Here is a 72089-nt window from a genome sequence, read left to right as displayed (position 1 = left end):
GGACATAGGGCAATCCCAGCTCCAGTTTGGCAGCCCCCTTTGCAGCTTTGATCAATCAAATTAATGTGGAAGAAGACCAACACTATGGTATGGCAGAAAGTGATCCTGCAGATATTCCAGGTAATGACATATTCTCTTGCACCAAGGATGCATTTGTAGGGGCGTGTGCCCAGGAAAGAAGTGTTAGGCTTTCATTGTATTTGTTGCTTAAATCATTAGGAATGCAGAAAGCTAGATGACTGGTGGTAATGAGGATTGCTAGGTATCTTTCCTTCCTGATGAGAAGGCAACTAGATATAATTTTAGAGACTTCTGGGAAGGAGCCATTTGTTATGATACATGTGTGTACCATCAGCATAGAAAGGTGCAGAAGGGAGGTTCTGGAGGCTAAATTTAGGATTTTTAAATAGGAAATTGAAATCTAGAACCTCCAGAGTGGCATTCTCAGAAATGTTTCCCATTCCACATGTAGGACTCTAGAGGAGGGTGAGCTCCAGAATCCCATCATGTGGATGAGAGGATTGTACAGGGAGGATTGCTTTAGATTTGTTAGTATATTTATTTATTTAGAAGCTTTTATATACCGATGAACGTTGGGAACATCTCATCAGTTCACAATAAACAAAATGCAGCAAAGAGTGCTTTACAATGAAACAGAGAACAATATGCATAAAATTACATTGAATTCAATTTACAATAACAGAGAACTAAGGGTCGAAAGGTACAAGGATACAGAACTTCACAATTACAATAAAATGGAATGAATAATGCTAATTACAATATAGGTATTTACAAGAATAAAGTATATAAGTCAGAGGGCAAGAGAGTGAGGTGTTAGGCGTATGCTTGCTTGAAGAGGTGGGTTTTCAAGTTCTGTTTAAATTTTTTAGAGCATGATTCTTGACGTAGGGAAGATGAGAGCTTGTTCCATAGCATGGGCCCCACTAAGGATAGGGCCCGAACTTTGGTGGAGCAGAGTTTAAACTGTTTAGGTGATGGAGTGAGTAGTGTTGCTCTATGTTGCTGTCTTGTGGGTCTGTTTGTGTTGTGAAACGTGAGGTGTTCTGTGAACCATTACATATTTTAGTTGTGGAGAGCTTTGTGGATTAGCGTGAGAGTTTTGTATGATATTCTCGCAGTGACTGGTAACCAATGGAGGTGTTTAAGGACAGGCGTTATGTGGTCGCTTCTGTGGGCATTTGTAAGGATCCGGGCAGCTGCATTTTGTAGTAATTGCAGCGGTTGCAACATGCTTTTGGGTAAGCCTATGAGCAGGGCGTTACAGTAGTCGATTTTCGATAGAATGAAGGCTTGTAGAATGGTGCAAAAGTCACTGAGATGTAGAAGGGATTTAAGTTTCTTAAGGGAGTGTAGTTTGAAGTAGCAGGCTTTGAGAGTGTTATTGATTAATTTTTTTTTGAAGGTGAGGTGATTATCAATAATGATGCCAAGGCTGCGCACCAGTTGGTTGGAGAGAGTGGAGGAGTGGAGAGTGCTGCCTGGCTGAAGGGGTGAGGGTATGTTTTGGGGTGTGATATAGAGCCACTAAGTTTTAGCAGTGTTCAGAGCAAGGTAGTTGCTTGCCAAGAGTGTATTAATGACCGCTAAGGTGGAATTCAAGGTCTCGGTAGCTTTGTGAAATGTGTCATTAACAGGTATAAGGATTTGCACGTCATCGGCATAGATGAAGTGCGGGAGGCCTAGTGTGGATAGAAGGTTGCAGAGAGGGGGGAGATAAATGTTGAATAATGTGGAAGATAGGGAGGAACCTTGGGGAACACCTTGTGCGAGGGGGATGGGTTTAGATGTACAATTGCCTATTTGGACACTGTCCTGCAAGTAGGACTGGAACCATTGTAGGGCTGTTCCTGTAATGCCAATATTGTTGAGGCACTCTATTAATATTTTATGGTTGACAGTGTCAAAAGCAGATGAGATATCGAAGAGTACCAGGATATGTGAAATACCTTTGTCAAGGCTTCTGAGGATGTAATCAGACAAAGAGATAAGTAAGGTCTCAGTGCTGTGATGGCATCGGAAGCTGTATTGAGAGGGCGCTAGAATGTTGTGATCATCTAGGTAATCAGTTAATTGGCGGTTGATAGACTTCTCAAGGATTTTAATTATGAAGGGCAGGTTGGATATGGGGTGAAAGTTTGTGAGGTCGCATGGATCAAGTGTAGATTTTTTCAATATGGGTTTGATATTAGCATGTTTAAGAATCTTGGGAACCATGCCAAGTGTGATGGATCTGTTAATGATATTTGAGATAGGTTTGGCGATGATGTTAGGGATGTTGAGGAGGGTTTTTGTTGGGATGGTGTCTGATGGGTACGAACAAGGCCTCATTTTTATTTAAGATGGATTCAATTTCAACGGAAAATGTAGTATCGAGTGCAGGGAGCCTTGCAATGTTGTTGTCCAGATGGAAGTCAGATGAGGCTTGTGTAGAGATGAAGCAAGACATGATGTTGTCTATTTTCCTGTGGAAAAAAGTGGCTAGGTCTTCACATTTGCCCTGTTCATCTTCATCTTGTGTGATATTTGGATTAGATTTAGTTAAGGTGTTTACCAATTCGAATAGGGCTCTAGGATTGAATTGAAGGTGGTGTATTCTGTGAGCATAGAAGTCTCTTTTTGTTTTATCTATGGCTGTTCTGTATGTATGGAGGTATGATCTAAAGGTTGTGAGTTGCGCTATGGTAGGATTTTTGCACCAGTTTCTCTCCAGCCTTCTGAGGTTGCGTTTCATGGATTTAAGTTCAGTGGAATACCAGAGTTGTTTATTCTTTTTAGCTGGGTCGATCATGCGTGACTGCATGGGGCAAAGCTTGTTAGCTATTGAATTGGTACAGTGGTTCCAAGAGTCAAGGGCAGTTTCTGCATCAGTTAAATCGAGGTTGTTAAGTTCCATTGTGAGGGCTGTTACTAGGTCTTATTGTTTGCAGTTACGTATGAATGGTTTTCTTGGGTTGCATGAGTGTAGAGGAGTTTTTTATGGAGCAGGTAATGTCAATATAGAAGTGATCAGACCATGGAAGAGGGGTGCAAGTAAGTGAGTTAGTTTGAATTTGGGTATTGGTGAAAATGAGGTCCAAGATATGTCTAGCTCTGTGTGTGGGGTTGGAGATGAGTTGTTTGAAGCCGAGAGCATCTAATGTAGTTAAGATGGCCTCGCAGGGGGGTGTGATAGGTGTAGCATTAACATGGATGTTGAAATCTCCAAGGATAATTGCTGGCAGATGAATGTTTATGTGTTTGGATATGTATTCAATTAGAAGAGAGGGGTTTCTTTTGAAGAAGCCCGGGGGGGGGGGGGGGGGGGGGGGGGGAGGGGGGGGGTGTAAGCAAGGCAGATTTGTAGGTTGGGTGCAGTGAAAATGCTAATTTCTAGTTTGTGTGGTAGGGGACCCTCCTGACCCCCATAAGGTCTCCACTAGATGCCTCAAGTTCCCCTCTCTTGAGCAGTCAGCTATGAAGGGGCATACCATTCTATATAGCACCTCCCCCAGAGGACTGCTCAAATGGAGAACTCCTGATGCACAAGGGGGGGGGGGGTTTAGCTTAGGGTAGTGTGTGTGGCAGTAAAGATTAGATTTCAGAGGAGACAGAAGGGTTTGGTGTGCTCACCAAGGTTAGCTGACCTTGTCTAGTGAAAGGAAGGGAGAGGCACTGCCCTGACAGGTCCTAGTTATGAGCTGGTGAGATTAGAGTGATAGGATTGTTGCCAGTTTCTTCCAAAATTAGCATTTTTTTTTTAATTACCTGGTCCATCCGGGCAGGCTGTATTTGCTGCCCATGTGGTCAGGAGGGAACTGTGTGCCTTTTTGCCCAGTCCAAGAGGAGCTTACAGTAACCCATTCAGGGGAAAGAGAGTTTTTGTTTTTCCATCTAGAGAGAAAGAAGTTCTGTTTTCTGCCACCCTTCCTTTCTCAGAACTGGAGAACTTTTAAGAACTGTTTCTAGTAGTGACCTTTCCTCCAGGAAGGCTTGCAGCTTTGAAGAAAGGTCCAGGAGATGAGGAGGACATCTGGAGAACCCAATGGAGATTCCTCCCTGGGACACAGATCATTGACATGTTTCATTTCAGAAGTAGTCATGGACCTCAGGTACCGTGAGGAAGAGGGACATTCACCTCTATGACACCCCAGCCAATCTGAGAACTTATCAATCCATCTCATAGAGGATAAACAAGTTCTAAGTCCCTGCTCTGAGGGACATATCCACAGAGGAAGAGGACTGGAATGGGTAAATGTGAATCAGTTATTTACTCTTTCAGATAATACAAGGACAAGGGGGCACTTCACGAAATTGACAAATAGCAGATTTAAAATAAATTGGAGAAAATTATTTTTCATTCAACACACAATTAAACTCTGGAATTCATTGCCAGAAGATGTGGTTAAGGCAGTTAGTTTAGCTGGGTTCAGAAGAGAACTTTTAAGAACTGTTTCTAGTAGTGACCTTTCCTCCAGGAAGGCTTGCAGCTTTGAAGAAAGGTCCAGGAGATGAGGAGGACATCTGGAGAACCCAATGGAGATTCCTCCCTGGGACACAGATCATTGACATGTTTCATTTCAGAAGTAGTCATGGACCTCAGGTACCGTGAGGAAGAGGGACATTCACCTCTATGACACCCCAGCCAATCTGAGAACTTATCAATCCATCTCATAGAGGATAAACAAGTTCTAAGTCCCTGCTCTGAGGGACATATCCACAGAGGAAGAGATGCTTTAAATCAGCACTCCTATGTGACTGACTAATCTGGTGTAACAGGATACATTGAGGCTGAGATTCAGAAGCAATTTAGATGGATAACTGAAAAGTCAGTGTACCTGTCCCAAAGACCATAGTAAAACTCACTGAAGGGATTCCACCCCAGTCTTTGGCCTTGATGGTCATCCTATCCCTCAATAGAAATACCCACCACTTGGGACAAGTAAATGGGAAAGTGATATTGGATAAGTTTGGATAAGTTCCTGGAGAAGAAATCCATAAACTGCTATTAATCAAGTCAACTTAGGGAATAGCCACTGCTTATTACCGGCATTAGTAGCATGGGATCTATTTAATATTTGGGTACTTGCCAGTTACTTATACCCTGGATTGGCTAGTGTTGTAAACAGAATGCTGGACTAGATGGACATTGGGTTGGACCTAGTATAGCAATTTCTTATGAAATAGGCCACAGTCACAGATCCCGCCTCCTTCCTGCCACCTCTGTTACAGCACTGCCAAAAAATGTGGCCCCTGTAGCTTTTCAGATCCCTCTTCTGTTAGAACATGATGAGCTTTCTATCTCTTCAGAGGGCAGTATGTGCTCTGACCAGATCCTCTTGAAGCATAGCTGCAGAATGGCTCATCTCAGGGAGCCTCTGTCAGATGCCAAAGGCATGGGTCACCCATGCAAAAACTGAGCAGCTGTATAGATATATAAAGATAGATTAAATGATACACAGTTAATTCACTGTAAATAAATAGGTATATACCTTTTAAGTGTGTGCATGTATCAATATATTCCTTAGATAGACAACCTGGTCATGGGAGTGGACATATACTTCTTCATGTGCTGGCCAGTGGTCTTAAGCAGCATGAAGCACCAAAAATACTGTCACAGAGGGACACCTAAAGCCGATTTTGAAGATTCTGAAGGTCATCTAAATTACAACATTGCTCTGCCTCTGTGTCTCAATATAGCACTCAACTGCAGAGTCTTGGGGCATGCTAGTAAGATCATAATCCAGGTTTTGAGGGGATAGCCTCTGTCACCTGTATGAAAGAAGTCAAAGAAGAGTATTAGAAAGGCAAAGGTGGAGTACACTGTTGCTGGCTCTTGGTGAGGCTTGAGTGGACCTCCATGTGCAGAGCTGCAAGACAGTTAGAAGCTTAATGATAAAACAGAGCAATGGTTAGGTGGAGACTAGTGGTTGTCTGAGCTGCAAAAATACCTAGAAGCAACCCTGCAGTAACCATGCTCAAAGCAGTCATGAATGCTTGAATGTGACAAAATAATATGCATCATAACATAGGGCTGGAAATCTAGGTATGACTCAGTTATGAGACCTGTGGCATTGCAGACCACCTGTATGTGAGGGAATGAATGCCTTTGTGGTTGTGATAGCTGGCCTCATTCCCAGCAGGTGTCCTGATTTAAATGTGTGCAATCAATTGCCCCCCAAAACTGATGGAAAGTGAGCAATGACATAAACTTCTGCCATGCTTTTTTGTTGGTGCTGTATACCATCAGAAAAATAAATATGTAGATATTTTTCCTCTGAGAAAAGCACTCAAAAATTTTACAATATCTATTTATTTATGTATTTATGTATTTATTTATTTATTTAAAAATTTGTATATACCGCAAACAATAAGACATTTACAAATATACATACATAAGTTAAAATAGTCAAACACAACAAATTTACATACATAAGTTAAAATGGTCAAACACAACAAATTTAAACATGATAAAGAAGATAACTGAGTAGCTTATTCCCACAGTTATTAATTTATTTTTGGTATTTATAAACTGCCATATATCAAGACCCAAGATGGTGTACAATAATACATACATAATTCAAAACAAAAATCACAGAACAAAACAAAATTAATATTAACAGTTTCCTTAAATGAAAACAGGACACAAATCAATTGAATGCTAACTAAAACAAATGCATTTTAAGCATAGCTACGACCCTGAGAGGGGTCTGGAAGCTGTCTATGATGAAAAAAGCTGGGTCGTGTATTGGCATGATCTCTTTCGTTGGAAAGCTACAGATCTTTATGAAATCTAATCCTGTGAATCACTTGATCTTCTGACAAGAACAAAGTCTTGGGCATTTCTGTCTTTTTCATGTGGTACCTCTTCTCCCTGTTGCCTTTTCTTTGGTTGATGCAGATTACACAAAAGCCACAAATTAAAAGCTTTCAGAGCAGCACAATTACCCACCCATAATACATCCTCACCTGCCATCAGTGCACTCTGACTCAGCATCCAAACAGCCGGCACAAACCTCTCAAACACCAGCCGTACACACTGTACAAAAATGTGCACCCTCAGACACAAACCCACAAACAGAGAAGCCACACACACCCTCAGACTCACAGAGAAGACAGACTACTGACAAACACACAAGAAATAAAAGAAAGAATACACAAACAGCTAAGTATAAATAGTAATTATTCAAGAATAAACAAATGAAAGTTATCTAAAAAAAATTCACAACAATCTCCTGCAATCTCCAGAAATAATCACTAATTCAACCATCAATTCCCAAAAGACAAGTGAAGTTTAAATTGTGCATGTAACAGGTGTAAAAGCAAGTGTAACCCCTGGGTTGGTTAATCCCAGACAATGGATCCAGAGGTCATACCTCACATCACAGTATTACTCCATATCTCCCCATAGTAACATAAGATCTGAGTAGTCAGGATTCTCTGCACAGGGGGGAAGATAACTTTCAAAGCCCTTGTCATAGCAAACTCTTAAGTCCCAGTTCAATGGTTTATATACAGCAGTGATGATAACAGCACTAATGAGTTAATCAGTCTATATGCAGTAAGAAGCACACTAGAAGCTGACTTGGTTTCTAATATTTTTACTGAGATGATGTGAAATGATGAAAATAATCTTTATAGCCATCTTCTGTATCACTTATCAATGTTACACATGCTTCCAAATAAATTTGTAATTTCTCAAAGTCTTGTTAAAGTTCAGGATGGTAAAGCTAATTTTCCCTTCTTTCCTTCCTCATGGGTTTAGGAAAGTTTGTGAGCTTCCCTCTCACATGGTTGGTAAACAGAAAGTTTAATCCAGTGTCAAAATACAAGTCTCATATCTCCTACCTCTCCATGTTGTATTCTCCTCTAAGCTCATGTTCTCCTCAAAATATCGGAATGATTCTTTTGTTACTCCTCTTCTCCCAAAATATCCAGTAGATGTTCCTAGGCCCTGCTGAGAGTCCATCCCAACTCATTTCTCCCTCTTCTCTGGATGGCTAAAAGTCATCCTTCTCCACAAATCTCAATAATCCTAGATTTGTCTTCGGTAAAGGGAACACCTCCCATTGTTGTTAGAACAGAAAAACCGTGAGTGAGTCCGTAGTGGAAGGTAGCCCGGACTTAAAGAAATCAGCATGAAAATATAAACGTGGCGGGAAGGATGGAAAGAAACTCCTATATCCAAAATAAAAAGTCTCCATGGAGGCATTAAAAGTTAAACAACAGAAAAATCAGGGGACAGCCATGGCATGCTGCCTCTGGGAGGGAAACACAAAATCTACAACATAAGATAGTGGTCAGAGTATTCATATCAGAGGAGTTCACCATAAGCACTCTCCCACATGGGGGGTGGCTACCTACCCACCCTGTTCTTACTATGTTTCCTCCCCACACAAATGGAATATTCCATATGGTTTCTGGAAGGAATCTAACAGGATCTTTTCACATACATGCAAGTGTATTTATTTTTCTATACCGTTGCTAAGTAAAATACTATCGTAACGGTTTACATGTAGGCACATATTTAATGTAGGTAAAAGTGTACTATAGTACATTCTAACAGGTGCCGTCAAAGGTTCAGTTACAATATATCATTAGACAAAATAATTTTTAGAGAAGTGGGTCATGATCGAGTGTACTGAAAGTACTTTTACGGGTAAATTTATCATACATAGTGTTATCAATATGCTAGTTGTGATGTGGGGTTCATAGACTACTCTACTGTATTGTCCTAATTACTGTGTGTCGGTGCTTATCTGCTTATTCCTGAATAATTTCTATTCTCCCGTCTCCTTGTAAAAGGTCTGTTTAAAAAGCCATGTTTTTAAACTTTTCTTAAATGCCTTGAGATCACTTAATGATTATGCAGTTAATACATTTTAAAAAGTATGTAAATATGCACAAACTCACAGACCCCACTCCAGAGCCCCCTCAAAACTCCATAATTTTCTGCACAGACATATACACATGACAGCGTAAGTACGCACATACTCCCAAGCTTATAAAAATTTGCTTGGCTCACGCAAAGGCCACTTACACTTAAACAACCCAATTTTAGGTGCACAAGCTCCACGCAAGGGTCAGAAAATTACCCACATAATCACTTCAGTATATTGTAGGATAAATCTATTCCCAAAATAGATTAGAGCATTCTGGGTCTGGTGCTGGATCCTCTCCAAATCCTGCTGACACCAAAAATTGCTATAAATGGACTTATTGCTCCTTTCTCCTCGGTGCTTCTTTGCCATACTGGGAGTCATTTTCAGTGGCCCACCTAGGTGCATTGTCCATGTGTCTTTATGTCCCCATGGACCTGGTAAGCAGTTTTTCACAGCTAAACAAATGCATAATCATCCTTTGAGAATTTGCTTATGCAGGTACATAGACAAAAACATTCTCATGGGTGTTACACCTCTTTTTTTCTGTAGGTAAAGGTGAAAGGGAAACAGTACACATTTGACAATGCCACTCTGCATATATACCTTATTCCCTCAACCTAAACATGACCCCAAAATCTCCCTTTTTAATGCAATCGTCTGAGGAGGGTAATTTAGTGAGGCCAATTTGCCTGGGTAAATTGATATTTGCACTGTGAAATGATTTTGAAAATCATTCTCCCCATGTTAAATGCGGCATGCAGTCCTGGGAGAGTGCAGATGGCAGAAGCAGTATCTGCTGGAAAATATGTTGCACTTGCTGGGAAAAAGTACTTAAATTCTCCTGAGAAATGTTTTGGAGGTCTGTGTGTATTTGTGAGCTGGAAAGTAGATTGAGAGCCTAAATTTATTCTCTGTGTAGTACAAGGGTAGAATTTAAATCTAAGTGTATGGTTGTCTGCTTGCTGGGAACTGGAGAGGGCTTAAACTGAATATATATGTAGTATAAGGTTCTGTTCCCACGTACCCCAGTCACATTTTATGATATGTAGATTAACCCCATTAAAAGGAAATTAAGTCAATTAGGGATACAGAAGAAGATGCTATTAACCCTGATTTTAATGTTCCTAATTTTTGTCCTATTGCTGTTATTGAAAAACTAATACAAAAACGCCAAATTTAATAACTGTTAGATATTAGCATATCTACTCCTTAAACAGGTTTAAAAATTTAAACAACTCAATCAAAATGCAGACAGAAGTCCAGCAACAAGATGAGGCCTATCCAGTCTTTTTCCCAAAATGCCACATGTATGATTTTTAATCTGTTGATGAGAAGTTGTTTGTGTTCACCTGGGACAAACCCCTCCCGGCTTTGAGATAACAAGTCTAATCTCTGAAAGCCAGAGTGGCAGACAGAGAGGTATATAGAAAAAACCTTCAGGGACATAATATACCAGTCCCAACTCCAGTCTAGAAGCCCTTGTGCTGCTTTGGAGGATCAAGATAACCCAGAAGGAGACCATCAACGGTGTGACAGGAAGTGATCCTGTAGCTCGGACCTGCCCTCCAAGTGATGTCTTATTCTCTCACATTGAGGATGAGTATCCAAGGCTATGTGCCCAGGAGGAAAGGGTTAGGACTCGCATTGTAGTTTATTATTTAGATATGTGATTTGCATTTTGCCTTTCAGGCATTTTAAAGCAGATTATATTCAGGTACTGTAGGCAGTTGGCGATTTGATCATTAAGAATGTTGAAAGCTGGTTGGCTGGTAGGTGTTAACGTCAAAGTGGATCCTTGGGCCGACCGGTGAAGAGGACAGGTCGGAAGGCAGACACACACCGTAGGAATCGGATCTTCACCTGGAAACCCGAGACCCCACCAGAGGAGCTGTTGAGGCCCGGGTCGCTAGGGCTTAGGTGGCTTCGCCGTGGAAGCCCGAGGTTCCCCCAGGAGGAGCCTGTAGGAACCCGGGCCGCTGGGTCTTAGGAGAATTGCAGATGAGATGAAAAACTCGGAACGGAACAAGGATCAGGGCAGGCAGCAGGAGTCAGGAACGTGAAGGCAAACCGTAGTCAAGGCAGGCAGCAGGGATCAGAAGTGAGAAGACAAACCGTGGTCAAGGCAGGCAGCAGGAGTCAGAAGCGAGAAGACAAACCGTGGTCAAGGCAGGCAGCAGGAGTCAGAAGCGAGAAGGCAGGAACACTGGAACTGGTAACCGGAATCAGGAACTGCAACTAATCCTCCTAGGAGTGACTTCGTTGCAAGGCAAGGCAAGGAAGAAGGCTGCGGGTTTAAATCCCCCGCCGGGGCTGACGTCAGGAAGAGGGCGGACCGGCACTTCCGGTGCTGGACCCTTAAAAAGACTGCCCTTGCGCGCGCGCGTTCTGCTGCAGGGGGCAGAACTACCGTCAGGCCTTGCTGGCGTCCCCACGAGGAGGACGCCGCTGCCATGCGGCCAGGCCAGCCCGAGATCGCGCGGCTCGCGGTGCTGAGGGGAGACCCGCGGGGAAGGTAAGGACCCGGTCGCAGTGCAGGCGACCGGGGCTGCAACAGGTAGGTGTAATGATCGCTTGGAACTTGCCTGCCTGGTGTGAAGATAGCAACCTCACGCATCACCTTGATAGGATTTTAGAGAGAACTGGGGATGAACTGGCTGTCAAGGTACATGTGGGTTCCAACAACATAGGCAGGTGCAGAAGGAAAGTTCTGGAAACTACATTTAGGCTTTTAAGTAAGAAATTGAAATCCCAGATGCCCACAATTGTTTTCTCAGAAATGCTCCCCATTCCGCAAGCAGGATCCCAGAGGCAGGGTGAGCTCCGGAGTCTGACTGCTTGGATGAGATGATGGGGCAGGGAAGAGGGCTTTAGATTTATTAGGAACATTCTGGGGAAGGGAGAGCCTCTTCCACTAGGATGGGCTTCTCCTTGACCATGGTGGAGCCCAGCTGCTGGAACTACATCTAAAAAGGAGATAGAGCAGCTTTTAAACAAGATCATGGGGAAAAGTCAGCAGTCACTCAGAAATTCACAAACATTTATGTTTCCGGGGAATTCTTGTTTTTTGTGGACGGTATTCATTTTTAGGTTTGTATAAAATTTGGTTTGGTTTGTGTGCAGAGCTAAAATAAAGATTAAATTTAAAAACATAACCAAAATGGAGTCTCCCCATGTGTCTCCCCCCCCCCCCCCCACACACACACACTTCCTAAGTCCCAGGAGTCTCTCCTGCTAAAGACTGTGGCCTGGGCCTCCCCAGGCTGGCAGAGCCGTCCAGCTGGAGTGTCTGCCCTCCCCTTGGCCCCCACAAATACAAAACAGGTCTGGAGCTTCCCTGAGCCTAGATTACCCCCTTCTGTGGGGGTCATCATCCTAGAAAGGGGCAGGAATGACCCCCAATGATTCCTTCCCCTCTGGTTTCCTCTTTAAAAATGTTGCTGGCCAGCCCTGAAACTAGCACCAAGTTTAATATCAACAAATTAACTTCCCTTTCATGTCAGTATCCTTTGAAGATACCTGTCTCTGAACTATGTGCTTTCCCAAAATGTTCCTCAGTTCCTAATGTAACCCCTTTTTAGAGGATAGGCTGGATCATGAGGGGTCATAAAAGTATTTTTACCTCAGGGAAAAATCCAATATCACTTTCCCATTTACTTGTCCCAAGTGGTGGGTATTTCTATTGAGGGATAGGATGACCATCAAGGCCAAAGACTGGGGTGGAATCCCTTCAGTGAGTTTTACTATGGTCTTTGGGACAGGTACACTGACTTTTCAGTTATCCATCTAAATTGCTTCTGAATCTCAGCCTCAATGTATCCTGTTACACCAGATTAGTCAGTCACATAGGAGTGCTGATTTAAAGCATCTCTTCCTCTGTGGATATGTCCCTCAGAGCAGGGACTTAGAACTTGTTTATCCTCTATGAGATGGATTGATAAGTTCTCAGATTGGCTGGGGTGTCATAGAGGTGAATGTCCCTCTTCCTCACGGTACCTGAGGTCCATGACTACTTCTGAAATGAAACATGTCAATGATCTGTGTCCCAGGGAGGAATCTCCATTGGGTTCTCCAGATGTCCTCCTCATCTCCTGGACCTTTCTTCAAAGCTGCAAGCCTTCCTGGAGGAAAGGTCACTACTAGAAACAGTTCTTAAAAGTTCTCTTCTGAACCCAGCTAAACTAACTGCCTTAACCACATCTTCTGGCAATGAATTCCAGAGTTTAATTGTGTGTTGAATGAAAAATAATTTTCTCCAATTTATTTTAAATCTGCTATTTGTCAATTTCGTGAAGTGCCCCCTTGTCCTTGTATTATCTGAAAGAGTAAATAACTGATTCACATTTACCCATTCCAGTCCTCTCATGATTTTATAGACCTTTCTCACAGGACAAGCAGGATGGTAGTCCTCACAAATGGGTGACATCGAGGATGGAGCCCTGTACGGAAAACTTTTCTGTCAAAGTTTCAACAAGCTTTGACTGACACTAGCACACTGGGTGCACTGAGCATGCCCAGCCTGCAATTATCCCTGTGAGCCACAGGTGTCTCCCTCAGTCTTCTTTTTTCCGCTCTGCAGTCAGCATAGCGGTTGGAGCTCTGTGAGGATTTTTTAACTAATTACCTCATGGAAACACTTAACTTTTCACTTCAAAAAACACTTTTCCCTGCACAGGTCTCCCTCCGCGTACGTTTTTACGACGCTCGGTGAGTACTAATTCTTATTTTTCGGTCGGTTTCTGTCACTATCTTAAGGCTGTTAACTGACTGAAGCCTTCCCTTCCCCCATTTTTCAGTTAGCTTTAAACAGCTTGCGAGTATCTCTGTGACACTCTGCTTGCTTATGCTAGTGGGGTAGGGATTTTTTCCTTAACTTTAGGACCTCTGTAGCTTCAAGTCCTTCGTTCCCTGGTACCCTCACGCAGTCGATACCCTATCGCTACAACCGGGACCCTTCTAAACCGCCCTGGGCTTTTATATGTCATCAGTGCCCCCCCCCCACGGTGCCCTGATGCCTTTATCCATGTTTTTTGCTTTTCAGTGCTACCAGGCTTTTTCCTCCTACGCACTGTTTTTTTTCCTTGGGCTTCCTCGGTGCCGTCCCTACCCGGATGCATGCCATTGACGCACACGCTGTTAGTCACTGCCATGCATACTCGGGTCGCCGCCACCGCTGCCCGAGACACTTTTTAACGATCCCAGGGTCACTTCATCGATGCCACCCCCCCTTTTGGGGATGCCATCGATGCCCCATCCTCCCCACCGATGTCCAGCCCTTTTCCATCGGTGGGCATCGGTGCCACATCGATTCGTCGGTGGGCATCGATGCCGGATGGTCCCCATCGGTGGACATCGGTGCCGGATGGTCCCCATCGATGGACATCAGTGCCGGATGGCTTGTCCGTCAATGGCATTGGTGCCGGATGGCCGTCCGTCGATGGCATCGGTGCCAGGTCCTTTTGCATTGATGTGCACCGATGCCCAGGTGTTTCATCCATGGGCATCTATGTTAGAATGCATCCATCGAGGGCAGTCGATGCCAGGCTGCTCCCATTGGTGAAATTCGATGCCCAGGTGGGTCCCATCGGTGGGTATCCATGCTGGCTCGATTCCGTGGATGGGCGTTGATGCCAATGCCAGCCTTATGGCTGGCATCGATGCCCATGCCGATTCCAGGACTGGCGTTGATGCCGGGATGGAATTCATCGACTGGGAGATCCATGCCATCGATTCCATACGTGTCCATATCGATGCCACCGACACACGTGTCTGGGGCACCGATGCCATGTACACTTGGAAATCTGAGTCTGTCCAAATCGATACCGTCAACGTCTGTGGCCCTATAGTTGATGCCCGTGGCCATGCCACAAACGGCATAAATGCCCGCCTCCATGCATCGATGCCCTCGACACCTCCGTTTTCCTTCGGTGTCCTTGACGCCCTATTGATTCGACTTCGACTCAGTCGATGCCGGTATCTTTTTCAATAACGGCAATGTTTTTCGATTATTCGATTCCACATCGTTTCAAAGATACCTATGCCACTGCTGTCAGTGCCCGTCACTGTCATCATTCTCCTGGCCAGTCATCGACGATTTTTCATTCCCATTTTGATGATATCCTCGAAGCCCCTTAGGTTGCCTTCAATATCGTCAATACCGACATAGCACCGCCACATAATACCCTCGCCTCCTCACATTGCTCCACGCTTTGGGTTCTTTTTTAAGCCCCGTATTAGCTTAAGACACTCCATTGTGTCAGGAGCAGAGCAGGCGTGCTGACAGTTCGTCATCGATCGCCTTCCAGGACGACGAGGGCTTCCATCTCGGCGCTGGGGAAAGACCGGGCCGAGCACCGTGGCACCCATCATCGCCGACATCGTGATCGTCCGCCGCTGACGCCATCCAGCAAATCGGTGCCATCCTTCTCCAGGCTGGACAACGCTCGGGCAGAGCGACATCACCACTGCCATCAGCACTGTTCCTACAGTTTTGGCAGTCCTTGGTGATCCAGAACTTCCGGATCCAGGTCCGACAGCTTCTGCATTGGCGTCACGACACATCGAGCCGCTGTGACGAGGGAAGGGAACATGAGTTCCGTTAGGGCTCCTCTGTTCCTGGCGTGCCCCACCGTCAAGTGGTGTGGGACTATGGCCATCTGTTACACTTAGCAGTCTAAACGCCACTCACGCCTGGCCTGTCTCCTCTGTACCTGTGCCACCATACCGGGTTTCAGAGCGAGATGGACGTTTACGTCCCCGGCCTTACCCTCGAGGACTCCGGAGACCATCGGAGTCAACAATCTTCACCGGCTCGTCTTGCGGCGATCCACGTCGGATGGTAAGTACCCGCTTCGGCGGCATTCCCATAGAGTTGTGTTCTCCCATTCGGACCGTGGTTCGAAAAGTTCTGGGTCATGTGCCTTTTAGAACTGTATTAGTGTCACATATCGCTATGTTAGCCACAATATCAGGAGAACCCCTCTATCTTCTTGGGATTGCAGCAGGGCTTCTTCTCTTGTCAGTAACAAGTCCCTGTGCCGACCAATGCTCTGACTCTTGGTTCCCTCCCAACCAAGGTCCAGCTGCAATGGCTGATCTGCTAAACATGAGATTCAGCAACCATTGCCCCATGTACAAGTCCACCTTGAGGCCTGGCCACAGGTCTCAGTGTCTCCTTGTACAGCATACAGAAATGCGGGTACCACTTACCGCTCACACACCTGCAGGAGCCTACATGATATCCTCCATTGGGACACCTCCTGGTCTCCCATCTGGTCAGATATCAGAGCGGCCACCCCACCTTGTACCAAAGTCCCGGTACACTCCCCCAGGCGCTACGAAGTGCAGAGGGGAGAAGGGAGGGGGGTTGGGGAGTTTTAATTGCACTATTCTTTCTTTTAACAGAAAATAGTTACTCTCCGCACATCCTGGACCTAAGAAAATCCAACTTTCTTTAGACGTCACAGGTACAATGGTATCTTTGGTTACCATCACTCCATACTGCAGTAAGTACATTATTTTAATGTTTCTATGTGCTTTATGGTGAGTCAACATTACAACCTCAAGCTCTGCCGCCGGCACCAGCTTCGGTAAGTGAACTGTCTCTTGCATCACTGTTGGTGAATGCTGTTTTCTCTGCGGAGTGTAACATCATTCACTTTCCTTGCATAGACTACTGCTAACCACTTTCAGTACATGCAAGGAGCTCTCACTTTTTTCAGGACTCACTATACATTTACTAACTGGGATTACTGTCACTGCCATAAATCCCTTCTGTAACACTTCTGGACACCACAGTCTTAAGACCCTCTTGTCCAGCATGCGCACAGACATTCTGATACATTGTTATATGTCCCTGCGCATATTTTCCATAACCTCAGCCTTTCAACTTTTCATGGTTGGGCTATGGGGTTTCTTCCCACTATGCATTTTTCTCATAATTCAAAACTGCTATGGGTTATATTCAGTGACATTCTATACTCAATGTCGAAAGCAATGAAACCTAAGTGGTTTCATTGCATTCGTCCCTGATTCTTATCCCAGTTCGAACTAGGACCTAGTCTCCTTCGACTCATGCTCGCAATTCCTTAGGGTTATAAAGTTTCTCCTGAAAGCTGTCAACCCATTATGCATCTATTGCACTCCAGCATAGTTTCTCATAAACTTCCTGGACGTTGCACCCATGAGTTATGCCCTTATGCCTTCCAATACTGCTTTTGCAACAATTCTTTGTGCATACAGACAGACAGCATAGGGACAATGTGCTTTCCAACTCATAAGCACGCATTACCTCTTAGCTGCTCTGCTAGACAGCTGCGCAGCTCTACCCTTGGCCCTTGTTCACTTCATGCGTCCTTGGGCCACATATCTAAGAGATTTAATGAACGCTCTATCAGACCTTCTCCACGTAGGTTCTATCCTCTCGAATGGTCTCAATTACATGTGTACAGGGCAAATCTTTTAACGCTGAGTTTAACTAAACTTTCCTCGGCGTCTGCATCATTCCATACGATGCACAGGTTCTGCTCCCTGCACATGTTTCCTATGCGTTCCCTTAGATGCCTTTTCTTCCATCAAAGGCCTCTTCAATATATCTCTTCTGCTGCCTCTCGTAGCCAGCATTCTTCTAATGTTGAACTGGGATGGGGTTCAGTATTCTTTTCCCCACTCCCTGACTGAGATCAGTATGCTTTCCCATACTTCTCAATCCATCATATCAGTAACCTTTTATTCTCTCACCAGTCAGTCCCAAATCATAGACTTACTGATGTTCTTAGGTTCTGGTAGCGTCACAAAACCTTCTAAACATAAATCTTGCCGTTTAATATGGCAGGCTTTACCTCCTGACGCTAAAAAAAAAAAAAAAAAAAAAAAAAAAGAGGTATTACCCCTTTTACTTTTCCACCATTTTTTCTTACTCCCTCGGATTCTGTTCTCCAGACATCCTCCACATAGATACACCTTTCTCTTAGGAGGTGTATCGTTTTGGGAGTTGGGTTCCCGTTTTCGGTAATCCTCTCTGAGTCGGCTTACCATGGATTATCCACTGATCAAGCCGCCTCTATTTCTCTAATCACGGAATGAACATATATATTCTCCTTATAAGTCTCATACATTCTATGTTTGAGCCTTTCCATTCCTCTCTTCCACAGTTTGGCAAGGGAACTTCTTTCCCTCTTAATGTCATTCCTGCCAGCAGGGTCCGTGAGTTATGCACTCTTTCCATACTCACCTGACTCCGTTCCTCTGCCACTGAGTAGTTCTACGCATTCAACTTTCTATCCTTTTCAGGTAGATGTTGTATCTCCTTTCCTCAGGAAATACTCTATTAATTTTTCCTAACCTCTCTCTCTCGCCCTAGGGAGAGACTGGGTTTTCCACATTCCTGGACAGTAATGCTGCACTTACATTCTATCTACATTGCACTGCATTCCATGTGAATTCCACTTGACTCTTTCCTTCATGCAAGGGTCAAGCTGCTACTTCCAGTGGCCACACAGACCTAATCCTTCTGATTAAGTGGTCTATATTTCCTTTCCTACCAACAAGCAGACATTTCACTACAACACTGTGGGTATCCACATACTGTTGTGTCCGTCTTAGCCTTAACAGCTTCCCTTTGGTTACTGCTGCTTGTACTTTTTTATCAGGTTGCAGCCTGGAGTCCTCTCCATACCTTCGCAGCCTATTATTGCTTACATTTGACTAGCCGGCATGCTCCATGTTTGGCCAGTCCGCCTACTCTTACTTTTTTCAATTCACTACCCAACATCCTTCCACGAACCCATTATGGTGTTGCGGATGCCCTCCGTTCCCATTTCCACCTCAGTCGTTACGCCTTTGCGCATCTGCGGTGTATCTGGTGCATTCCCGGGCATCCTCAGCTCGGTACTCACCCATTTGTGAGGACTACCATCCTGCTTGTCCTGTGAGAAAGCAAATGTTGCTTACCTGATGTAACAGGTGTTCTCACAGGACAGCAGGATGTTAGTCCTCACGAAACCCGCCCGCCACCCCGCGGAGTTGGGTCTGTATACTTTTATTTTAGTTTCGCTTGCGCTTTTTAGCTATAAGACGAGACTGAGGGAGACACCTGTGGCTCACAGGGATAATTGCAGGCTGGGCATGCTCAGTGCACCCAGTGTGCTAGTGTCAGTCAAAGCTTGTTGAAACTTTGACAGAAAAGTTTTCCGTACAGGGCTCCATCCTCGATGTCACCCATTTGTGAGGACTAACATCCTGCTGTCCTGTGAGAACACCTGTTACATCAGGTAAGCAACATTTGCTTTATCATATCCCCTCTCAACTATCTCTTCTCTAAGCTGATCAGCCCTAACCTCTTTAGCTTTTCCTCATAGGGAAGTCATTCCTTCCCCTTTATCATTTTTGTCACCCTTCTCTGTATCTTTTATTATGCAATGATATATTTTTTGAGGTGTGGCGACCAGAAATGCACATAGTACTCAAGGTGTGATCTCACCATGAAGTGATAAGAGGCATTATGACATTCTCTGTTTCATTCACCATTCTTTTCCTAAAAATTCTTAACACTCTGTTTGCTTTTTTGATCGACACAGCACACTGAGCTGTTGATTTCAATGTAATATCAACTATGACGCCCATATCTTTTTCCTAGGTGGCAACTCCTAAAATCGAACCTAATATCGTGTAATTACAGCAGAGGTTATTTTTCCCTGTGTGCCTCACTTTGCACTTATCCACATTACATCTGCCATTTGGATTCCAAGTCTTCTAGTCTCGCAAGGTCCTCCTGCAATTTATCACAAACTGCTTGTGATTTAACAACTCTAAATAATTTTGTGTCATCTGCAAATTTGATCACCTTTCTCATCATTCCCCTTTTCAGATTATTTATAAATATATTAAAAAATCATCAGTCCAAGTATGGGCCCCTGAGGCACTCCATTGTTTACCTATCTTCACTGAGAAAACTGACCATTTAATCCTCTCTTTTTCCTATCTTTTAACAGATTTGCCATCCCCAAAAGGATATTGCTTCCTATCCCAAGACTTTTTAATTTTCTTAGGAGTATCTCATGTGGGAATTTGCAAACACCTTCTGAAAATCTAAATACAATACATCCACTGGTTCACCTTTATCCACATGCTTATTAACCCCTTCAAAAATATGAGCAGATGTATGAGGCAAGACTTCCCTTTGGGTAAATCCAATGCTAGTTGTGTCCCTTAAACCATGTCTATCTAGATGTTCTGTAATTTTGTTCTGTAGAATACGTTCCACAATTTTTCATGGCACTGAAATCTGGCTAACTGATCTATAATTTCCTGGATCACCTCTGGAGCCCTTTTTAAATATCGGGGTTACATTGACCACCCTCCAATCTTCAGGTACAATGGATGATTTTAATGATAGATTGCAGATTACTAGTTAGAGATCTGAAATTTCATTTTTGAGTTGTTTCATATCCCTGGGGTATATACCATCTGGTCTTAGGCAATTTGCTACTCTTCAGTTTGTCAATCTGGCTTTCAGATTCACCATGATTTGGTTCATTTGCTTGGGACTTACCTAAGACACAGGATGGAGACCAGTGACATTAGAGCTTGGAGCATAATAATGTCATACTAAATATGGCAAGAGGGGCAATGTAAGGATGCTTTGATGAGATTTTCTGTGAAGCCAAACTAGTTGGTGGCTATGAAGAATTAGAAAGATAATGACAACACATGAGATTGAACTGATCAGAATTGTAGATATAGCCAAGGCTGTTGAACTGCTAAACATAGGCTAAAGGTTAACCAGTATATTAAAAGTCAGCTCGGAGTTTCACTTTTGCCTTCTGGACTTAACTTACAAGAAACCTTATCACTTAGAATAATTCAATCTTATTAGCATAAATCAGATAAAATAATAATTTCCACCAGTTAGAAAATGTTATGCAGACTAACCTATTACTGTGTAAGTATAGGGATATATTTAACTGGGTGTAACAACTCAGAAGAGCTGAACTGGAGGTTTTCTTTACATAGTTTGGTAAGCGCCTTATAAGATATATTAAAGATTTTTCACTGACTGACTATTGGTATTGAGTGTTTACTAGCACACCCTACAATAGGGTTTCAAGGATCTAGTGGCTAATGGCTTCCTAGGTATCACCTTTCTGGTTTTTGGCATCTGGTGTGTTTGACCTTTTCAAAGAGGTTATTTCTCATGCAAGCTCTTAAGGTCAGAAAGCTAAACAATTCATCTTGGCACATCATAGAGAAGACTCTCAACTCAAGTTCTCTCTGACACAAAAACATCTGTTGTAAAGAGGCATTACTTGGGCCTACAAGTTTCTTTCAGATACAAGTGGGGGCAGTTTCTTCAAATGGGTTTGTTTTGTGCATACCTTGACAGAAATGAACCTCATTTGTAAACCGTGGCATTTGGGGGTTGATCTCAATTTCTCAAATTTACTGTTAATGCCCTTCTTAGTACTTGCATTTAACCAAAGAGTGCCTCTTTCTGCAGCTAATCGGGTGTAATCTTAACATCAAGATACGTTTGGAAATTCTTCTTAATCAGACCAGTGACACCCAACATGATTGGGACTATTTCTGTATATTTTTGCCACATTTTCTTGGTCTCTGATTGCATCTCTTGCTACTTAAAGACCTTTGCTTTCTCCATACAATCTACAGAATAGTCACTGCGTACTGACACTTCTTTGGTCTGTGATTTTGCATTTTTCTTTTTCTTGCCAGTTCTGGTCTGCCTATAAGATGTATGTGACATCTCAATGGGCTATGATTATAACTATGAAGGTCTTTTAGTATATCAGTATGATTGCCCATTTGTCTTTAAGATGTACATATGCAACCACATACTAACAATGGACATAGTGCTTTAGGTGGTAAGCAGAGTGTAAGCTCACACTCCAAGCTACCAGCCACCGCCCCCGCACCTCCTCTGTTCTTTGGCCCTCTTTCTGACTTTCCTGACTAGACCTTACCTGCCTTTCTCCTCCCACTTTTCTCTCCTGCCTTCTCCCCACCATCTCCCCTCCTCTTACTGTCCCTTGCTGGCTTTATTATGCTGCTCCTATGCTGCTCATCACTACCTACAGCTCTAGCACTCTAGCCCTTCTTCACCTCCTCCTTCTGCTTCTGGCCCTCCCTCTTTGCCTGATGCACTTCACCTTTCCCCTCACCTCTCCCCTCCCTATCCTCACTCACATCACTCTCATGCCTCTCTCTTATCCATTCACATCCCTTCCATACACCATACTCACTTCAACCACGCACACACACACACATACACACACACACACACACTCACACACACACTCACACACACACACACAATCTACCCTTGCACCCTATAAATAAGAATGGACAACAGACTGACAAACAAGATAGCCACAATAACCACTCTCACACTTTTTACTTGTGCACATAAAGACAGCAAACAATGGGGAAGGTTAACAGGGAGGAAAGAACAAAACCACAGGATTAGCCACTCAGGTAATCAAAATCTCTAACTGCTCCTCTCACATCTCTCCAGGAAGAGCTCTTGACACACCCTCAAAGGAACAGCAGCAGGAAGCTGGCTTTTATAATTAAGATAATAACGCATGAGGTAATAAAATAATGTGCCAGGCTATATTTCACCTAGGGGGAAATGTTCAAAGGAGTTACATTCATAAAATTTAACATACTGTCGTAGCAGTTTTCAAAAGCCATACACTCAAAGTGCACTTACTTGAGTAAATCCTATGGACAATTCAATGGCAGATATTGTAGCAATTTTCAAAAGCCCATTTACATGGGTAGAGTACAGTTACTCAATAAAACCCAGTTTTACTTGAGTGAATGCTTTTTAAAATCAGGTCCTTATTTCCTAAAAAATGCTCACTTTTTTAAAGCGCAAAGAATTTGATAATCTTTAACATGGCTACATAAATATACCCCTTAATTCCTCATATTCTGAAATACCCATGTAGGGTATGATTAGTAATTTATTACTTTCCAGAGCTCTGTCTTAATGAAAAATTATTTGTAATTCTGATCAGAATTTCTCTTTTAATTGTGGCACTATGAGTATGTGCTTGTGGTGATGAGTTTATGGGTTAAGATGCTGCTCGCGGAGCCCATCCCAACCTCTGCACCGGCTGGCTGGCGCCCTTCAATGCCCTGGCCTGACGCCACTGGACCGCTTCGTGGGGCCTAGGCTGCCCCAGATCGCCACTGCCACTCCTCTTCTTCGCGGCAGGAGCCGCCCTCATCACCGCTGCCTGAGTGGCCAGGAGGCCGCTCTTCATCCTCTTCGTGGCACCGGTGCCACCGCTGTCTCTGCCTTTTCGCGGCAGGAGCTGCTGCTGGGATTGCCTCTTTGTGGTCCTAGTGCCGCTGCCGACTTCACCTTCTTTGTGGCTAGGAAGCCGCCGCTGTCTTCATCATCTTCACGGCCTTCCTGCCGCCGCTGACCTTGCTCCATGTGGCAGGAAGCCGCCATTGCTGCTGCCTGCTCCTGCCTGTTCCTGGGCCTCTAGGCGCGCACGCATGTGCCTCAGTGGAACATTTAAAGGGCCAGTGGTGGGAAAAGCCTGCGGCCCCAACAGATGACGTCTTCAGCCTGTGCTTAGTCCAGCCCTATAAAAGGGCTCAGCTTTCACTCCTCGGGGCCTTTGTATTGAGATTCACAGTTGCCTGTGGTCTCTCTCTGGTCAAGGTCTTCCATGGTCTTCTCGTGTCTTGATGGATTCTTGTTAGATGTTCCAGATGTTCCTGGTCTCCTTCATATGATGTTCCTGGCCTTGCCCTCGTCAGAGCTCCTTTGTTGCCTGTTCCATATTCTGATGTTTCTGAAGTTCCTGATACTCCTGGCGTTCCATGTTCCTGATATTCCAGTCCTGATCCTGATCTTCCCATCTCTGGCTCTTCATCTCGCTTCCAGGTTTCCTGCTTGACTACCTTTCCTGGCTTGCCACCATTGTGGTCCGTGACCTGCCCATGGGGGGGCTGTGTAGGGTGCTTCGTGGAACAAGGCCTGTCTTCATGTCTACAGCACAAGTTTCCGTAAGGCCCTTGTTTTTAATGCCGAGGTCTGTTCCTGAATCCGAGTTCTGAGTCTTGAATCCTGAGTCTTGAATCCTGTTTCCGGTCTTAGGAGTACCTTGTTCCAACTTCCATCCATGCCCTAGACTCAAGCCAGAACCTGCTCCGCTTCAGGGTGGTCCGTGACCAGCCATGGGCAGCTGTGTAGGGTGCGCTTCGATGCAAGCCTCTCCTGAATCTTTGACATGTTTCCGGTTCCAAGTCTTCACTTTTTCGCCTGGAGTCTGCTTCGCTTTCGGTATGGTCCGCGACCAGCCATGGGGGCTGTGTAGAGTACGCTGCGGTGCAGTACTCACCCTGAATTCAGCCTGAACCCTCGTCTGAGTCTTCCAAGTACCCTGAAACCTTGTCTGAGTCTTCCAAGTTCCTCGAGTCCTCGTCTGAGTTTTCCAAGTTCCTGAGTTCCATGTCTCCTTTTGTTTCTGCCCTCAGCCTCCATCTGGCCTCACGCACACGTTGTTCCCAAGTGGCGGGCCCGGAAGGGCTACCGAGTGGCTGGAGGGCTACTCTTGAGATCAGCATTGCGTTGCTGGGTCTCACCTGTGCGTGCAGGTCCAGTGGGGGGGGGGGGGGGGTCTGAGCCTGCCTTTTTCTAGCTCCTGATGTTCCATGTCTTGACCCTGGTCAAGCCTTGTTCATGCTCCAGCCCATGCCTGAACACTCTCACCTCTCTGGGCTCCTCCCGGAGCCGCACCGTGGCCCAAGGGCTCACAATTCCTCTTGAGCAAGAAACTGCACCTCTGTGCTCGCAAAATTATGTTCCTTTCAGTGAGTAACAGATGCTGAAGATTCCTTCTGATGAGACCCTTAGTTCAGGAAGCACAGCCATTCTCTGAATCTCATGACTTTGAATAAATAATAAATAAAAATGATCTACTTTGACATGAAATAATTTTTTCCACAGACTAGATTCTTTGGGGTCCACATTTTAAAGGATTTGACCTGCTAAATTTGAGACTTAACCCAAAAAACATGGGTTAATTTTCAACAGGATTTATACATTTAAACTGTGTTTTACATATCTAAATGTCCTTTCTGCATACAAATAAGCTTTAAAAAATAGCTACGTATTGAAAAGTCAATAAGTTTTAAATGCATAATTTCACTTTAAGCACGCAAATGGGCTTTTCAAAATTGCTACAATATGCTGCTTTTGCACACCTAAACCCTTTGAAAAATTAGCCCATACCCCTTTGCTGGCTGAAATGTACCAGATAAAAAGGACACGGCATGGGGCGTTCCAGGTGTAGAGCTTAAACTTATTCAGGTAGTGCAGATTTTCAGAGCATCTCAGTTAAGTTTAGACAAGTAAATCTGGTCATAGTGGAAAACAGTTCAAAAGCTGTCAGGGCTTATTTACCCAGATAATTTTACATTTAGCCAGCTATATTCAGCATATAACTGGTTAAATAATAATAAAAAAAAACCCTGACTAGCCAGCAGCTGCCTGATCCCCACCTCTACCCCCGCCCCACCAAGTGAAAAAAAAACAACTGTTAGTTCTGTAGCAGCCCGATTATCATTTTCCCACATTTTAAAAATTAAAGGCACCACCACCACCACTGAGAGGGTGAACATCTAAATTCCAGTATAGTAAACAAGTATATGCCCTTAGGGGCGGATTTTAAAAGGCCCGCGTGCGCCGGCGTGCCTATTTTGCATAGGCCGCCGGCACGCGTAAAGCCCCGGGACGCGCGTAAGTCCCGGGGCTTTCGAAAAGGGGCGGGAGGGGGCATGTCTGGGGGCGTTCCCAAAACGATGCGACATTTCGGCGGCATGCCCCGGCGTTTCGGGGGCAGGCCCGGGGGCGTGGTGCCGGCCTGGGGGCGTGGTTGAGGCCTCTGGACCAGCCCCCGGGACCGGAGGACGGAGCGGGGCTGCCGGCGACGCACGCGTTGCCGACAAAGGTAAGGGGGGAGGGGGTTTAGATAGGGCCGGGGGGGTGGGTTAGGTAGGGGAAGAGAGGGGAAGGTGGGGGGAGGGCGAAGAAAAGTTACCTCCGAGGCCGCTACGAAATCAGAGCGGCCTCGGATGGAACATGCAGCTCGCGCTGGGCTCGGCGTGCGCAGGTTGCACAAATGTGCACCCCCTTGCTCGCGCCGACCCCGGATTTTATAAGATACGCGCATAGCCGCGCGTATCTTATAAAATCCAGCGTACTTTTGTTCGCGCATTTTTTAAAAATCTGCCCCTTAGAAATTAATGTATTCACTTCACTCTGTTGCGGATGGTCAGCTTCAGTGACAGTTGACCCATCCTTGTTTAGAAATGAGTTCTGAAGACGGATTTGTCCATTCGCTGACAGCTGCTGCTGAAGCTGACCAATCCGCAACAGCATGAAGTGAATACATTGCTAAGTTCTGGTATCTGTTTGCTGTACAGGTATTTAGATATTCACCTTAAAGTAGGAAGTAAGAGCTTTGGGGGATTGTGGTGGTGTTCCTACTTTTTCAAGCTCAGGGAAGGGGAAATTTAGTATGCTATAGCCTCAACATTTTCTTAAACTTGGGGGTTTGGGGGAGGGGAGAGATTGGGCTGCTTCAGACCAATGGCTTTTTTTTTTTTTTTACTTGGTGGAGTATGGGTGGGGATCAGGTTTCTACAGTCTTTGTCTTCTTTTCATTAACTTGTGTGTATTGCAGAGGGATTAGGCCTTTACAGTTGGCCTTTTTTTTTTTTTTTTTTTTTTTAAATAATCAGTAAGCAGCTAAATGGCATAGCTACTAGAGATGTGAATCGTGTGATCGATCGTCTTAACGATCGATTTTGGCTGGGAGGGGAGGGAATTGGATCATCGCGGTTTTTTTTTTTTTTTTAAATCGTGTAAATCGTAAATTGGGGGAGGGCAGGAAAACCGGCACACTAAAACAACCCTAAAACCCACCCCGACCCTTTAAAATAAATCCCCCACCCTCCCGAACCCCCCCAAAATGTCTTAAATTACCTGGGGACCAGTGGGGGGGTCATATGACAGGGCAAAGGTAGCGCCGGCGCCATTTTGATTCCTGTCCCCCGACGTCACGAGCGCAGGAGATCGCTCCCCGACCCCCGCTGGACCCCCAGGGACTTTTGGCCAGCTTGGGGGGGCCTCCTGACCCCCACAAGACTTGCCAAAAGTCCAGCGGGGGTCCGGAAGCGACCTCCTGCACTCGAATCGTATTGCCGTATTATTGCCGTATTGCAAAATGGCGCCATTTTGCAATACGGCAATACGATTCGAGTGCAGGAGGTCGCTTCCGGACCCCCGCTGGACTTTTGGCAAGTCTTGTGGGGGTCAGGAGGCCCCCCCAAGCTGGCCAAAAGTCCCTGGGGGTCCAGCGGGGGTCCGGGAGCGATCTCCTGCGCTCGTGACGTCTGGGGACAGGAACCAAAATGGCGCCGGCGCTACCTTTGCCCTGTCAGGGCAAAGGAAGCGCCGGCGCCATTTCTATTAACGCACCCGTGGCCCGAGAGTGGAAGATCACACCGGGACCCCACCACTGGACCCCAGGTAATTTAAGACATTTTGGGGGGGTTCGGGAGGGTGGGGGATTTATTTTAAAGGGTCGGGGTGGGTTTTAGGGTTGTTTTAGTGTGCCGGTTTTCCCGCCCTCCCCCTTCCCCCGATTTACGATTTTTGACGATAAATCGGGGGAATTCCTATTGTATATTGCCTCTAACGATTTTTGACGATTTAAAATATATCGGACGATATTTTAAATCGTCAAAAAATGATTCACATCCCTAATTAGCTACCCAGATAACGTTATCCAGTTAACATTAGTCAAGCGCATTCAGCAGGAGACTTGTCCCATTGAATACTGAGCTAAAGTTATTTACCCTGATAACTTTCCTGCTCACCAGCTTACTGAATATGGATGCCAGTATGTTTTATTACTCCTCAGTATTCCATAATGAGACTGAAAAAAGTAATTAGTGTAAAAATAAAACAAACAACTCATTTATCCCTAAATTATGCTAGTTCATAGTTTTCCTTAACTGCTCAGGTAGGTGTCTTTCATTCAACATTTACATCGCCCATTACTCACTCACTTTACTAAGGATTTAAGTGCTGGAATCACTAAAGGGCTAATTTTAAAAGCCTTGCATATGTGAAATCCGGAAGACATGCGCATGGCCAGGATGCACACGCGCGGCACGCATCTTCTAATGCCCGCGGCCATGCCCGTATCTTCCAGTACGCGAGGAAGAAAGGTTATTTTGAAAAGGGTGGGATCTGGATGGGCCAGGGGTGGGCCGGGACAACGCCATTAGGCACTGTCCCACTGAAGCACACACCAGGATCTCACCAGGCCGCACAACCTGCTTCTGCATGGGAGAGCAGGTAAGTTTTAAAACAAAAAAAAACTAGCGTAGATAGCGAGGTTTACGGGGTCAGGGTAGATAAGATAAAAGGAAAGCAGGTTAGGTAGGCATTTTAGGAAGTTCCCTCTCAGTCTGCTCCTTTATTGGAGCAGACTGGGAGGGAACTGGGATTAGGGCCTATCGCATCCCTGCGTACATGTAGTAAAATCCCCCTCCCCCCCCCACGCGCGTGATTCAGCACTCGAGTGCACATGCGCGCACCGATATAAAATCGTGCGCATGTGCACGCGGGTAGTGGATTTTATAACATGCTCGTGTCGGCGCACACATGTAATAAAATTGCCGTGTCCATGTGTGCGCCCCAGCAAATGCTCACACATGGACACCCGCGTGGACCTTGTAAACTTACCCTTTAAGGCCATCAAAAAAATGTCTTGTAAATGACCCCCTAATTTGATATTTTTGTTGCCACTTTAATTTTCCCCTAAGCTTTCCTTTTAAAAGATATTCCTTCCAATTTTTCCCTCTTTCTTTTTACAAGAGTTCTGCCTCTCAGGCTGTGCAGGCTGACACTGAGCAGACTTAATGCTCTAGGTAGGCTGATACTGCCTCAGTGTTCTGCGCTCTTGTGAATTAGGAGTTTAAACCTTAACTTGCTTAGAGTGACTATCTTCAATATCAAATCAGAAAGCCTTAGCTTTATTTTTAGCTTGACTTACTCTCTCAGGTTCTCCTTTATCTATCTAGAGCAGCTTTAATCATTAAAGACCCACCACACTGCTTAATGTTTTATTTTTATAAACTTCCCTTCACATTTCCTCAGCCAATTCCCTTACCATTTCTTTTAATTAAATATGTTACATTCACTTTTCCTTGAATGTGTAAAAGAAAAACCAACAAATTCCTCAATTAAACTGTTCACACACACACCTACACACTTCAGTTCAATGAATTCAATATTAGTGACAGCTCCTTATTTAACAGTGTTCCCTTTTCACACAGGCTTTATATGTTTTCATTATACTTACTTTAAAAGAAAACCCCACTGGGTCACAGCCTCCAGAAACTGTATCCATCCCTCGTTTGCCTCAAAGTACCATCTAACAAACTGTCCAAATCTTCATTTAGAATATAAAAACATTAGACTTGCTATACTGGGTCAGACCAAAGGTCCATCAAACCCAATATCCTGTTTCTTACAGTGGCCAATCCAGGTCACAAGTAACTGGCAGGATCCCTAGGGGTAGATAAATCCCAAGCTGCTTATCCCAAGAATATGCTGTTGATTTCTGCAACTCTACCTTAATAATGGGAAAGGGACCTTTCCTCCAGGAACTTGTCCAAACTTTTCCTAAATGCAGCTACACTAATAGCTTTCACCACATCCTCTGGCAACAAATTCTAGAGCTTAATTATGCACTGAGTATAAAAATATTTCTCTTAATAGTTTTAAATGTATTACCTAGTACAGGGGTGGGCAATTCCGGTCCTCGAGGGCTGCAATCCAGTCGGGTTTTCAGGATATCCTTAATGAATATGCATGAGAGAGACCTGCATACACACTGCCTCAGTTGTATGCAAATCTATTTCATGCATATTCATTAGGGGTATCCTGAAAACCCGACTGGTTGCAGCCCTCGAGGACCGGACTTGCCCACCCCTGACCTAGTATCTTCAGGTACAAAGACTTTCTACTTTTCGAAAGAGTAATTAATGTTTACTTGTTCCATTCCACAAAGTATTTTATAAACCTCAATCATAGCTCCCCTCAGCCATCTCCTCTCCAAGCTGAAGAGTCTTAACCTCTTTAGCTTTTCTTCATAGGGAATCATTCCGTCCCCTTTATCATTTTGATCACCCTTCTCTGTACCTGTTCCAATTTGGCTATATCTTTTTTGAGATGTGGTGGCCAGAACTGAACACAATACTCAAGATGAGGTTGCAGCATGGAGTGATACAGAGGCATTATGATAATCTCTGTTTTATTCTCCATTCCATTCCTTTCTTGGCTGCTGCTGCTCACTGAGCAGAATATTTCAACATATTTTCAACGATGAAACCTAGATCCTTTTCCTTAGTGGTGACACCTAATGTGAAACTTTGCATTGCACAGCCATAAATTCGATTATTATTCTCTAAGTGCATTTGGTGGGATAACTTCTTAGTTATCTGGCTAAATACTTTTGGAATATGGACCTCAATAATTCCCGAATTCTGAGTTATTAATGAGGTCCAGTGCTGGGAGTGGAGGCTTGAAATACTGACCAGTGGGCCTTTGGATTTCAGATGCAGAAAGTAAGTCTTCTACAAAGCCAGATTAAAATGGGGACTAGAGATCCAAGATGGCATCTTGAAGGGAGGACGGGGGTTTGACGCGCTCTTTTCTTTGTTGATTTGCTTAATTTCTGATGCCGCATACTAAGAGGAAAGGACAGATTCAGGTGGAATTCTCACCCCTCCCCTTACCCGCCTCTACTGAAACAACTATTGCAGGCTTCTTCACCTCAATGAGGACCCTGGCTCTGCTGGACACGAAACATTGTTGAGCCCCGGGGCTCCCATGACTCTTTCTCCTCCATTCCACAATCTAGCTATGAGTTTGGGTCTGCTGTTAAGACAGATACTGCCAGAAGAGACGGCGGCCGCTGAAGCGGATCTCGGGGCACTCGATATGGGCTGTGTCTGGTGGCACTACAGGATCCCTGTTTCAGCCAACGTTGCGGCAGATTAAAACAGATGAAGTAAGTCATCTAGACCTGAGTGCCTCAGCTTCCCCTTCTGATGGGTGAGAAGAACCGGCAGGTTCCCTTTTTAGGATTCCAGAATCCTGTCAGGAGGGTGCGGTAAGCGCTGTTTCAAAGTTGAAAATGCTTAAACCACAGGTTATGACTTTGGAATCTGTGTAGAACGCTTTAATTTCTCTTGAAATATCTATATCAACATTAACCTTAATTATGACTGATACACAACAATGTATTCAACTTATGGATCATTACCTACTTCTCATACCTCTAAGATTAATGATTTGGACTCTTGTGTTTCCCAGCTGGAATCTATCCAGAGTGGTCTGGTTCAAGGAGAACTTGTTACTTCAAGAAAAATGGAGAATATGGAAAACTCCCTTAGATATTTAAATCTAAGAGTGTTAAATTTTCCTCATGTAAATTTAATATGTCCACATGATCAGTTTAAAATATATTTACTGGATATTTTGCAATTTCCACCTGATGCAATTCCACTTATTTCTAAAATATATTTTTCCTCTACTGAGAAGAAAGAAAATTCTGATTTTTCAGCTACTCAGTCACAGATCCTGTAGGCAGGAAGTTAGGAAGAAGTTTCTAGTAATGTGTCAAGAGGCTAGGCAGTTGGGTGCTCAGGTAACTATTCGATACTCCTGTAAATGTGTATTGAAGTTGTATAATGTTTGGTATGTTTTCTTTGAGCCATCTCAATTGTGCTTTTTCCTTGATTCACACATGACAACTGACAGTGCTCCCGAACTCTATAATGGTGATATATAATATTATTTGTCTCCCTTTATTTCTTTTTCTTTTTTTTCTAATGACTTGTGCTCATTTGTTACCCTTGGATCTCCCAAATTTCTTTGTACCAGGTTGAACAATTACTTTGTAACTAAGGTGGATATTGAGTATCCTAGCCTAATATTTCTTCTGTTTTTTTTATTTTGTTTATGATCCATTCTAGATTAGCTTGATTGCTGTCTAAAGATATGTATAATTCAATAAATAAAAAATAAAAAATAAAAATTGGGGACTAGAGAACTTGAACCGTTCGGTTCAGCTTGCAATGAGACTGTTATACGGAATGAGCTCCAGCGAAGAGAAAAGGCAGACTTTTGTCTTAAATTGCTAAATGATGAGCATTGTTCTCAACTGTGAAGAAGAAGGTGAGATTGCTAATTTCTTCTTTTATCCTAAATGGCTGCTGATTTCACACTAAAATTAATATAGTGGCTGATTGCCAGCTCACTATGGCAACAAATAATTAGACTATGTAGCTTATGCAAGTTATGCTTGCATAATAATAGCAAACTATCAGTTCAGCTTCAGTGCCACTTGCTCTGTACAGCTTGAAATCCTCTTTGCAACATCAAGGAGGGTTATCTAACAATTAGCAGGCAACTATCCAAATTATGTTTAAGTTTTGAAATGCAGCTATATTTTTTTCTGCTTAATGAGAACACCTTAAATCTGATTCTTCACTTGTGAGGAATTGGGATTAATTCTGAGGCTCATTCCTAATGTGTTTAATATAAGGACTATTTAATTCTTTCTTTTTCTCCAAAACTGTGTCAGACAGAATGATTCTGTGCGTGAGTCAAGTGTGATTACTCTTCTGAATACTACTCTGGTAGCTTTGAAAATATGGAAACTAAGCCCATTTAGGTTTCTATGCTTGCAAGATTCATCAACAAAGTGTACAGTGAGTTCAATTGGAGTCTGCGAGGTATGGATAACTCACAAGCCGATACTCTCTCTCATTTTAAGTGGGAAGCCTTTCGGAGATTAGCCCCACAGGCAGATGTGGTTGGAGCGAAGGTTCCAGAATATCTTTGCAAGTTTAGCCTGAAGGAGCCTGGGACATGATTCAGATGTCTGTGGCACCAAGAACTTGGGCATCATACCTGAGGGGCAGAAGGTGGTATCTGTTTTTCTGAATATGAGTGGGTGTGGTGGGGGGGGGGGGGTAGTGTTTCTGAAACTGCTGTGATGCAGTATATATTATGAGCTAGAATGTGGGGTTATTCTTTGGAGTTAATGAGGATGCATTTGGTGGGTTTTTCTTTCTTTCAAAAGGTTATGGGTTGGGATAATCCGATGTTTAGTTTTGTGGTCAAGCATATGCTTAAGGGGTGGCATAGAAAAGGGGTTGCAAAGGACATAGGGAGGCCTATTCGTTATGGGGAATTGTTTGTAATTTCACAGCGATTGTCAGAGGTATATCGGTCAGATTATGAAGTAATGTTGTTTAGGGTGGCGTTTTCATTTTCCTTTTTGGGGGGGTTTGTGTGTTGGGGAGTTGGTTGCTGATTCTCAGACACGTCCAGGATCTGGGGGTTGTTGATGGCCACATTTCTGGGGATCAGATCTCATTTAAAATTCACAGGTCCTAAGGTAGAACAGGGTGGTAAGGGTCACATGATTGTTTTACAGTGAGGAATTCACTCTTTGGTGTGTCCAGTGAGGGTGCTCAAGCTTTTTTGCAGATTAGGTAAGCAGTGGAGGGGTATTTCTTGGTGCATGAGGATGGGTCTGTTTTGTCCCACTGTCAGTTTACTAGTATATTGCATTTGGTGATCATTCATTTGGGGTGGGATGCAGGCATTTACAAGACTCAATCTTTCAGGATTGGTGCAGCAACTAGTGCTGCGGAGGCAGGTTTGTCAGATGCTCAGATTCAGGACGTCAGGAGGTGGCGGTCTAAAAGTTTTACATCCTATGTGAGGTGGGGCTGGTAGAGGTTCATGGTACATTATGGCTGAGTTGTGGGGGTGGTCTTCATATTTTGTTTTTTATGCTTTTCAGAGTCGTGGGTGGGAGGAATCAATTATGGATGTGCCTGGGTTGTGGGACATTCATTTGTATATTAGGCATTTTGCAGGGCTGTGGAGCATCCATATGGAGAAGATCTGGGATTGGCAGCATCTGCAAATTGAGTGAGGTGGTTTGGGCAGCATGGTATCCACTGGGACCAGATGGTGCCTATGGTACTGGCTTTGGTGAAGGTATATTTGGCACCGGAGGTGTTATTATTGCACCTGGGTGGTAATCATTTGGGGGATTGGACTTGTAGGGAATTTGTGGGAGAGGCTAGGAAGTATTTGAGTGTGTTTATGAATTTAATGTTGGCTACTCGATTCGGGTGAACAGACATCATTATATGTTTTGTTAAGAGAGCAGCCTCTTAGGAAGAAGGGTATTATCATTAGTTTCATTCTTTTTGTTCACGCTGTGGTGTTTTAGTGGCCGTTTGAAATAGAAGAGTGAGAGTAGGGGCAGATTGGCCTATTGAGGATTGGGCTTCCCCCGGTGGGCCGGATTAACTGATCATGTGGCCTTCTCTGCTCCGGGTCATTGAGGGCAACGGGCTGAAGAAATGAAGAGACCAGGCCGGCGGGGCCAAAGAAAAGATGGTTGCTGCCAGCCGCCGCTGTTGGAGAAATGAAGACAGCCACCAATGGAGAGCAGACCTGTGGGGCCGAAGAAAACAAGATCAACGCAGCCAGCCACTACCCGAGACCAGGCCGAAGAAAAGAAGATGGCTGCTGCCAGCTGCCACCGGCGAAATGAAGACCGGTGCAGCCAGCCGCTGACGGAGACGAGCTGTTCAGCTGGGGGCCTTTGTGTGTATATGTATTTGAGATCGGAAGGGTGCTTCTGTGTATGTGTATGTGAGAAAGGAATGGTGCTTTTGTGTGTGTGTGTGTGTGTGTGTGTATGTGAGAAAGGAATGGTGCTTCTGTGTGTGTGTATGTGGGAAAGGAATGGTTCTTCTGTGTGTGTGTATGTGAGAAAGGAATGGTGCTTCTGTGTGTGTTTATGTGAGAAAGGAATGGTGCTTCTGTGTGAGTGACAGGGAAAGTGCTTCATGTATGTGAGACAGGGAGGGTGCTTCTGTATGTGTGTGGTATATATGTGAGTCAGGGAGGGTGCTTGTGTGTGTCAATGTGTGTGTGCGAGAGAGAGATGGAGCATGTTTTTGGCTGGCTTGTGGCTGTGAGAGAGGGCATGTGTGTGATTGAGAGCTTGTGTGTAAGTGAAATAGAGCATGTGTGTGATTGAAAGCCTGTGTGAAAGCAAGAGAGAGCGAGAGCATTGTGTAATTGAGAGAGACTGGCAAGAGAGGTGACGTGTGTTTGTGTAAGAAAGACTGATCAGGGAGATGACTGGTGTGTGTGTGTGTGAGAGAGACTGGTTGGGGAGATGATTGGTGTGCGAGAGACAGAAACTGGTCCTGAGGGTGTGACTGGTGTGTGTGTGTGTGTGTGTGTGTGTGTGTGTGTGAAAGACAGAAGAGACTGGTTGCGGTCCCTAAGGAAGAGGTCAGTGAGAACAGCTTCAGCAGCTACTGCTGCTCCTGGTGTGGCCTGCAAGGAAAGGAGTAGGAGAACTGCTGGAGAGGGTAAGTAAAGGTGGCTTTTTAAGTTCATTTTTCTTGATTGACTACCATTTTAATTATTGGGTAGTATGTGATGTGTCTGCTGTTTGAAATATTTTATTGGTGTTTGGTAAAGCTTTCAAAATTTGCATGAGTCTTTAATTATTGGATATTCTATTCATCAGCTGTTTTGAAATAATTTTATTAGTATAATTTTACTATTATGATAAATTTATATTTCATGATTTTATTGATTGTTTCACGAGGAATGGTGAAATTTTTTGTTTTTCCATTGTTGCACTGTATAGAGTCTGGCGTGATGCATTTTACAGTTCAGTTGTCTGCACATTTCTATTTATACTTTATGTGGCTTTATTCTGTATTTGTGAGGGTTTGTGTTCTGCAGGCAAAGACTGAGATGAAGCATTCTTTTAATATGTGGTTTCTCTGTAGGGATCTGTAGTAGCTTTAGCTTGGCCTGTTCTGTTTTCCTGATAGGAGGTGTATTGATATTTTAGATTCTGGTGTAATATTTGTGGTATTCTTTTTCAAAGGTAGGGTTGTTATTCTTTGAGCGTTGGCAGATAGATCTGTGTTGATACGGGAGGACCATGCCGAAATATATCACAATAGGTATGATGCCATATGAATTCCAAGATGCAAAGTTTTCTTATTGGCATCACAACAGTGTATGAAATTATCACAATATCGTATATATTAATTTTACCTCAGAAAGTCACTTTTCATGTAAAATATGTGTTAAATGCATAATTTAAAGTTGTGTATGGGAAGGTGGGGGTAGGGGGTGGGGGTAGGGCATCAGGCTGTAAGGTTTGCCTAGGTTGCCTAATACCCTTGTACCGGTCCTGCGCACAGCAGCAATGCTCCACTCCACCCAGGCATAGTTCAATTTGTTTCAGGTCCTAGCACGCATGTTAGACTCCTTGGTTCGTGTTTCAAGATGGGTTGGGTAGACAGTACGCCCCGATTAACAGTCACACTGCATGCTGAGCCTCATCTTGTCTTGCCTCCTTGTCTTTCCCCTATCAACACCACAGCGACCTGACTACCTCCACTCTGCCAGCCTGTGTTGCCCCTATCAAAACCACAGTGACCTAACTACCTCAGTTCTGCCAGCCTGTCTAGCCCCTATCAAAACCACAGGGACCAGACTACCTCTGCTCTGCCATCCTGTCTTGCACCTATCAACTTTCTGTCACTTTGGCTTGCTGCCATACACCAGACGATTCTACTCCTTGTGGTGTTCTTGCCACTATCATGGTTCCTCAGTGTTTTGGTGCTAATCTTTCTGCTGCTTTGTCCCTTTATCGGCACCTTGTGGTTTTTTTCTTACACCCATTCTGCTTGCTATGTTCCCCCTTCATTGTGCTGTAGGATGTTGATGCCACTTGCTTGCCACTTTGCCTGTTGTGCTGCCTTCGAGGGTTCATGTAACTGTTATTGGTGCTCTCTTTTGAAGCTGTGCTGTGTTTTTGACACTCTTGCTGCTGTTTTGTACCTCTGTTAAAGCACTCTATCCACTCCTGGTACCCCTTTGCCCCTTTACAGTGCCTTAGGTTATTCATGCCACTTTGGTGCCACTTTGCCACAGTCTAAGTACCTTGGAGCTCTTTTCTCATTCTGATGATTGCTCCCCAGAAGTTTCATCAGAATTAATAAGAAAACCCCAATTCTGCATCCAAAAATAGGCTGCAAATACTTCCCCCATTGACTTTAATGGGAAAACGGAAAATGAATAAAATGAATCAAACAAATTGGGTTTTCCCCATGAAACGAATGCAACACATTTGGGTCCTGGTGAAACAAATAAGAATTGAAACAAAGTTTTTTCTTCTTCACATCCCTATTAAGAAGGTCAATCATCAGGTTGGAGGATGATAGGAGAAGCAAAGGGAGTTTTGGATTAAGCATGAATGAGTAGGGGATGGTTGTGCTGGTCTATATAGGTCAGATGGGGTACATCCTTCAGAGAATGGGATTGATCTTTTTAATAATACTAGCCAAGAGGCTTTGGAGAGGATTTTTTGTTTAAAAGGGCCACAGTGGAGGAACAAGGCTTATAGGTGGCCTTTTTTTGTGCCAGGTAAACCTGAGCCTAAGGTTTGTTAACTTTTACAGTTTGTCATGGGAGGGGGGATATGGCAGGACAGGTGTAGCTGGGGGGGCTGCTATACATATCAGACATGTGCAATGGGGGTGCTGCGTGAGTTGTAGGGTTCGTTTGCTGGGATGTGGCAAGGGGTCTGGTAACAGCGGTGGTTGTGAGGTAATTTAGGGGAGGGGCATGCACAGTAAGTCACTAGGATGTGGTGTCATAGTAAGTTGGGTGGATAATAATTTTAAAAAAAATTGTATTTAGGTTTAGGCTCGGGTTATTTGTTTATTGTCAATAAACTGCGACTCTTTACATTCCAGTTTGGTGTCATGTGCATTCTTTTAGAGGAGGAGTGGGAGGGGAGAGATTATGGGAATGACCACTGTCCCACCTACTCCATGTTAATACAATGCAGGGGGCAGGGTCCCTCATGCCACCATTAACATGTTGGTGGGTGGTTATTCCCAGCTGGGGTTTATTTGTTAGGCAGGGGGAGGGGGTAGTGAGGATTTTGAATTTGGATAGGGAGTTTTGATTGGTTGGTGAGCAGGGGTTGATGGGAATAGAGGGGAGTTAGGGGATGAGCATCAATTACTTGTTACTTTTTCTGCTTACCATGATTGTGGAGGGAGCTCCTTGTGAGGTATCACAATGTCTGGTGTGGCAGGGCTGTTTTTTTCTCCCACCCTCCCTCCCCTTCTGTGAAAAGGAAATGTATTTTGACGGGTATGTTTTAATTATGTCTCTGTAATGTTTATGTCACAAGGTGGGAGTTTTGGTCTTTGTTAACTTTTACAGTTTGTCATGGGGGGTAATGGCAGGACATGGCGGGGGCTGCTGCATGTGTCAGACATGCACAGTGGGGGTTGCTGTGTGAGTTGTAGGGTTCCCTTGCTGGGATGTGGCAAGGGGACTGGTAAAGGTGGTGGCAGTGAGGTAAGGTGGGGGAGGGGCATGCCCAGTATATCACTGGGATGTTGTGTCATACTAGATTGGGTGGATGCTAATTTTAAAGAAAATGTGTTAAGGTTTAAGCTCAGGTTATTTGTTTATTGTCAATAACTGTGGCCATTTACATTCCAGTTTTGTGTTGTGTACATTAATTTGGAGGGGGGGGGGGTGGAAGATTATGGGAATGACCACTGGTCTGTCTACTCCTTGCTAATTTTGTGCATGTAACCTCACCTGATTAATTTTCCACTCACTGGCCTGCTGATTATCAACCTTTTAGTGCTTGAATATCAAGTTGGTTTGAGCAGGCTGCAAACTGTGACCTGCGTTAGACACCTTATTTATAATTTATCCCATTTTGGAAAGAGCTCACAGCACAGTTGGGGAAATAAATGGGACTACTTCAAGTGCTATTACAGTATGCTTTTGTGTGTTCCAAGGAAAACAGAATCTTGTAAATAAAATACAGGGCAAGTGTCACATTATTTATTACTGAGGGCAGAGAATACTAATTTTTGCATATTTGTCTCTATACACACTTACATGTAGGTGCAGTTTCTATCCATTTACCATTTTCTTCCATGATCATAATATGCATATAGATGGGGATTTCCCTTCTCACTGAGTTTTCAAGGTAGTCTGTAAAAGTGGCAGTGGGTACAGAGCAATCAGACTCTGCCACAGCAGATACGTTTTGTAAAGGTTTATCAAGGCCAAGCCATACAATCTCTGTTGTAAACCTGAACATCTTAGCAGTAGGAAGAAAAAGAACACAAACAACTTCTTGGCAGTAGAAAAAAATAATGGAAAAACAACGTTCTAGCAGCAGAAGTGTACTGTATATAAGCCAATAAATTCACTCAAGTGATTTGGGTGTTACCAGAAGGCAGAGCTTATACTCACAGGTAAAGAGCTTTGTTTCTAGACAGCCATCTACTTTCTCCTTTCCTAGCTAGAGCTTTCAGGCCTTCGTGATTATGGATATTTCTTCATCTGGGAAGCCTGGTTCACTCAAGCTGCTGTTTTTCACTCTAAAGTTCTCTCTTGCAAATATCTTTCTGACAGACGACTGTCAGAATGCTTCCATAAATTACGCATTCTAAAAAATCTGAAACCCCTCCTTCACATGCAGGACTTCCGAACAGTTCTCCAAACCATCTTATTCTCAAAAATAGATTACTGCAATGCCCTTCTAATCGGCCTCCCAGCTATCACCACCAAACCATTGCAAATGCTACAAAATTCTGCAGCAAGAATATTAACCAACACCAGTAGAGGAGATCACATCACTCCCGTCCTTATGTATTTACATTGGCTCCCTATCAAATACAGAATTCAGTATAAAGTGCTAACCATAATCCACAAAACTATTCACTCTCTAACCTCCCTCGAACTATCCTTCCCTCTGCAACATCACTCAACCTCCAGACCAATGAGAACAACATACCTAGGTACCCTCTATGTTCCCCCCGCCAAGTCAGCTCTCAAAAAACGAGCATTCTCTATTGCTGGACCATTACAATGGAACAATCTGCCCTCGGAACTCCGAACAGAACCCTGCCTGCGGACGTTCAAAAAAAAACTGAAGACCTGGCTCTTCTCAAGAGCATTCACTTAAAGTTCCTTACCTGACCCTACTTTACAGAACTTAGGTTCAAACGTGACTAACTGACCGAAATGTCCCCGTAACCTTTATAATGTACTCCCTGTGCTGACTATCATGTTTTTCCTTTTTTGATTTTCCCCATATTCCACTCGTCATGCTTGTTCAACTATAACTCTATTCGCATACAATTTTGTTAATTATGTTCATATAGTTTTGCTGTACAATCTTTTGTTAAATTAAGTTCATATTGTTTGATGTAATTTCCAAATGTTGGTTCACTGTAAACCGAACCGAAATATACTTGTACATGATCTTCGGTATAGAAAAGTATTTAAATAAATAAATAAATAAATAAATAAATAAATATAAAGGAATTTGAGGAGGACGATGTATATAAATATCTAGGATTAGATGACGGTGAAACAATCCAGCACAAATCACTGACAGAAAATATCAGCAAAGAGTACAACAGGAGATTGAATCTGATACTGAAAGTACTTGACCAGCACAGGATAAGATACAGACTCATCAATCAATATGCAATCACTACAATCTCCTAAAACTTTGGAATTGAAGCCTGGCTCCAGAAAGATACTTGAACAATTGGATGTAAGAACAAGAATACTCATCCATGCTCATTAGCTAATCTACAAGAATTACTGCTTGCCAAGACTCTACATTACAAGAGCTGAAGGAGGTCTTATAGATATAGACTATAAACACTGTACATAGGAACCGTAGCTGTGCACAGGTTAGGAAAAGGGACCCTCTAAAATTGAGTGTCCTTTTTCCTAACCGGCTGACAGCCACCTCTCCCGGGCACCCGCTGCCAAGGAGGCGCTAGGAGCGTGCAATTTGCCCTAGCACATCCTTTTTACCACAACACCCAATTTAAATATTAAATTGGGCACCCAGGAGAGGTTAATCGACGTATATGTTAAGGGAGCAGCCGCAAAATCATGAGAGCCCCTTTAATGTGTGCCGATATTGTATCGGCCTGATATAGTTTAAAAATTTACACATAAATAGCTAAGGAGTGGTGAACTAAAGATGCAAGATTGTTAATTGCAGCATAGGGAAGCAGACTGGAAACAAGATGGTTCACAGGAATCAGAAAAAAATTGCTAAAACACACAAATATATATTCTGTATATTCTGGAAATGGTTATCTATGTCTCATTTCATTGCTCTTAAGTCATTTTACATGATGGACAAGCATCTCATTATAAAAAATAATTAGATGGAACTGTATTCTTATAACATACAATTCAAGTAGAAATGCATTGGAAAATCAATTATCTTTGGATAGACTCAACAAAATATCATTTTGTATTTTATCTTCAACTGAGCCCTTCAGGTTTCCATTCTTTGAAAATGTTATATCTCCCTTCAGAGTAGGCTTCATGAGAAACTAAAACTTTTGACTCATAGGGCATGATTGAAATTAATGATTCTAGTTTTCTGACCTCATTTGATCTTGTATATTCTATTTTTTTCCAAAGGCAAACATTGATATGTACATATATTATTCTTGTGGGGCAGAAAGGAAGTCCTTGTTATTAAATGTGCTACAGATGAATGGATTAGAAATTTGAAATCTTTTTTTTAGTAAAATGACAATAATCTTTGTAATAGCTAATTGAGTGTCGGCTGTCAAACTCACTGACGGCTGCCGCTCCTGTCAAAAAAGAGGCGCTAGGGACGAGCTAGTGTCCCTAGCGCCTCTTTTTACCACGGGCCCTAATTTGAATAATTTTTTTTACTGAATCGCGCACACAGGAGAGTGGCCGCGATTTTTACTGAATCGGCCTGTTTGTGCTCCTCCTTGACATAGGACTGTGGCTTGTGGGTCACTAGAGGTTATTTTCTTGCAGCTTAATCATGTTTCATTGTGTGAAGTTTTTGCTTTTCTCAGGTATTACTTGCATCTCAATGCCATACATTCTCTTAGATTGCCTCTCTATTGTCTTCTGTCCTTTGAAATTAATTATTAATTCTCTTTTAGAGGAACACTTTTTTTTTTTTATTTCTTATTGCCTTTATAGCCATGTTATTTATCTTTGCTCTTATAGAGCAGACACTGCTTTAGATGATATTTATAAATAAAGTAGAACTCTGCAGCAAAACTCTTCTTGTTAGACCTCTATCTTTACTAATGCATTTACAAAGAAATCTGATATTTGAAAAGAGGGTTATTTTTAAATATGCATAAATTGTATACTCTAATCATTGCTTGAACTGATAGAAAAATAAGTAACTTGAAATTATTCAAAGGCAACTTTACAGCAGATAATGGATATACAGGATAGCAGAAATCTTTTAATGATAAGATAATAAAAATGTGTTCTTGGCATGGGGCACATTATAATCCACAAACCAAAAAGAGAGTCACAAAGTGAATGCAACACAAATAGTCTAATCAAAAAATAGCATTCAACTTAAATTTAAATATATTTTGATTATACATTTTCAAATAATAGAAAAATCAATACTAAGAAGACACAGTCAACGAAATAGATATGAGGATCATCCTAACATCCGTACGTGCAGACCAATTTTGCAGCACCAAATGCCCAGGTCATAACTAATCATAGGTCCATCATTTAAGCATGTATACAGTGTCCCATCATTCTCCATTTTTTAAACATTTTTTAAGCAGATTAAAAAAGAAAAACTCTCCTAAGTGATAGTTGAGAGTATCAGCAACAGCAAAGCTTATTCTTACAGCACCCACACTCACATACTCTCAATCATTCAGTTCCCTTTTGAAAGTTTAATGCTAGAGTTGTAGATTTATTTAATGTTCTCCCTCCTTTCAACAGATCCAGGAGGTGAGATAATTCGTGCCCTGTGGTGAATTGAACAAAAATGTATTTATTGGTGGAAGATCACGTCTCCACTGGGTTTGAATAGTAATGTGGAGTGAGAGGTGTTTTACTAATTGGGGTACTTTTGTTGGCGCATCAGGCGCAAACAAAAGTACGCTGGATTTTAGCAGATACGCGTGTAGCCGCGCGTATCTGCTAAAATCCGGGATCGGCGCGCGCAAGGCTATCGATTCCGTATAGCCGGCGCGCGCCGAGCCGCGCAGCCTACCTCCGTTCCCTCCGAGGCCGCTCCGAAATCGGAACGGCCTCGGAGGGAACTTTCTTTTGCCTTCCCCTCACCTTCCCCTCCCTTCCCCTACCTAACCCACCCGCCCGGCCCTGTCTAAACCCCCCCCTTACCTTTGTCGGGGGATTTACGCCTCCTGGAGGGAGACGTAAATCCCCACGCGCCAGCGGGCCGCTAGCTCGCCGGGACGCGACCACGCCCCCGGTCTGCCCCGGGCCGTAACCACGCCCCCGGGCCCGCTCCCTACACGCCCCGAAAACGCCGCGCGGATCGGGCCCGCCCTCCGACACGCCCCCGACACGCCCCCCTCTGAAAACCCCGGGACTTACGCGAGTCCCGGAGCTCTGCGCGCGCCGGTAGGCCTATGCAAAATAGGCGCACTGGCGCGCAGGGCCCTGCGCGCCTAAATCCGCCCGGATTTAGGCGGATTTAGGCGAGCAGGGCTCTTAAAATCCACCCCATTCTGTAGAGGGGATTGGCTTAAGGTACCTGTATTGTGAGTGGATAGTTAGGGCCCATGGCTCAATATGATTGGTGGACTCCGATACTTAAATGTTGGGTTGTACTCGGGTGAGATGAGGTTGGGGTTATTCCATATATTATTGGATAGTTGAGACTTGAGTAAAGAGATATTGGTATATTTAGTGTTTGGTGAATTTAATGATAAAGGATGTGACAGATGGAGTTCGGCTTGAAGAATGTATTGTATAGTGTGAAGTATGTATTATAGGTTGTGCTCATGGTATATTGGTAGTGTTTTGGTATTTATGGCTTCTTGATGGGTTGTTTGATGACTTTTGATGTTTTATTTTTTATGTAATATTTTGCTATAGAATCCCTGAGAAGGATGTTTGAATGATGCACAATCTGTCCAAGCAAGTGTCGGTGTGAGTATCAGACAATGCCATTAGATCAGTGCTGGCGCAACAGCCTTTTAAGATACCCCCCGAGGAAGCCCAGAGAGAGGTTTGGATAATTGGTGGGATTTAGGTATGGGGATATAGTATTGTGTTATGGAGAATACTTATGTGGTTTTAATATGGGGCTGTTGAATGATGAATGTGTATGAATGGGTAAATGTGGATTATTGATTTACAAACAGCTATTATGAAAATAGTGATTTTATGATAAATGGAGATAGTTAATTTATGTATGTGTATGTATACTTTAAGACTATTCTAATTTGTAATAATAAAGTGGTATTTTCAAAAACTAATTCCAGATATTATACCTGGATATCATATCTGAATCATCAGATATGAAAGAGCTAGTAGCTGAAAAGAATTTTGGATCTTTAATCAGTAGCATCTTAGTCTCCATTAAGGAGGTAGTGTGTAGAGTCAAAAACTGCTGTTCACTGCTTTTCTGTCTCCATTGCCCTGTCTCAATGAACAGACAGAATGCAGTGCCACTGTTTATTTCTTACAGTGAGAGCACTGCAGCAGTAAAGAAAGCAAAAAGCCCTTTCCCAAAATTCTTCTTCCTCTCTTTAAAGAGCTTTTTTTAAAAACATTTTCTTTCACTCACACAAAGCTTCCATAAAGACAGACTTTCTCTGTAATATCCAAGAGAGGTAATGGCATTTCTTGGTACATGTTCAGACCTTTCAGTAGGAGGATTTCATGGTCACTTGATTCTGGTGTCAGCTATAGACTAGTTAAAAAAATTGCTTCATTTTGATTAGTCTTCTGTTATGTCTCCCTTAGCTCTGGTCAGACTGTTACCTCATTGGAATTGTTTGATCACTAAAGTTACTTTCATGAGAAAACCATCATAGTAACATTTCATAATAAGTAGTAATGAGGGCAGAATCAAGACCAAATGGTTCATCCAGTCTGCCCAGCAAGTTTCTCATGGTAGTAGTTGCCACTCTGTGTTAAGAGTAGTAACTGCTATTCTATGCAGGCTACCCCCATGCCTTTTGTCAAAGATAATAATGCCACTCCATGCAGATTACCTCCATGCATTCTGTCAAGAGCAGTAACTGCTGCTCTGTGCATTTACCCACATGCACCCCTTTCTTTATTTTCTGACATCTAGCCTGTATGGATTAGTAATGTTTAACCAATGCCCTTTTGAATTCATTTACTATTTTTGTCTTTCACTACCTCTTCCAGGAGGGAAATCTCTGTGAAGAAATATTTCCCGATGTTGGTCTGAGTCTTCCCTCCTGAAGTTGAATGTCATGAACGTAGTTCTATAGTTTCATTTCCAAGAGAAAAGGTTCAAAATTCATACATTATTAAATATAACTTTCAGACATCTGACAATTGTGCCATATCTCCCTTGCACCTCCTCTCCTCCCGGGTATACATATTTAGATCTATCAGCCTCTCCTCATAAGACTTCTGATCCAAATCCCACACCATTTTGGGTGCCTTTCTCTGGCCCACTTCCATCCTGTCTCTATCCTTTTTGACATACATTCTCCAGAAATGAACAAGGTACTCCAGGTAAAGCCTCACCAATGACCTATACAAGGGCTTTATCGCTTCCTTTTTCTTTCCTTTCTACGCAGCACAGCATCCTTCTGACTTATCACATTGCTTCGCTGCCTTCAGATTGCCAGACACTATTACCCCAGGGTCCCTCTCGTGATCCATGCACATTAGTCTTTTGATCCCCATTTCATAAAGCTATTTTAGATTACTGCACCCCAAATGCATGACTCTGCAATTCTTGCCATTGAATCCCAGCTGCCAAATCTTTGACCACTCTTTAAGTTTTCTTAAATCACTTTTCATCAGTCTCCCTGCTGCAGTTTTACATGGGTCATAGACATGAGATGGAAACATAAATGAATGAAATGAAAATTTTCCTTTATTTTTGTGGGCCCCCTCCATTCATTTCAAGGTGCCACAAATGAAAGTAAACTATCTCATCTGTTGCATGTTACCTATTTGTTTCAAATGAAATCACATCCCTAATAAGTGATTACATTATGTTGCACTCACCATCCGCGGAACCCCTAGGCTGGCTCCATCTGCATGGCATCGCCTCCCTGCCGTGCCTGGGTCTTTGGCTGCAGTAGCCTGCCTTCCCTCTTCTACTCTGCTCGCACTCTCTGATGCCAGGGCCTCCTTGGCCTCGCCGGCGCATGGGATGCCGCCAGCTTCAGGCCCTGCCCGGGGTTCCCCCTAGGAACGCGTGCTTGGCGCTGGCCGTGCTTTAAAGGGCCTACAGTGGGAAACCTGCACCCACCCCGGAGGATGACATCATCATCTCGAGCCTATTTAAGGATCCTCCGGGCCAAACCAAGATGGCTTGGCAACGAGTCTCCTGAGTTGCTTCTTCTCGGGATCCTGCACTACTTCTGGACTGACTCCTATTCCAGTACCAGACTCATATTCCAGTACCTGATTCCTGGTTCCTGCTTCTTACTCCTAGTACCTTTCCCCTCATGCGGCCCTCCCTGGCTTCTGGACATTGGATTGGACTTCACCTTGCTTGTTTGCCACCTGCCACTGGACCTCGGATCGGACTTCGCCTTGCTTGTTTGCTGCCTGCCACTGGACATCGGTTTGGACTTCACCATGCTTGTTAAGCCGCCTGTCTTGGACCTTGGACCGGACCTCTCCTTGCCTGATAGTCACCAACCATTGGCCTTCAGACTGTTCCTCACCTGGTCTGCTAGCCACCTTCCCTCGGCCTTTGGTCTGGCCTTCACTTTGCCTGCTAGCTACCAGCCATTGGCCTTCAAACTGTTCCTAATCTTGCCTGCTAGCTGCCAGCCTTCGGATCTCAGCAAGGACTCTACTCTACTGTTGCGTTCGTGCCTCTTCTCGCCCCTTGCTCCACCCTCTCTACCATGGAAGCGACTCCCTTCGGCTCTGACAGACAGATGCAGCCGTGGCTTCTCCCTGCCTCTTGGTCCCGGTGTCCCTGGTTTGGCTTGACGCTACGGATCCGCCATGTTCCCGATGACATAAGGGCGCGCGCGCGTTCCAGACCTGTACCAGCAAGGGCGCGAAACTCGGGGGCGTCCCCCTGTAGTGACGTCATCCATTCTCATTTTAAAAGGTCTTTGTTTGCTAACCTCTAACGAGTTAGCAAGGAACTCCAACAGGACTTCCTTCGGTAGTCCACGATACTTGCAACAATGATCCGAATCAGCGAGAGGAATCCTTCCCCACTGCTTGGCCTTTTCAAACTTACCAGGCGTACCCACTCCACGGGGGCTCCGCTCTCTCTTCTTGATTTCAAATTGCCAAGACGGGATCCGGTACTCGCTCCTCGAGGGCCTATGTCCCTGAATACTCAGAAGACTCCTCATTGCCTGGAAGCGATCGAGGACGTGAACACAGTGAGTTCTATTGTACATAGGAATCGGTACTCGCTCCACGAGGGCCTACATTCCTTTAGCTCTGAAGACTCCCTTCCGTCCAAGACGTTATCGCAGGTACGGAGATCGTGAGTTACATTGGCAAGATTGCAGACAGGAACCAGCATTCGCTCCACAGGGGCCCGTGTTCCTAGAATATTTTACAGACTCTCTTCTACGCTAGAAGCCATTTCATATACAGCAATTGTGAGTTCTTATTACAGACTGTTTATTAGAACCAGTGCTCACCTACGGCTTCTGTTCCTGAATGTACTGAAGACTCTCTGTGGCATAGAGACCATTGCAGACATCTACTATTGTAAATGTACCATCTTGTATCCAGTATACCCTGTCTACTCACTACTTCTAATCTCTCTCTACAGCTCAGCAATCCAGAGATTATATTCCAGTATCAGAAGGACTTCAGCCTTACTGGACACATCGACTCACTACTGCCACCACTGGTGGTCCAGCTTCTAGTCTAACAAAGAACTATTTGTGTTTACTTCATATTCTAGCCTAGCCAGTGGATCCTCTCAGGATCTCCTCCTGAGGGTGCTGTCATCTGCCATCAGCCCAGGGATTCACCATTTCCTCCAAGTGGTCCTTCCTTACACTATTGTCACTCTGTGGGAGCCAACCACTACTGACCACTAACACCGCTTACGGAAGTATTATATATATATAGCTAACTTCTCTTTCTATGGGACTTGCCAGCAGCCTATATATAACAGATTGCTACTCTGTTGTGGATGCAGGATAGAGTGCTCTCTCAGTAGCGAAGTACAATATACCTATTGTTAGCTCCTCTACTCAGAAGAGTATCATTGAACAGATTGCCAACTCCTCTTCTCTGGAGAGTTGATCCATTATAAGATTGCTACCTCCTTCCCTTACAGGAGCATCTCATGGCAGTTCGCTAACAGATTACTAACTCCGCCCTCCTGGCAGGGTAAGCACCTGGAGGAGCAGATCATGACAGATTGCTAACTCCTCCTTTCAGGAGAAAAGCAGAATAGATTGCTAACTCCGCCCTCCTGGTGGGGTGAGCGATTACAGATAGCTAACTCCTCCCCTCTGGAGGAGGAGAGCTTAACATCTACTGGCTAGCCACTGGTACTAGGACCTTGGTCTGGCCCTTTTCTTGCCAGCCAGCCATCTGATTTCAAACCTCGCTCTGGCTACACCCTCAGACCCATGGACCTTATACTGATGTATCTTCACAGGGGCCCACCTAAGACCAGCCAGCCCGGTACCCAAGGGCTCAACCTGCAGGGGATGTGGGCTGGTATTGGCAAAGCTCCAGCTGGCCCTTGTCTTCCTCTGGCTTCACCTCCTGACATTGGGGACCTGCGGGGGCTTTCCCCCTCAGGTAGCATCAACACCAACTCAGGCTAAGGGTTCACAGTCTATGTTGTGGTTCCTACAGATTGCCAAGCCCATGGATCTGGCGGAGGCCTCTGCCCTGCAGGCCATACTGGGCTTAGCCCAAAAGATCCTGGAGCAGCAGAAGGTTCTGGAGTCCCTCCCTTGGCAGTGGAACAGCTTGGTCAACGCCTGGATTCCACACTCTCCCCGGGCTCCTTCAGTTGCGGACCTCTCCACCCCCTTGCCGATTGCACGACCAGTCTTGCCTCTCCCAGCTCCTCCACATTTCACAGGGGAGCCCCAGCACTGCTGTGGCTTCTTGAACCTGTGCCACATGCACTTTTGACTCCAGTCCATACTCTTTCCTGTGACCTCATCAAGACCACTTATATCCTCTCCCTTTTGGACGGCAAGGCCCAGGTCTGAGCTTCTCCCCTCTGGAAGCACGCTGATCCAGTGTTGCAAATTCTTCAGGGGTTCCTAACTCTATTTCGCACAGTCTTCACTGATCAAGGATGGCAGTTTATTTCCAGTTCCTCGTTACTGCACCTATGCCAAGGGTCCCATTCCCTAACTGACTATGTTATTGAGTTTTGTACCTTGGCATCGGAACTTCACTGGGGCAAAGATTGTCTATGCTTGATCTTCTTGGATGGCCTGGCCTACTGGATTAAGGATGAGCTGGTGGCCTGGAGCTGCCCTCTTCTCTGGATGCCCTCATAGATCTAGCCAGTTGCATAGATCGCTGACTCCAGGAGCAGTCCCAGGAGCTACATGCCTCTAAGAAGCCTGCACTGGCCACCCAGATTCCCCAGCATTCGCTCTCTCCCAAGCAGGCTTCTGGCTCTGTTAAGACTACTAACGAGGAGCCCATGAAGTTGGGTCATGGTCGAGTGGCCCCCGAGGAGCGCCTCCGGTGCTTTCACTCCGGGCTTTGCCTGTACTGCGGACAGGCTGGGCACCTCCTGGCTCAATGCCCTCTATGTCTGGGAAACGCTCAGGCCTAGGTCACGTTGGGGGACTTCTCCTAGGCCTGACATCTCCAGATCCCCCACTCGCTCTTCCGGTATTCCTCATCATTGACAAGCATGATTTCCATACCTTGCCTTTGGTGGACTCCGAGTCAGGGGGTAATTTCATCCTCAAATAGCTAGTCCAACACCTCCGGATCTCCACTTGCCTTGCCCTGCTGCCTCTCATACTCTCCTCTATTTCCGGGGAGCCCCTACTGGGCAAAGTCACCCATACCACCGTTCCGGTTATGCCCTGCACAGGTGCTTTCCTCATAGAAACTCTAGTTTTTCACGTCATTGACTGGGCCATCCATCCTCTTGTGCTCGGCTTACCCTGGTTACGGAAGCATTTCCCGCAATTTGACTGAGCATCCTTGCAATTATCTCAATGGGCCCCTCCTGCCATACTTCATTCCAGAAGCCACCGACCTCCCAACACTGCCTCTCCACGGCGCTTCTTCCTGCCAGACTACCACCCCACAATGCCTCCTACGCGGAGGTCTTTTCCAAACAAGGAGCAGTTACTCTACCACCATACTGCCAATATGACTGTGCCATCAACCTCCTGCCTAATACTGATCCCCCCCCCCCCCCCCCCGGGGGCCGGGTCTATCCACTATCCCTCGTTGAGACCAAAACCGAATAATAGAAGGACTAGGGGGCATTCCATGAATTTAGCAAGTAGCACATTTAAGACTAATCGGAGAAAATTCTTTTTCACTCAATGCACAATAAAGCTCTGGAATTTGTTGCCAGAGGATATGGTTAGTGTAGCTGGGTTCAAAAAAAGGTTTGGATAAGTTCTTGGAGGAGAAGTCCATTAATGGCTATTAATCAAGTTTACTTAGGGAATAGCCACTGCTATTAATTTCATCTGTAGCATGGGATCTTCTTAGTATTTGGGTAATTGCCAGGTTCTTGCCTGGTTTGGCCTCTGTTGGAAACAGGATGCTGGGCTTGATGGACCCTTGGTCTGACCCAGCATGGCAATTTCTTATGTTCTTATGTTCTTATGTCTGAATATGTGCGGGAGAATTTGGCCAAGGGGTTCATTCGCAAATTCACATCCCCTGCAGGAGCTGGCTTCTTTTTTGTGGCCAAGAAAGATGGGTCACTCCGCCCCTGGATTATAGGGGCTTGAACACCATCACCCAGAAAGATCGCTATCCCCTGCTTCTTATTGCAGAGTTGTTCAACCGCTTGTAAGGAGCCCAGATTTTCTCCAAACTTGACCTTCGTGGGGCCCAGAACATGATTCGCATCCGGGAAAGCAACAAGTGGAATATGGCCTTCAACACTCATGATGGGCACTACAAATAGTTAGTGATGCCATTCAGACTCTGTAGTGCCCCGGCCATCTTCCAAAATATGATGAACGAGGTCTTCCGTGACTTGCTGTACAAGTGCGTAGTCATTTATTTGGACAACATTTTAGTCTTCTCCAAGGATCTCCAGACCCATTGCCTAGACGTCGCCCGGGTGCTCCAACGTCTCCGAGATAATTGACTATTCGCCAAACTTGAGAAATGCTCCTTCGAGAAGGAAAGCCTACGCTTTCTAGGATACTTAGTCTCCCGGCACAGATTCTGGATGGATCCAGAGAAACTCAAGTATCCAGGACTGGCCTCAGCCTATGGGCCTACAGGCTGTACAATGATTTCTTAGGTTCACTATTACCGTACCTTTATCCACAATTACTCCAAGTTAATGGTTCCACTCACAGCCCTTACTCACAAGGGCATAAATCCCATGCACTGGCCTCCAGAAGCCGTTACTGCCTTCCAACGCCTAAAGGCCACTTTTCTCCAGGAACCATCACCGGCATCCTGATCCACTATGCCCCTTCGTAATTGAAGTTGACGCCTCCTCTGAGGGAATAGGGGCGGTACTGAGCCAGCATTCCTCCACTGGAGCCCGGCACCCATGCTCCTTTTTCTCCAAACAGTTTTTTTCCAGTGGAACGGAACTACAGGATTGGCAATAAGGAACTCCTGGTGATTAACCTCACCTTCGAAGAGTGGCGCCCCAGGTTAGAAGGGTCAAAATACCCCATCACCATATATATGGACAACAAAAATCTAGAGTACCTGCACCAAGACCAGCGACTGAACCCCTGTCAGGCCTGCTGGGCTCTCTTCTTTACCTGCTTTAATTTCACTCTTCACTAATGTCCCGTGGCCAAAAATGTCAAAGCAGATGCCCTTTCCCGCGCCTTCATCGCTGAGGATATTGACTAACCTCCACGACATATCATAGACCCTGCATGGGTCCTCTTTTCTGCCACCAATACTGTGCCTCTGGGGAAGATGGTGGTCCCTCGAAGGCTTCACAACAAAATCCTACACTGGGCCCATGACTCATGCACCGCAGGACATACCGGATGAGCTCACACCCTTGCTTATGTTCAACGATTTTACTGGTGGCCCATGTTGAGGGTGGCTGTCCGAGATTACATAGATTCATATCAGGTCTGCGCCCAGCAGAAGCCCCTGACAGGTCCACCCTGGGGCTTGTTACAACCACTACCATCTCCCACGGAACCGTGGTCACACATCACCATGGACTTCATCGGGGATCTATCACCTTTTCAAGGCAAGATGGTCATCTGGATAGTGGTTGACCACTTCTCTAAAATGGCATACTTCATTGCCCTGCCTGGTCTTTCCTTCACTCCAAAGTTGGCAGAACTTATTGTACAGCTCTTCTTCTGTCTCCATGGCCTCCTGAAACATGTGGTGTCGGACCACGGAACCCAATTTACAGCCAAATACTGGAGGGCTTTCTGCAGGAAATTCGACATCACACTAGATTTCACAACAGCGTACCACCCACAAGCCAATGGTCAGGTTGAGAGGACCAATCGGACTTTAAAGCAGTTCCTCCACAGCTACGTCAACCTACAACAGAATGACTGGGCCTTTCTTTTTCCTTGGGTGGAGTTCGCATTGAACTCCCATTTCTCCTCTGCCAACAAATCCTTTCCCTTTCAGCCGGTCTATGGCAGGCAACCTCTACCCCCCACTGCCCATGCCTCTGACGGTACCCTCTCCAGCAGTCCAGCTGACGGCTTGAAAACTGCACCATCTATGGGAGCTCACTCAACTCCTCCTCCAGGAGGCCAGTCGGAGAGCCAAGAAGATTGCTGATGCCCACTGAAGAGCTGCCCCACAGTTCAAAACTGGCGAGAGGGTCTGGCTCAGCACCCGATATATCCACCTCAAACTTCCGTCCATGCATTTAGTTCCACGCTATATTGGACCCTTCCCAGTGCTCTGTCGACTGGGACCTGTCACCCTACCAGCTGCATCTACCTCCATCCCTAAGGATCCACAATTCTTTTCACACCTCCCTCTTAAAACCTCTGGTGGTTTCTTGGTCATCGCGACCTCTTCCCAAGCTTAAATCATTAGCTGCTGAGGATGACTCCACCTACCGGGTACATGACATCCTGGATGTAAAGAAAAGAGGTCGGAGGTGGGAATATCTGCTAGCCTGGGAACCTGCTGCCAATATACTTGATAAGGACTTGATCAAGCAGTTCCATCGCTCCCATACTAGGAAGCCAAAACCACCGGTGGGGGCCTTAGAGGAGGGGGTACTGTTGCACTCACCATCCGCGGAACCCCCTAGGCTGGCTCCATCTGCCTGGCATCACTTCCTTGCCGTGCCTAGGTCTTTGGCAGCAGTTGCCTGCCTTCCCTCTTTGACTCCGTTCGCACTCTAAGATGCCAGGGCCTCCTCGGCCTCTCTGGTGCATAGGACGCTGCCAGCGTCCGGCCCCGCTTGGGATTCCCCCTAGGGACGTGCACTTGGCACTAGCCATGCTTTAAAGGGCCTACGAAGGGAAACCTGCGTCTGCCTCGGAGGATGATGTCATCATCCCGGGCCTATTTAAGGCTCCTCCAGGCCATACCCAGACGGCTTGGCAACGAGTCTCCTGAGTTGCTTCCTCTCGGGATCCTGTGCTACTTCTGGACTGACTCCTGTTCCAGTACCTGACTCCTGTTCCAGTACCAGACTCATGTTCCAGCACCTGATTCCTGGGTCCTGCTTCTTGCTCCTAGTACCTTTACCCTCAGACGGACCTCCCTGGCTTCTGGGCCTTGGATCGGACTTCACCTTGCTTGTTTGCCACCTGCCACTGGACCTCGGATTGGACTTCACCTTGCTTGCTAGCCACCAGCCATTGGCCTTCAGTCTGGTCTTCACCTTACCTGCTAGCCACCAGCCATTGGCCTTTGGACTGTTCCTCACCTGGCCTGCTAGCCACCAGCCCTCGGCCTTCGGTCTGGTCTTCACCTTGCCTGCTAGCCACCAGCCATTGGCCTTTGGCCTGTTCCTCACCTGGCCTGCTACCTACCAGTCTTCAGACCTCGGTCAGGCTTCTACTCTACTGGCTGGATGCCGATACCCGGACCTTAGTCTGGGTATCGGCATCCAACCATTTGTCTTCAAACCTCGCTCCGGTTACACCCTCGGACCCGCAGATCTTACGCTGGTGTATCTCCACAGGGTCCCACCTAAGACCAACCAGCCCCAGTACCCAAGGGCTCAACCTGCGGGGGATGTGGGCTGGTATTGGTGAAGCTCCAGCTGACCCCTGTCTTCCTCCGGCCTCGCCTCCTCTACAGTCTACGTCGTGGTTCCTATACATTTGTTTTAATGCACTTTTGTATATTGGCTGTAAAGAGAAAAAACAGACAGGTGGAGTAAAGGGTTAGTGCCTTTACAATTAATGATTTAAGGTAGCTACAAATACTTTAAAATATTAAGTATAACAGATTTTAGACTATTTTCCTGAGATACCTGTGACTACAAAGTTTTCATATAAGCAAAGAATAGGAGAAAATCTCTGAACAAGAAAGCCTTTCAAGCATAAAGAATATATTAAATAAAATCCCTATAAAATAATATCTATTTTAGATTCAAATTTAAAAATCCCCTTTCAACATGCTCTAACTGATTTAATTATATTTAAAGAGAATAATGCAGATATCTCATCTTCATGATTATAAGTAATACAATATCCTTTCAGGTAATGGTTATGAAACATGAAGTGCTGATAAATTTATGAGTATTAAGGGAACATCAAACTTGCACTGCCTACATGGCAAACCAATAAATCTATTTAAAATATGACTGATAAAATGATTTATCAAGCAGTGAGATAAAACCAGCGGAAGACAACCCATGAATACACTTCTTGCCTAGTTAAATTTCATACATAGTCTAGTAGAAGAAATCAATCATTACTTTCACTGATGTATGACCCTGCATATATTAAATGCTTCAGCATGTTCAGCGAAGTAGTTTTAGAAGCAAAGTTCATCTGTAAACTTTCTGGTTTAAAAAAAAAATAAACTTTTGTAAAGTCTAAAACATTAACTATCATCATCATATTTTTATTACTGCTTAGGATATATTGTAATTCATTTAATTCATCTAAATCCATTTTGACTTCCATAGGATGAAAAGTGACAAATACTTGGATTTGCCTATCCTCCCTCCACAATCCTTTCATCCTCTATGATTACAACCTTCTACTTATTGCCATATTGTTCAACCACTTATTTGTTTTAATGTTACGTTCTACCCTGCTCTTTTCCATTTCCTCCTCTCTATCCGTTCTATGTAAACCGATGTGATGTCCATATGAACTTCGGTATATAAAAGCGCTAACTAACTAACTAAATAAATAAATAAAATCAGTTCTAAAAGGACATATTCAGGGTGAAAAATAATATATGCTATGACTTGCTAAGAAAAAATAAATCTATATCCAGTAGAAAGAGGAGTATCTGTAGTAATTTCATTAATTTTGCAACTCTGTCCTTGGCCCTGCCTCCCAGGACTGATTCATCCAAATACAGATCCAATGTTGTGCTGCTCTGAGAGTTTTCAGAACTTAATATAATTTCATGTCTCAGCTAAGAAAAATTCTGATTTGGTTGACTGTTACCATGGTGAGACCCTAAGATATCTCTATGCATGATTCTGAAATTGTTCCCTGATTTTTCTAAAGCTTTTTTCCTTTCTCTGTCGTCATTTCTTATTCTAAACAAAACTCTCTTCCTAATTTTAAAGGCTTGCTAGTATTCAGCCCTTTTAAACTGTTTTGAAAGAGTCAATGCTTCTTTTCCTATTTCCTTATTGCTTTAGTGATTATATTCAAAAGCACTTCACCTTCTAGTAACTTTCATGCACTAGGAAAACCTCTTATGGTCATGGTTAGCTTCTTTTGTGAGTTTTAGTGCTCCACCTTGTTTCACTTTCCACAGGGGTTATAATCTTAGGGACATTCTAGTATCATCAGATATGCCTCCTGTTGGTGCCCCTGCTGTTTACAATCATGGTCATCTAGCTTGTGGCCATTGTAAGGCATGTGCTATGTAGTTATCTATTCCCAAAGTTACTCATCTGTTGTACCATAGGAAATGTTTTCTTCACTTGCATTGGATTGCTCCTTGCTCCTGGATGCTCAAAACCTGTATTTTCGAGCAATGCTGTTGCATCCACCAGTCACACTTAGAAGCTCTCTTGGTAATGCACTGGCTGGATGCACAGCATTCTATTTCTGATCACAGGATTTTTCTTATAGAGTGCTGACTACCTTGGGCTTTGGGGGGATGGGAGTTTGTCTTTTCTCTGTTTTTGATATTCTTATTAAACTCACTTCATTCTGAGAGTTTTAATCATGAGATTGGTTGGCATTTTTAAAAATATACTTTTTCTGCACTAGCTTGTCTGTTTAACGTGTGTTATGGTTCTTTTTGTCATTGATATATTTGCTGGTTATTCACAAATCATTTTTTTGCCTGCTGTTTTCTGATTGGCTACATTTCTTGGTTCACTTTCTATTTGGTTACCCTAGGTCATGGGACTTTTAGGTGCCATTTACTGAGTGTCCCTTTAGTTTTAAAAGGCTTTGTGTTTGGCTTTATGCAGGTTATCTGTTTTCATTAATGAAGTTTGTTTAAAGTTGTGTGTTGTAGCTATTTTACAGGTATTATCACATTTTTATTGTTTATTTTGTTTATTCTGTTTGTCTGGAATGTATTTGGCTATCATATATTTTACTGATTTTACTGTTTTGTTTCTGTCTCTTCCAATGCAAACATGGAAATACACATTCTGTGTTGGGGGACTGCTTTTACAGATATCTTATATGAATATTTGAGTGATTTTATCTACAATAAATGATTTACTGCATCTCTCTCTGGTTCTGACAGTTCCTGAAGTTGTTTTATGTACTCTTCCATTTGTTTTCTTTTCCTTTCCTCAACATTTAATGTATTTCTTACATAACATAAGTTCCTATCTTTGGGTTAAACTTTAATGTAGATGACTTTGGCCTTCATAATACCATGACCACATTTTCTATAAGAAGAAGACTTTCTATAACTTTACATCCTTACTCATAGAAATACATAGGGGTAGATTTTAAAAGGCGTGGGCGCGGCCTATATGTGCGCATGCTACCCGGCGCACGCACATGTATGCTCTTATAACATGTGTGTGCAGGCGCGCACATGTTATAAAATCCGGGGTCGGCACGTGCAAGGGGATGCACAATTTTGCACCTTGTGCGCACCAAGCCACGCTGCCTTCCTCCGTTCCCTCCCAGGCTGCTCCAAAATCGGAGAGGCCTTGGAGAAAACTTCCCTACCCCCCACCGCACATTCCCTTCCCTTCCCCTAACTCTCCCACCCCCCAGCCCTAAGCTAAACCCCCCTAAAACATTTATCTTACCAAGTTATGCCTGCTTTGGGCAGGCGCAAGTTGTGCTTGCCGGCCGACTGCTGGCATGTGATCCCTGGCACAGTGGCAAATGGCTGCTGTGCCTGGAGGCTCCGGCCCCACCCCCGGACTGCCCCATCCCACCCACACCCTGCTCACTCCTCACCCCTTTTTGCAAGCCCCGGGACTTACATGCATCCTGGGGCTTTACGCGCATCGCTGGGCCTTTTGAAAATAGGCCCAGCACACGTAGGGATTTTAAAATCTGCCCCACAATGTATATATTGAAAAGTCCAAATCCATTAGCCACTACAACGTGCAAAATAACATAACATTTTACGGAAGTGTTTTTAAGCCATACATTTTCTCCATCTTAGGAGCACAGGTTTGAGGTAAAATGCCACTTTTACTCAGTCAGCTGATAAAGGGAAACAATTAAAGGTGATTTTATAGCCAGGGTACATCCCAAAATCAGGAGATGTGCGCGCATCTAGCACATGCATGTGTTCACCCAATTTTATAAGCTGCCTAGAGGCGCACACAAGTACCAATGTGCAAATATCTCACATTGAGAAAAAAAGGGGTGGAATGTGGTAGAGGTGTGAATCGTGTAATCGATCGTCTTAACGATCAATTTTGGCTGGGGGGGAGGGAAATCTGATCGTCGAGTTGTTTTTTTTCTAAAAATCGTTAAAAATCGTAAATCGGGGGAGGGCGGGAAAACCGGCAAACCAAAAAAACCCTAAAACCCACCCGAACCTTTAAAACAAATTCCCCACCCTCCCGAGCCCCCCAACATGTTTTAAATTACCTGGGGTCCAGTGGGGGGTCCCAACGCGATCTCCTCCCGCTCTCTGGCCACCGTTGCATTGAGAAATGGCGCCGGTGGCCCTTTGCCCTTATCATGTGACCAGCGGGGGTCCGGGGGCGATCTCCTGCACGCGTGACGTCGGGAGCCAGGAAACAAAATGGCGCCGGCGCTACCTTTGCCCTGTCACATGATAAGGGCAAAGGGCCACCGGCGCCATTTCTCAACGCAGCGGTGGCCAGAGAGCGGGAGGAGATCGCGTTGGGACCCCCCCCACTGGACCCCAGGTAATTTAAAACATTTTGGGGGGGGGGGGGTTCGGGAGGGTGGGGGATTTGTTTTAAAGGTTCGGGTGGGTTTTAGGGTTTTTTTGGTGTGTCGGTTTTCCCGCGCCCTATTTAACGATACAATACAAATGCCCCTGATGATAAATCGGGGGCATGTGTATTATATCGCGTATCTAACGATTTTGGACGATTTTAAAATTATCTGACGATAATTTTAATCGTTCAAAAACGATTCACATCCCTAGAATGTGGGTGGGCATGGGTGTTCAAGGGCAGGGCCAAGAGATGCATGCAAGTAGCTATGCACCTGGGCATGTGCCTGGGTATATTTAAGTACATATTTACTTCTGCTGGAAATAAAACTATTTCCAGGCATCTATGAAGTGTTTGAGGGGGTCTAGGTTATTTGGGGGTGTGCAGGCTAAAGAACCAGTGGGGTTTGAAGGACCTAGCTCTAAACTTGGCAAACTCATGGACAAACTGGTGAAAATGGTCATGGCCTGGATGTGCAACTGTTATAAAATTCCCTCACATGTCGCAAAGTCGACTTAAGCAGCTGTGCATTTACAAGCTTAAAATTAGCATACCAAGGCTATTTTATAACATATGCCCGTATGGGCGTACAGGATATAAAATCACCACGTATCTGGCCATGTGCCCTGATTCACATGTATAATGTATATGTGCTCCCATGCACCGATTTGAAGTTACCATTCCTTTGAGATAACTACAAAAGGAAAGAAGCTGATGCTACCTTGTTTTGTATACCATGGAAATAATCTGTCAGTCCAGAGGGAGTGTTGACAGTGGATCCTTAATCTGCTGGTGGTAAGTTTGGACTTTCTGGAAAGAAGCACTTAAACCTTGAAACAAAATTAAAAAAAAAACATTGGAAAGTTAAATTATTACTGGCTGTTTATATTTTTAGCACTTTTTAAGCATAGTAATTTTTTGCCAGTGTTATAATTGCTTGTGCAGTAGGAAAATGGACTTTGATTCTCAAGCTAGCAAAAGACAGTATTTGTTTTCTGATGTTAGAAGTTTTTGCTAGTTTTACGATTAGTAGTTTGCCAGTGTTAGAATTGTTTTGTTAGGTAGGGGGCCTCGAAAGGCCTTGCATTCTGTTGCATAAGCCTCGAAAGGACTTGCATACTGTTACGTGATGGGTGTTTTAGTGTGCCCTTGGGCCTCAGCTCGACCCCAGACGGATCCAGGACCAAACTGAGAGTTGATGGTGTGTTCCAGCATGGCTGACAGTCTTACCCTCTGCCAGGCCTGCAAGCTCCCAAGGCCAACAACATGATGATGTTGGAATGTGAATGGTCCTCCGACCATTCCAAGCCCTTTCGGACCTGCCGCTTGGATCGGTATGGAGCAGCAGGCCTGGCCTGAGGTCGAGGCACACGGGCCTTGACACAAAGACATGAGACCAAGATCGATGCTATGGCATCGCAGACGAAGACATGACACCAAGGCTGATGCGGACGGCATCAGAGACGAGGGCTGGCACAAGACATGACACTAAGGTAGCTGAAGACATGACACCAAGGCTGATGCGAAGACATCACGGACCAATGGTCAATGCGACGGCATCCCAGACCAGGGTCGATGCGACGACATCAGGAGCAAGACATTGACATGATACCAAGACTGATGCAACGGCATCCAGGACGAGACGAGAAATTTGACGAAGTCCAGACGAGACAAGAGCTGGGTGGAAGGACATTGGCACTGTCTCTCAGGGTGCCCTACACAGTCCACCCGCGGGACTGGTTGCGGACCACCCTGTCCCACTGCGCGCCCTACACAGCCCGAGGAGGCTGGTCACGAACCACGCTGAGAACGGGACGAGAGCAGGGAAGAATCCAGCCGAGGCAGAACTTAGACGACGGAGCCATAAGTCACCTGGAGCTCCGCAAAGGCTGGCAGGACATGTCGGCTCAGGAGCACAGGAACGAATTCCACCTGTAGGCTACTCCACGCTCGGGAAAGACGTCATCCAAGAGAGCACAGCCTGACAGGTACCAGAAGGCTCAGGAGTGCTGAAGCAAACACCAAGAAGGGCAGGACACCAAGGAACTTGGGACAACAGGAAGCAGAAGATCAAGACGAGACACCAGGACACCTGGACGGGGACCACAAGTACGAACATGACGACATGATGAAATGAAATGAAGAGGAGCTCCACGAAGAAGACCTGATGGAGCTCTGGCAGGCAGGAGCCTCCAGAGTGAAGTAACTCCGATGCAAGGTGAAGACTGAAGACAGCCCTTTTATAGGGCTAGAGCAGGAAGTCCATCCTTAAGTGGGGCCAGCACACTTCCTGTGTCTGGCCCTTTAAATCCAGCAGAGAGGTGCGGCCGCGCGCCTAGAGGCAGGAAGCAGGAACTTGTGCAGGACCGCGGACAGCGGCCTGCACTGACATCTTCAAAGCAGAGGCAGGGCTGGGCCTGTACAGCAGGCCCTGATGACGGCAGTGACTCCAGCCGCTGCAGGAGGCCCCGGGGGCGGCTCCAGCCACCACTCGAGCCCGGGGATGCAGCCTACAGCCCTGGAGGAGGACGGTGACTGCGGTGGCGGCTCCATGCCACGAAGAAGATAAAATTCCTCGGCTCCGGCCGCGGTGAAGGCAGGCGACACGGGCGGCAAAAAGCAACAAAGTCCGCGGCTCCGGCCACGCTGGAAGGCCCAACGTCAGCGGCGTCCATGCTGCGTCGGTGAAGAAAGCAGCAGCGGTGAGTGCCTGCTCGCAGGGGGACCCGTGGGCAGTGATTCATAACATGTTTGCGTTTTGGGAAAAAATACTTTGAATCTTTGAGCTAGTAAAATTATTTATTTGCTAGTGTTAGAATTTTTTTGCATTGTGGGAAAATAAACTTTGATTCTGTGAGCTAGTAAAATATAGTATTGATTTGCCAGTGTTTTAATTGTTAGTTTGCAATGGTCAATTATTTGATCTGAAAAGGTGAGGGTGCTGCTTCCTGGCAAACTTATTACTAGTTTGATTCCCATCTACTCCATCTCCCACCCACCCCATCTCATCTTTTGATATATAGATTATCATCCGATCTAGGATGAAAGACTTCAAAATAAGTCAAGTCATTTAAAATAACATTAAATTAACCCTGAATTTTAGGGATTGACTAATTCTAGTTCTGCTGTTACCCGATTTAAAAACAATAGATTTTAAAAGACATCTAATAAATAAATTTAAAACCCTTAGCAACCTTTAAATTGAGACAAAACTTCTCCTTTAAGACTTTATCAACTTAGCAAATTAAGATGCAGACAGATGCCCAGCAGTGAGATGGGGACTATCCACATGCATGATTATCTACCTGTTGGTAAGAGGTTCTTTGTGTGCACCCAAGTAAAAGAGCTCTTGGATCTCTGATAATGAGTTTGATCTTTGAAGGTCAAAGTGGAAGACCTGGAGGAGCTGAGTCAGACAAAGTGGTATATAGAGGAGACCATCAGGAGCAAAGTAGAGTTGTCCAAACTCCAGTCTATCAGGCCTTATGCTACTTTGGAGGAGCAAGGTATCCTGGAAGGACACCATCAACTTGATGTGGCAGGAGGTAATTCTGTAATTGGAGTCTGCAGGGATCCGTGACCAGGAGGGAAGGATTAAGACAGACAGCCATGTTAGTGATTGATTTGGTCATTAGGAAAGTAGATAATTGGACTGCTGGTAAGTGAGGATTGCTTGGTAACTTTCCTATCTGGTATGAAGGTAGCAGACCTTACATTTCACCTACATAAAATTATAGAGAGTGCTTGGGAAGAGCTGGCTGTTGTGGTACATGTGGGTACCAATGATAGAAAGGTGGAAGAGGCAGATTCTGAATGCTACATTTAAATCTCTTAAGTAGGATATTGAAATCCAGAGCTTCCAGGGCTGCATTCTCAGAAATTCTTCCCATTCCATATGCAGGACCCCAAAGGCAGGCCAGGCTTCAGATTCTTAATACATGGATGAGGCAATCATGCAAAGAAAATGGTTTTAGGTTTGTTAGGAACTAGAGAAAATTCTGGCGAAGGGGGAGCCTATTACATCAGAATGGGCTCCACCTTAACCAGAGTGAAACCAGGTTGCTGGCACTAACCTTTAAAATGGACAAAGAACAGCTTTCAAACTAGTTGATGGGGAAAGTCGTCAGTCAATCAAAGGCACATGTTTTGGAATGATGTATATTGGAAAGATGCTAACAAACAGGGAAGTTAGGACATCCTGAAGATTTATTTATTTATTTTATTTAGTGCTTTTTTTATACCGACATTCATGATACAGATCATATCATATCGGTTTACAAGGAACAGGGGGTTATGACATTAACATTAACATAGAGGAAAGGTAAAAAGTTACAATAACACAAGGATACTGGAATGAGGGAGAAGAGAAGCCAATAGCAGAGGTAACTCGGTAACTATAACAAATCATATACAATGTCTGAAATGGGGTGCGTTGAATAGAAGGCATTAGTATATGCACTGCGGCATAGCTTAGATGGGCCCGAGTTAAGGGTAGGCTTGTTGAAATAGCCAGGTCTTGAGTTTTTTCCTGAACGTCCGCAGGCAGGGTTCCTGTCTGAGATCAGGGGGAATAGCATTCCAGATGGCTGGTCCTGCTGTCAAGAAGGCCCGTTCTCTAGTGGCTGAGTGATGGGTAGATTTGGTTAGAGGGGCGTGCAGAGATCTTCTGTAAGCTTCTCTGATAGGTCTTGCAGAGGTGTGGAGTCTGAGTGGGAATAGAAGGTCGATGGGGACCTGGTTGTGAATGGTTTTGTGAATGATGGTGAGGGACATGTGTAGGATTCTAAAGTTTATAGGTAGCCAGTGCAGATTTCTGAGGATGGGCATGATGTGATCTCTTCTGTTGGTATTTGTTAGGATTCTAGCGGCTGCGTTTTGAAGCATCTGAATAAGTTTGGTGGAGGAGGTGGGGAGACCTAGCAGAATAGAGTTGCAATAGTCTATCTTGGAGAATATAATGCTTGGAGTCATGGAAGTGCAGAAGAGGTTTAAGTCTTTTTAGCACCTGTAGTTTGTAGAAGCAGTCCTTGGTTGTGTGATTGATGATTTTTTTAAAATTCAGATGGTTACTCCAAGATCTCTTGTTTGGGTGACCAGGGTGTTGGGGTGGGTTGGCTGGAGAATATCACTGTGGTCAGGAGATATGAGGAGGAATTCCGTCTTGGCAGAGTTCAGTAGACTGGTGAGGAGGAGGTTGATAGCTTGGAGGCAGTTGTCCCAGAACTTAAATGTTTTCGTAAGGGATTCAGTTATAGGGATCAGGATTTGTATGTCATCTGCGTAAAGATAGTGTTTTAGTTTTAGGTTTGTTAGCAGCTGGCAGAGGGGAAGGAGGTAGATATTGAAGAGAGTGGGGAACAAGGCAGAGCCCTGAGATACTCCTAGTGAAGAATTGATGTGTGGGGACTCTTTGTTGTTGATTTTGACTTTATAGCCTCTATTACTGAGAAAAGAATCGAACCAACTAAAGGCCGTTCCTGTTATCCCAATGTCAGATAGTCGATTTAAGAGGATGGAGTGGTTCACCGTGTCAAAAGCCGCCGAGATGTCAAGAAGTACTAGAAGGAAGGATTGGCCTTTGTCCAGGCCCATGATGAGGTGGTCTGAGAGGGAGATGAGGAGGGTTTCGGTGCTTAGCGATTTTCCGAATCCGTATTGAGTTGGGTGGAGTATCTTATAGTCGTCAAAGTAGTCTGATAATTGGGTATTGACTAGTTTTTCCATAATCTTGGCGACAAAAGGCAGATTGGAGATAGGGCAGAAATTGTTGGGTTCCCTGGGGTCTAGGTTTGGTTTCTTAAGCAAGGGTTTGAGAGAGGCAAGTTTTAGAGTGTCAGGGAAGATTCCTTGTGATAGCGAGCAGTTTATAATATCAGCCAGATGCTTGGAAATGGTGTCCGGCACCAATAGAAGTAGTTTAGTCGGGATTTGGTCGTAAGGATGGGTAGAGGGTTTCATTCTCTTTATTAGGGATTCAATCTCCAAGGCGGATGTAATCTCCAAGGTGGATGTAAGTTCAAACACCCAACTATCCAACTACCTAGAGGACCACAGTATTCTGTCCCCAAACCAATATGGTTTTCGCAATGTGCATATTTCGCAATATGGTTTTCGGCACCAATAGAAGTAGTTTAGTCGGGATTTGGTCGTAAGGATGGGTAGAGGGTTTCATTCTCTTTATTAGGGATTCAATCTCCAAGGCGGATGTAATCTCCAAGGCGGATGTAAGTTCAAACACCCAACTATCCAACTACCTAGAGGACCACAGTATTCTGTCCCCAAACCAATATGGTTTTCGCAAAGCCGCAAGCACCGAAACGCTACTAATTTCACTCATGGACTACCTACTCTCTGGTATTGATAAAGGCCAAGCATATTTTCTAATCCTCCTTGACTTCTCGGCGGCCTTTGACACCGTCAACCACACCCTTCTTCTAAAACAGCTGGCAAACATTGGTTTAACAGGTGCCACACTAAACTGGTTCAAAACATTTCTAGAAAACAGAGGATACAGAGTCAAAATTCATAATAAAGAATCCCAATACCACCCTTCTAATAGAGGAGTGCCGCAAGGATCATCACTTTCACCCACCCTTTTCAATGTCTACCTGCTACCACTCTGCCAACTACTAACAAAATTAAGCCTGAAACATTTCCTTTTTGCAGACGACGTACAGATCGTAATCCCTATAAAAGAATCAATCTCAAAAACAATGGAATACTGGGACAGTTGCCTATTAGAAATTAAACTTCTCCTCAACAGTCTAAACCTTGTACTCAATGCTTCGAAAACAGAATTCCTGCTCATATCACCGGAAAACAATAACACACTTCCTAAACCACCCACACTCCTTCAAACAACCCACGTAAGAGACTTAGGAGCCATCCTAGACAATCGTCTCAACCTCAAAACATTCATTAACCAAACCACCAAAGATTGCTTCTACAAATTACATATCCTGAAAAGAATAAAACCGCTGTTTCACACTCAGGACTTCAGAACAATCTTGCAAGCAATAATCTTTTCCAAACTAGATTATTGCAACTCATTACTATTAGGCCTCCCAGCTTCTTACACCAAACCTTTACAAATGGTTCAGAACTCTGCAGCCAGAGTCCTTACAAATTCCAGGAAAATTGACCACATTTCACCTATTCTCAAAAACCTCCATTGGCTTCCGATCCACTACAGAATCATGTACAAAACCATTAACATCATATACAAAACTATCAACCAACACACGCAACTTGACCTACAAATACCACTTAAAAAATTCACCTCCGCCAGGCCTATCAGGGAACACTACAAAGAGTCACTCCAAATTCCAAAGGCCAAAACCTACCAACATAAATCCTTGAGTCTCAGAGCCTTCTCATCAGCAGGTCCAGCTCTCTGGAACTCGATCCCACCTGATTTGAGACAAGAGCCATGCTCTTTAACATTTAGGAAAAGACTAAAAACTTGGCTTTTCAAAAAAGCATTTCCAAGCCTTGAATAAAACCTCCTCTCACTAGCACTAACTCGTATGCAATAATGGAATGTAAACACGAATCAACCAACCTCAAACCCTCTCTCACTAATTCCTGCTGAATATTTATCATACTATTACCATTCACAACTGTCATATTTATTCATTTGATTACCTATGTACCTTTTCATAGTCTTATTTTTTCACTTGCTATTCTAATGTATCAATAGGCTGAAATGTAAATATTGTGCTGTTCAATTTCTCCCCTTCCATCCCAAGTTTATTTTCCTTGTTTTTTGTAACTTTCCCTCTCCCTTTTTCTGATTCACTGTATTTAAAGTTCAAGGTTCTTATTGAAAATATTGTTTTTTACGTTACGTTATGCTTTACACTCCTTGTTATTTGTAAACCGGGTTGATGTGATGCCTATCATGAAACTCGGTATAACAAAAACAATAAATAAATAAAATAAATAAATGATTCAAGTGAGGCTCCCGATTTAGAGAACAAGGAGCTGGAGATGGGAGTTGAGGTAGAGCTAGGTGGCAGGAGTGTTAAGAGGTTGGAGATTTTGCTCTGGAAGAAGGTTGCAAGTTTGTTGGCCTTAGATTGTGCTTGGTCCTCCGGGATGGATGGGGTGGTGGTTTTTGTGAGTTCAGATACATAGGGAGAATAAGGCCTACGCTCACAGTTCAGATACATAGGGAGAATAATTTTTACGCTCACAGAATCCATGACGAGGTCATGGATTCTGTGAGCGTAAAAATCTCTTTTTGTTCGTAGGGTGGAGTTCCTGTAGAAGTGGAGGGCGGATTTGTAGGCAGCTAATGTGCTGGGGCAGGGGGCCTTGCACCATTTGTTCTCTTTCTACCTGAGGTTTTGTTTAAGTTTTCGGAGTTCATTGGAGAACCATGGTTGTTACTGTTCGAGGTTGGGCTGATTTGTTTGGCTGACAGTGGGCATAATTTGTTAGCTACCGATTCTGTGATGCTGTGCCATGAGATAAAGGCCGAGTTGGGGTTTGAGACATCTAGGGTAAGAAGTTCTTTGGCTAGGTGTTTGCTGAGGACCTTAAGGGTGCACGATCTCCTGTAGTGAAATGTAGATTGGAGGGTTGAGAAGTAGGACTTTCTTTCATCGTGAGGGTGGTAGAAATCAGCGAATGGTCTGACCAGGGGACTGGGATGCAATCGGGAGGGGTGAAGTATGTGAAGCCATAGTTTATCAAAATAAGGTCTAGGGTGTGGCCAGCTTTATGGGTGGACTTGCTTATAATTTGTTTGAAGCCCATGGCCGTGAGGGAGGAGAGAAATGCATCGCAGTTGGTAGAGAGTGGGGTTGAATCAAAGTGGAGGTTGAAGTCCCCTAAGATCATAGCTGGTGAATCCAAGTTTATATACTTAGCTATGGTTTCTACAATAGGGGAGGCATCCGTGTCTAGGATTCCTGGCGGAACATATACGAGGAGGATTTGAAGCAGGTCCGATTTGAAAAGGCCTAATTCTATTTTAGATGCAGACTTGACTGGCTATAGGGTTAGCCTCAGCTCTTTTTTGGCAGCTAAAAGAATGCCGCTGCCTCTTTTTTTTTGTCTGGGAAGTGAGAAGTAGAGATGAGTGGGTAATTGATTTATCAAGGCTATATCTGTAGGTTTGAGCCAGGTTTCTGTTATAGCGCAGATGTCTGGCTTTGAGTCAAGGAGATAATCATTGAGAATATGTGATTTCTTTGTGAGAGATTGTGCATTAAAGAGTGTCAATGAGAATAGAGCAAGACCTAGAAGTTGAGTAAAGGGGGAGATTATGATTGGGATGAGGGTCCTGTTAGAGTGTGTCCGGGTTGCGTGAGTGATTTTTCCATGGTGAAGGGACTGTGGTGTAGGGTTGGGATTGGGTAGCCTTGCGTCATGCTTCTCTTGTTGTGAGGGACTTGGGTGAGTTTTGAGAGAGAGTCCGTTTGCTGGAAGGTTGAGAAGGTGGGAGATTGCTGAGAGGCATTCCAGTGCACACAAAGGGTCAGGCCATACGCAAATGGAGCGGATTGTAGTGTAGTGCTGGTCCCCGGGTTGGATAAAGGACACTGGGGCGGATTGAGATGCTTTAATGGATAGTAGGTGTCCTCTTCCCCTTAGTGGCTTCTAGGGTCGCTGATAGGCCGCAATGATAGCTGTCAGTGTGTCTGTTGGCTTTGGAGGGGGACACGCTAAGGGGCACGACAAGGGGGGCGGGCTCCTAGGTTGCGCTTCTTTAGCATGCGATGCCAGAGGAGGTATGTGCCCTTTAAAGGCCTCTTCGTCGCTGCAGTGACGTCGGGGTGGGCGCCTGGCCTCCGCTTGGCTGGGGGGGCGAGGCTCCAGGCGTCGGGCCTAGTAGTTAGGTCTTGCGGGCGGTGGAGTGCCAGCTCGGGGGGAGGGAGAGGCCCTTACCCTGTGATGGTGCTCCGTCCATGGTCCGCGAGCCGTCCGGAGTCAAAAGTGCTTAATGCTGGGTGATTTTGCTTTTGTTCTTCAATTGGTTGTAGTGAGGTGTGTAGTCCAATTTTCCAGGTGTTCCTCTTGCGATCTTAAGATGTATGCTAAGTGGATTGATGCTTTCGTCCGTGGCTACCTGCAGAGACCACTGTCGGTGGGAGGGAAATCATTAAATATTTCTGGAGTGTCGCACGAAGGGGCGCAGATTGCAAGATAGAGTGCAAGAAATGCTAAACTAGCGTAGATACTTTTAATTAAAGAAAAGACAGAAAAGAAAGATTCCAAATTACCCTATCAATTAATAAACAGGTTGTTAATACTAACAAAAGACATACTTTAAAATGTCTATATACAAATTCTAGAAGTCTAAAATATAAGATGGGAGAGTTAGAATGTAGAGCACTGAATGAAGAGGTAGATATAATTGGCATCTCAGAGACCTGGTGGAAGGAGGATAACCAATGGAACACTGTGATAGAAGGGTACAAATTATATTGCAATGATAGAGTAGATAAAATTGGTGGAATTGTTAAAGTGGCAAGAGTCAAACAGGAAAAAAAAAATTCAGGAAACAAAATGCACTGTAGAATCTTTATGGATAGAAATTCCATGTGAGAAGCAGAATAGAATAGCAGAGGGAGTGTACTACTGCCCACTTGGCCTGAATGGACAGATGATGAAATGCTAACAAAAATTAGGGAAGCTAGCAAAATTAGCAACACAGTAATAATGGATGATTTAAATTACCCCAATAATGACTGGGTAAATGTCACATCAGGACATGCTAAGGAGGTAAAGTTTGTAGATGAAATACTGCTTCATGGAGTAGCTGGTACAAAACCCAACAAGAGGGGGGAAATATTTTAGACTTAATCCTTAGTGGAACACATGATTTGATATGAGATGTAATAGTGTTGGAGCCACTTAGCAATAGTGATAATAACATGATCAAATGTGACTGGATGAATGGATGGAAGTCATTAAGGAAATGTATTGTGATAGATTTTTTTTTTAATTTACTCTTTATTAAATATTATTCAATTACAAACAATATCACATTTCTGTGCATAACATAGGCAATACAGTGTGACAGCAAATAAACAATTGTGATAGATTTTAACTTTGAAAAGGGAGACTATGATAAAATGAGGACAATGATAAGGGAAGAAAAGACCAACTGCAAAGGTTGAGAGTTTATATCAAGCATGGGCATTGTTTAAAAATATCATCTTGGAAGCTCAGACCAGATGTATTCCACACACTAGCATGGTTAAAAGGTGAGGTGAGAGAGACAATTCTAGTCAAAATAACGTTTCAAAAAATGGAAAAAGGTCAGATTGAAGAAACCTGGAAACAGCATGAGCACTGGCAAGTTAGATGGAAAGCATTGATACAGAAGGCAAAGGCATAATTTGAAAAGAAGCTTGCTATGGAAGCAAAAACTATAATAAAACCTTTTTCAGATACATTTGAAGCAAAAAACCTATGAGGGAGTCAATTGGGCCATTAGACTATTGAAGGGCAAAAGAGACACTAAGGAGGACGGCCCGGAGGACAGTGACTCTGGGGTGGGAGTGAAGGTCAAGTTAGACCCCTGATCACTTTTTTTATATTTTCTTGGCCATTTCAGGTTCAACCATAGGTCCCTTTAAGTTGATCGTGGCCCAGTGCATTGGTGGCCGCCATCGTACATTGCTAAGTCTTTTAAAGGTACGTGGTGGTCCAGTGGGGGTCCCGGGAGTGATCTCCCGCTCCGGGCCGTCCTCCGGCCACCGGGCCATCGGCTGCCACTAATCAAAATGGCGCCGATGACCCTTTGCCCTTACCATGTGACAGGGTATCCGTGCCATTGGCCGGATCCTGTCACATGGTAGGAGCACTGGATGGCCGGCGCCATCTTGTGCTCCTACCATGTGACAGGGGCTGACCTATGGCACCGGTAGCCCCTGTGACATAGTAAGGGCAAAGGCTATTGGCGCCATTTTGAATACTGGCAGCCGACGGTCTGAGTGCAGGAGGTCGCTCCCGGACCCCCGCTGGACTTTTGGCAAGTCTTGTGGGGGTCAGGAGGGTCCCCCAAGACTTGCCAAAATGCCCCTGGTGGTCCAGCAGGGGTCCAGGAGTGATCTCCTGCACTCGGGCTATTGGCGCCATTTTGAATACTGGCAGCCAACGGTCTGAGTGCAGGAGGTCGCTCCTGGACCCCCGCTGGACTTTTGGCAAGTCTTGTGGGGGTCAGGAGGGTCCCCCAAGACTTGCCAAAATGCCCCTGGTGGTCCAGCAGGGGTCCAGGAGTGATCTCCTGCACTCGGGCTATTGGCGCCATTTTGAATACTGGCAGCCAACGGTCTGAGTGCAGGAGGTCGCTCCTGGACCCCCGCTGGACTTTTGGCAAGTCTTGTGGGGGTCAGGAGGGTCCCCCAAGACTTTCCAAAATGCCCCTGGTGGTCCAGCAGGGGTCCAGGAGTGATCTCCTGCACTCGGGCCATCGGCTGCCAGTAATCAAAATGGCACCAATAGCCTTTGCCCTTACTATGTCACAGGGGCTACTGGTGCCATTGGTCAGCCCCTGTCACATGGTAGGAGCACAAGATGGCGCCGCCATCCAGTGCTCCTACCATGTGACAGGATCCGGCCAATGGCACGGATACCCTGTCACATGGTAAGGGCAAAGGGCCATCGGCGCCATTTTGATTAGTGGCAGCCAACGGCCCGGTGGCTGGAGGACGGCCCGGAGCGGGAGATCACTCCCAGGATCCCCATTGGACCACCACGTACCTGTAAAAGACTTAGCAATGTACGATGGCGGCCACCAATGCACGGGGCCACGATCAACTTAAAGGGACCTATGGTTGAACCTGAAATGGCCAAGAAAATATAAAAAAAGTGATCAGGGGTCTAACTTGACCTTCACTCCCACCCCAGGGTCACTAATTGAGATGGCCCCATGAAAAGAAGTGAAAAAATAGTTGAAAACTTGTGAGTAATGATGACCTCCAAGACCTATCCTTGTCCACATAGATTGAAGCACACCAAAAGTTAGGCCCCTCATTCACCAGTCTCCCCTTCCATACAAATAATAAAGAGTTGTGTATCCCTTCCCCCTCCCCAGGACATAAAAAATACTGTTGGTGGTATAGTGGACCCCGTGGGCCCACAAGTCCAAAAAAACATTGGTGGCAAAGTGGGTCCCACAGACCCCATCCCATATCCTATTACCTAAATGGAAGAATCAGTAGCCATCTTAAGGGCCTGGAGCACCCTGTAGCCCTGGGTCCAGTTGGTGCCATTTTCCAAAGGCTCCAACTAGGCCTTGCCCCTATCACAAGCAGCCTATTTTGGGCTTCAAAATTTGACTTTTCTTATTAATTTTCATGAAATTTATAGAAAGAAATCATCAGCAGAGGAAAAT

The sequence above is a fragment of the Rhinatrema bivittatum genome, chromosome 1 (genome assembly GCF_901001135.1).
Source record: "Rhinatrema bivittatum chromosome 1, aRhiBiv1.1, whole genome shotgun sequence".
In the NCBI taxonomy this organism is placed as follows: Eukaryota; Metazoa; Chordata; class Amphibia; order Gymnophiona; family Rhinatrematidae; genus Rhinatrema; species Rhinatrema bivittatum.
This window is presented reverse-complemented; position numbering follows the sequence as displayed.